The sequence below is a fragment of the Theobroma cacao genome, chromosome 5 (genome assembly GCF_053813885.1).
Source record: "Theobroma cacao isolate CCN51 chromosome 5, ASM5381388v1, whole genome shotgun sequence".
NCBI classification, from domain to species: domain Eukaryota; kingdom Viridiplantae; phylum Streptophyta; class Magnoliopsida; order Malvales; family Malvaceae; genus Theobroma; species Theobroma cacao.
In genome coordinates this window covers 37126816-37198904 of record NC_142643.1, presented here as the reverse complement: position 1 = coordinate 37198904, position 72089 = coordinate 37126816, and the positions used below count along the sequence as shown (strand labels likewise).

General features: G+C 32.7%; 6 pseudogenes; 3 read left to right on the top strand and 3 right to left on the bottom strand.

Annotated features, from left to right (window-relative positions):
• Window positions 1-13144: 13144 nt before the first annotated feature.
• Window positions 13145-14034, top strand: LOC148762835 (dirigent protein 22 pseudogene; annotated as a pseudogene).
• A 9543-nt stretch (window positions 14035-23577) lies between these two features.
• LOC18599160 (dirigent protein 22 pseudogene) lies at window positions 23578-24399 on the top strand (annotated as a pseudogene).
• Window positions 24400-33689: 9290 nt separating this feature from the next.
• Window positions 33690-34595, bottom strand: LOC18599157 (dirigent protein 22 pseudogene; annotated as a pseudogene).
• Window positions 34596-37138: 2543 nt separating this feature from the next.
• Window positions 37139-43541, bottom strand: LOC108661993 (dirigent protein 2-like; annotated as a pseudogene).
• A 25749-nt stretch (window positions 43542-69290) lies between these two features.
• The window catches only part of LOC108662121 (dirigent protein 22-like), a 5672-nt pseudogene continuing 2873 nt past the window's right edge, over window positions 69291-72089 (bottom strand).
• LOC148762834 (uncharacterized) overlaps window positions 69868-72089 on the top strand; it is a 4367-nt pseudogene continuing 2145 nt past the window's right edge.

Below are 72089 nucleotides of genomic sequence, written 5' to 3'. Positions count from 1 at the left end.
GGGAAAGAAAGGAAAAACAAACCCTAGGTGAGGAATTTCAAGAGAAAAAGTGTGAAAAATAAGGAAAACAAGTGAAAAAGGTAGGATTTTTCAACTTAAGCTTGAACTCTATTTTCCTTAAGCATTTCTCCTTATTTTCCATGCTTAAATTACATGTTTTTATGATGAATTGTTGGCTGATCAAAATGGGTTAGGAGAGAGAAAGTTGTTGGATTTATTTGATTTTAAGTTATGTTAGTGTTTTTAGTTAGTTTAGCATATTTAGAAACAAAACAACAAGAAAAGAATTTATTTTCTCCCACAACCATTAATGGCCGAATTTATCATGTATTGAGTGAGGATGAGTTTGATTTTTATTCTAGGAAAATTGGTTAAGAAATGATGAATTATGAGCCTAGAAAAATAATGAGAATTTTCGGAGCAAAAATACGATTTTTACCCACTAGGGGTATTTTCGTAATTTACTGTCGAGATTGATAATTTGCAGCACACTAAGGGACATTAAGTCAATTTGGGTGCAATTGAGGTATAGAAACTGAAAAAAATTAATTTGGAATTAAATTAGACGCGTTAGTAATTTAATCCGGTGATAAGACGAATTAGGCCAATACCGAGTTTAGATAGTTATCAGTGCATTTTTGCATTCCATATTATGCATTAATAGTCTAAATTAGTTTAATTTCAATTTAGTACCAATGTAGTGAGTTTCTCAATTTTGTATTGTGTAAAGGTGGCGAGTTCTCCGATAAAGGCAAGGGAATTGCATCCGAGGACCAGTAGTTTGAGTATTTCGAGAATCGGCACTCTAGACATTGTGAGTAAACTTCCTGTCATTTTAATTATCTAGGGTGGTTTTTAGGGGATTTCATGAATTCTATGGAAAAAGGAATTTAAAAAGGTAAATTTTCATGTTTTATGAATAAATGTGTTTCAATGAAATTAAATTATAAATTGTTTTGAAATTAATAATGATTTTAAAAAATAGAGTACACGGAGACTGTTAATTGTGGCAATTTGATTGTTTAAATTGATTAGCTTATGATAAATTGGGCATGATTGGCTAGTTGGCAATTGTATTGAAATACGAATTATTTGGTTGCCTTGAAAGACTGCGAATTACAAAATTGCCATATCATGTTATTGAGTTTTATTGTATGATAGATTATATATTAATTAATCACTGCAGTAGGAGGTTTCTGTGGACCAACCTTTTAGAGGGACACGATAAACCCCATTATATTCTTACCTCGAACGGAGAGGCGCATAGGGTATCTTCTGGGGTAAAGCTTAGGGTTCACTTCACGCCAAACCACCACGTGAGGGGGAACTCAGCCAACGCCAAAGAATGGCTATGTTTTTAAAACAAAAACATGATTTATGTGAAATGTGAATTTTAATAGCCTTAGCGGTCTCGGTAGGATGCCTCGGCCAAGGTGTCCCTGAGAATGGATTTATGGCACAAGCCTAGTTTTTATGAAATTCATAAGCCTTTTTACGTATTTTAAATAAAATGTATTCTAATACTGTGACCTAGTTTACAATGATTTACTTTATTGTCTCCATGTACTCAACTCTAGATGTTTATGATGATGTCTGTTTACTCATTGGGATTTTATAATCTCACCACCCTCCTTTCCACCCATTTCAGGTTCAGTATAGACTGTAGACAGCTGATCTCTTCAAGGACTACCGTTGGATCTGCATTTTCCAAACCGTAGGTTCACAGTCCTCTTTACTTTTGTTTATTCGGGGGCCCTCTTGTTATTGTAAATTAAATTAAATATTTTGGCTTATTGTATTTCAGTATGTATAAATTTATTTATCTTTTACGCTATAAAAAATTATTCACGTATAACTCTATAAATATTGTTTTATAAGAAAATAGAATATTTTACTTAATATTTCTTTTATTTTCTTATTATATTCAAATAACCGTAATTTCATTTTTAAATGAAGATTTTAGACTTTTAAACTCATTTTGAATATGAATTATGTGTTTTGTACTTGTATATTACGTTTTAGCCAGTTTCGAAATTTTTGAGAAAAATGACCAAAATACCCCTGTGAGACGAAAATTAATATTTTATTTGTTTTTAGTTGAAAACAGTTTAAAATCTTTTAGAACACGATATTTGATAATGGTTGCTCACAAGGGAAATGAGAAACTGATAGTAAAGCCTTACAAGGTTTCGGGTTGACATTCCGGGCAATGAGTGTCTACAGGGACACTGCAGCGGTTGTCACGGGCTCGAGGGAAGTATTGGGTCGTGACAATAAGTGATACTTTGAATGGTTAACGTGCTTAATGTCGAGGATTGTAAACTTAAGTATTGAAGGAATTATAACCCGGCATTCCTGTGGATGAGAAATGTTAAGGGGTATATGCTGGATAAACAGAAAAATGGTCAAAAGGGATAATTCATTGGTCAAGTGGCTGTAGTGTGTAGGTAGGTCTTGAAGAGTTGTGCAATGCACAAAAGAAGAAAAAAAGGTATGTCAGTCTTTTAATTGTTTCTTATGAATGTACGATAGGTAGTAAGGATGGAGGCACATGATGCCATGACATTATAAAATGATAATTTGACACAAATGTAGACCCTTGGGGGTAAAATAAGGAACTTGAGAAAGATAAATCTTTAATTTAATAAGAATTGAGGGATGTCAATACCAAGGGACAAAATTGTGAATGAAGGATTACAAGGGTGGCATAGCAAATGAGTTGATATAAAGTATTGCTATAAGGATTTACAAATTTTGTCTTTAGTTAGTTGAATGAAAAGGATTAGTAACAACACAAGGCCAATTATGTGGCATGCTAGAAACCCATGAAGATAAATTGAAATGTGAATAGATGAGCATGCATTTGAATATCTTGGTGAATAAGTGCATGCTTTTTTGGAATGATATGCTCGAGATGTTAAAGAGCAAATAAATGATTAAGTGTTTCGGGAATGCATGAACATCCTTGAGAAGGAATTACCAAACATACGCAGCACGTATAATATGTGGGATTTTAAAACTTGCTAAGGAGCCTAACGGCTAAACCACGGGTTAAGTGATCATATGCGGTGAGACATAAGTTTAAGGTAGGTATCCATAAGGAAATACTCAAGAGGAATTCTACTATGGATCTTGTGAAAACAAGCATTAAGTTATGTAGCTACAAAAAAGAAGCTGTAAGCTGAAAATGATACTCGCATTGACATTGAGAAGTACTTGAGAAGAATCTTGTTTCAGGTGTTGCAATATCAAGTACAAATTGTAAACTGGCTAAGCGAGAATGGTGTTATATTGGTATAAAAGAATAGTATAAAAGACGATTGAAGGTAATCTTGATAATGAAGCCGGATAATGAAAACCTCATAATGTATTTGGAAATTGGAATTTGGAATTTGGAAATGCGTGAGGCATGCATGATTCAAATGAGTCTAAGTCTTAAGTGACTCGTTAAAATCGAAATGCAATAAGAATATAATATATATATATATGTTAGGAGTATGAAAGATAATCAAGAAATAGAGATGATTTTTGGGAATTATGGTATTGCATAAGATGCAATGATCAAGTAAAGATGAATCTTTGAAGGATCAATGCAATTATAAAGCATATACGGATACTGGATTACAATTTAATGAAAATGACATTTGGCAAGTGAGATGTGATTAATTACTTTGTGATGTAAAGATATATAGTACAATGAAACTTAAGCATATAGTTGGTAATGATATAAATAATATGAACTTATGCATAGGCATAATGAGAATTCGTATGGATTACATAAGAGATAACTTGTGGTAAGATGCAAGTTGAATGGTAATTTAAACAACTAAAAAGGGCAATTTGAAATTGATTGTACCCCAATGTTCTTAGATAAAATACGAGAATATTGACGTGAACTATGAGAATTATTGTATTGAATCTTGGTTATGGATGGGAATGAACAAAGAGAAATTAGTCTGACGACACTTGAACACAAGGATTCCTACACATAATGAGGAATGTGGACATTTAAATGTGCTTGTACATATGTATGTGTGGAGTTAGTGATGTGCCCAACTAAAGTGAAGAATTATTCTTAGTAATTCGAAATTTGAACTCAATATATTTGATGAGTTGTATAAATAGTACAATGATAAGAAATCCCATCAGAAATTAAGTTATGTTGATATAAGAAATTTTTGGAGTAACAGTAAAAGAAATAAAATCAAGGAAATGTAACTTGTAGCGTGATTAAGCCATACAAGATGGACAAATATGATTAAGAAGATTTAAGTTGCATAAATATAAGATAAACATAACGTATGAGGGGATGGTTGAAAGATTCAACTCCCTATAATGTTAGAAATGCATACAAGAATGAATATGGCATGTTTATAATGCTGTAAGCTAGATAATAGTGTATGGGGATAAGATTAATGAATGAATATCGAGAAGTTTGACAAGGAATGAAGTAATAAGAGGTGATTAGGTATACATAAGTAAGTATAATATGTGATCGAAATCGGTATGATTGAGATGGAATTATGGTTCAAAGTTAATGATGGAGATAAAGGCGTACTCGACGTCATAATAATAAGGGATAATGATTGTAAAGGGTACTGTCAATTGGATTCTAAAAGATGACGATAGACATAAGTGAAGTGTACTAGTCGAACTGAAGGTAAACGAGGTGAATAAATCAAAACTCCCTATGAATGAGGAAACAAAATAAGATCATTGAGTGAGATTAACAACTCGATCTTGAGGTGAATTCGAGGACGAATTCTTTTAAGTGGGAGAGATTGTGACATCTTATACCCTTGTAGAGAAGTCAATATGATCTTATCATCGAGACAAAGGGTCAATGGATGCTGATTTAAGAGCCATAGAGTGGAGATGGGTGAAAAAGATATTTTAAAATAAAATATCCTGCACTCGAGAAAATAATAATAAAATAATAATATTTTTATTAAGGATAAATTAGTGAGTTAAAAGGTGATTCGAAAGTGAATTAGGGCATAATAAGATATTTTGGGTTCCAAGGAGACAAGTGAAAAATCTTGAAATAAAATAATATTTTATTAATAAAATAATATTAAAATATTAATATTTTGTTTGATGTCGAAATTAGTCATAATGGCGGAGTATATGGCTAATATAAGTGGGAGAGAAGAAATAAAAAAACATTTCAAAGAAAAACGACGTTAGTAGGACCGGTGTGTCTTTATTAAATAAAGTTAGTGCGAGTAAATATATATCTAAATTTATGATGGTATCGCGTTGAAGTGTAAACTTTATATTTTGTTTACACACATGTGAAGGAAGAAAAATAGAAGAAAATTGAAATTAAAAGATTGTTGGGAAGACTAAATTAAAAAAAAAAGGAAAAACTTAAAGGGCAAAACAGTAATTTTTCCATGAGCTTGGTCAAAGCTTCTAAAAGAAGCTTTGACTCTTTTCTTCCTTATCCATGGCCGGTCCTTATCTTCTCCATAAGGTATTTTTCTTCTTCTTCTTCTTCCTCCCAACGTGACTTTCTTTCTTCACCATGAAAATCAAGTTTTTCTTCTCTTTTCTCTTCTTTTCTTACTTTTCCATTCTCCTACCCCTTTATTCACCCAACCCACAACTCTCAACCTCATTTTTCATCCCAACTAAACCCTAGGAGAGAGAAAGGAAGAAAGAAGAAAGGAAAGAAAGAAAGGAAAAAGGAAGAGAAAAGCTCGGAAGAGGCTCGGCCTTAGAGGAGAAAAGAGAAAACCAAGAGGTTTTCCACCCCACTCACACACCATCGTTGAGGTTGAAAAGATTTTGGTGGTTTGCCTTGTGGATTTGAAGGTAAGGAAGGTAGAAAATGATGTTTTGTTGGAAAACATGTAGTTTAAACCAATTATGATGTGAGGTTTTGTTTGTGGTAGCAAGGATCAATAAAGATTCAGGGAACCCGAGGCATGCATGTGGAAGAATCTTGGAATGCATGGTGATTTTGAGCTAGATTAAGTGGTGGGTAAGCGTTCTAACCTTTCAATCACAAGTAGAAAGGTAAAATGAGATATGTATTGATTGTTTGTGATTGTGGCAGCATGTAAAAGTAAATTGTGGTGCATGTGGACTTAGAAAATGCTTGAGGGAAGTAAATTTATAGTTATTGCCATATGCTAGGTTATTGGTGTGAAAATGATGGTTAAACTTGATAAATATCTTTAGAAAAGATTAATATATGTGTTAGAGTCATAAATAAGTTACCTGTATTTATAACTTAAAGAATTACGCAAGCAAAGGATAAAGGTAACTTTGGTAAAAATGTGTTAAGATATAAGTTAGTTGAATAAGGATTCATGATTGAATGAAAAAGAGAAGTAGAAATGATATACACTAAAGATATTGAATTTGGATTGTGGCTAGGAAGTGCAAAAGTAAAGATAGTATACTGTGGTGGTGTGCCGGAGGAAAATAACGAGTGATTGGTAAGTAGAAATAGCTAGATACATCTCCGAACTAATAGCGATATAGTATCCCGCTATCGTAAAGTGAGTGAACTTGCATTTAAAATGTTTTGAACAAATGCATATGTGTTCAATGAAGTATTAGAATATCTTTGGTTTGACTCTTTTAAAATTTATGCATGGGAACAAGCTTGTCACAAGTGATACTTTTACGTTTTTTAACGTATAATGTGATGAATTACGTATTTGAAATATTATGTTGAATTACCAATTGATTTGTGGCATGTGATGTATTGTTATGCAAAGATTCTTGTTACATATTGTTATGTGTGCCATGCATTGAAATGCAATGTTGAATGATAATTATAACCATGCGTATGTGGTGTGGGAGTGCACATGACGGTGTCAGTAGTGTGCGATGTGTGGGAGAGCACACGCTGATGATATATGCCATGTGCGGTATGGGAGAGCACATGATGATGATATATGTCATGTGCGGTGTGAGAGTGCACATGAAGATATTAGCTATGTGCGGTGTAGGAGTGCACATGAGCTGAGTTGAGGTTGGCAAGTGTATGTGCGGAGCCATGGTGACGAGTGTGGAGATGACATTGGTGTATGTTTGAATTATCTATATATTTATATATACCTAATGTATATGTGAATTTTTGCACGCATGTGCACCTGTCCTATAGAGTAGAGATTTTTGGAAAATGTAATGTGATTGAATTGTATATTGAAAGTTGATATTCTTAAATGTTTTCAAAATGAGTTGAAAAACAGCATGGCATCGAGTTTTGTTTATGATATACAAATTGCATGATTTCAATACAAGTGCATCGTGTTTTTTTTAAAAAAATCTTGTGTATCGCTTGCTTGTTCCCTTTTTATGTTCACTCACTAAATCTATACTCATTTTTTTCAACTTCATGTTTTAGTTTTCAGAATCGAAGGTAGTTGGATCCTAGGTTGAGGTGCTCCCTCCTATTCTTCTTTCGGTAGGTTCACTACAACTCTCAATGATAGCACCCACGCCTAAGGTCACTCCGCTGGTTGTCAAGGGTCAGTTGTATATTTATATGTGATGGTTTAATATAAATTGTGAGATTTGTTGTGAACTTTGTATGTACTTGATTTTCACGATTTAGATTTAAAGAGATTGTTATTAGAAATCACGAGTTTTAGATCCTAAAGAAAAAGAAGTGATAGATAGACTATTGACGGGTTTACATAGAAAAACTTGCTTGGGCTTGGTGGGTTATGCCTATTGGGCCCATACGCTGGTCATGGCTCGGGTTTTGGGCTGTGATGCTAATATATTTATATTTTTATATATATAGACTAGTGCTTGTGTAGGATATGGATTTTTTTTTTTTACAGTTTTTGCATTTATTTGTTTTTCTTGTAATTATATAGAATTTATTTGCGAAGAAATTGATTTGGAAAAAGTAATTGAGCTTTGATAAAATAATTGATTTAGGTCATCATTACTCTTTTGTTTAAATTAATAAAAATCCATTTGAACTTTTAATTTGATGTAATACTATGATAAATTATTATTAGATTTATAATCTATATGTTAACATTTGTAATAAAAAATAATAAAATATTTTGAAAAACTGATGTATTATAGTTATATAATTCATTTACTTTAATTGTATATTTATAAATTAATGCTTTAATTGAACTAAAAGTATGATAATTAAATTGCACATTAGTATAGGAAAAAATTAAAGGCCTTTTCTATGTTCCCATCCTAAATTTGTTTGGAAGTGCAAAACTTCGTAGTTTGGTCATATCACACGCCTCTTTCTATATGACTGTCAAATCTTGGGCAAAGATGGAATTCAAAAGCAAAATCAATGAATCAGAAGCAAACAAAAAGAAATGTAAACCACCATGATTGAAGTAAAGCATATTATGGCATCAATAATGGAAGACATAGACACAACTCCTAGTTTTAGCTTCCCGTGAGTGAGTCCTAGCCCCAGCATAGCCACGTGCAAACCGGAAAAGCCCGCTCCCACCAACGATCGGCGTCTCCCTCACGGTTGACGATATATATGGGGTTACGCCCCAAAATGCTGAGACTGCTTCCACTCCATTTCCCTTGCATGAAAGCAAAGCTCATTACCATTACAAAAACCAATTTCACTTTGTGCAGCAGACGCATACATTCCTTGAGCTCTCACGACAAGCGGTCATCGGAAATTGCGCAAGTGTTTGTCGTGGCTAAGGATTAAGGAGAGAAAGAGAATGAGGAAGCGGAAGGAGAGGTTTGGTAGGGTTCTAGGCATGTTTGAGATCAGTACAATGAGATATTGTAGAATTCAGAAGGAGAAAAATATATTAAAAGCCTGAGATCGATGGATGGATTTGATATAGCTTGTTAGTATATATCACTATATATAACGTAAGCAAACCGGATATTGATCTTTGATTTTAATTATATATTGTTATCCCATGGAAGAAGATGTATACGGAAGGATCTTGCTAGCTAGATCAAAGAACAGGGATGCAGGGACAAAGTCTTCCTCCTTCCAAGCTGCCATGCAGCTTACAGCCCATATGTTTCTTCGAAAAAATATCATAGCGACAATATCTTATTTTTTCTCTCTAAATGAATTTACATAATTTTTCATGTCAATTCTAAGTTTTAACTTCTAATTAATTAAAAAAGAAAAAAACTAACTCCACATGATATTGCATGCAATTGGCTACAACTGGGGTCGAATTCTCATGATTTACTTAAATAGATAGAGATAATTAAGGCTACCTAAGCTACCAAAAAGATTATTTATTAGACATGAGATTTTTTTCATGATTAGGAGCTATCAGACATTACCATAGATTAGATTTGTCTTTAAAATTTATCAGACGAAAATGTCGGATTTTTTTTCAAAATATATTAGGAGCTATCAGACATTAGATTTTTTCTTGGCACAGACACAACCTTGCTTAAGGACTCAAAAAGATCTGTACAAATGCTTCCTAAGCTGCCTCTTTGTTGCACACCCTCTTTTTAGATAAAAAAATCTAACTAGCTCACCCTTGTTACAATAAGAACTCGAAGTCTAAGATCAGAGATGATTTAATATTTTCAAAAACTGAAAGTAAAATATTCAAATAAAATTTTTTATGAAAATTAAAAAAAATTTAACTCACAGTTATATGCAAATAATAACATAATAAATTTTTATATTTTTTGAAGGAAAATTGAAATCAAAGTAAAAAAGAGCTTAATTGTTGACTTCAACGCCGATGGCGCGCTTGGTGACGTTCCAGACACGACCGGTGCAGCCATGGTAGAACTTGTGGGGCATAACCTTGTGAACGGCGCCGTTTACCTTGATGTCTACGTAGTCGCCGATCTTGTAAGTCCTGAGGTAAGTCGACAGGGGAATGTAACCCTTCTCTCTGAAGGGTCTGGCGAACAAATCCCTTGTCCGAGCGCAGAGACCGTGACCGGCAGGCATTTTTCACTCTCTCAGGTTTTCTCTCTCTCGAGCTCCAAGGAAGAAGAGAGTAGCATTGTGGAGGAACAAAACCCTAAAACGATCCTTTTAGAGCCGCTTCTTTCCTTCGCTAGGTTTCTTATTTTCCTTCGGTTTTTCAGCTTTTTCGGGTTTCGGGTTTGGGCCGTCCACTTTTTGGACCTGTTTGGACTTTGGGATGCAAGCCTGAATTGATTCAAGGGCTAAACGAGGCCCGGTTCACAGCACATTTTTGAATATTTTGTTAAAATAATGTAATTATGAAAAATACAATTTATCATCTATACAACTTCTGTACGCTGTTAACTCACCAACAAACGCCACGTTGCGTTAACAAATTAAAATAAAAACTGTCTTAAGTATAAATATTAAAAATATTTTAATAATTAATTAAATAAAAAAAAATATTTTCACTTTTCTCTTTGAAATTTCTTTACTTTGAAACAAAAACATTGAATTTTCAGAAACTAAAATCTGGATCTACCAGATATGATCGATTTCAATAGAGTTACGCTTTAATTGCTCAGAGTTCTAATTTTCAGGTATCAGATATGTTTTTTTTTTTTTTTTTTTGCATTTTCCCCCCCCAGCATCCTCAAGTTTTTGCATTCGTTTTCTTGAGAAGAAAGATCAAACAGGTCAGGGTTTGATTGATGATTGAAACGCACACATAATTTTTGTCATTAAATTTTAAATTATTTTTGTCTAGTAAACCATTTATTGATGATTGACACGCAGTATTTGATTGCTTGCAATTTAAATTGATGAAATATTCAGGGTTAGCACAATCTCTTTCAACAAAAACTCAAAATCTTACATACTCATCTTGGCAGACAATTTCTTCTATCTTTTTCAATTAAAATCCGAAATCTCTTCACTAATTTCTCAATTTTCTGTTTTAGGATTTCATAAGAACAAGAAAAGAAAGCAAAAGAGATTTTAGAGAGAAAAGTAAAATATTTTATTTTTTATTTAATTAATCATTAAAATTTTTTTAATGATTATTGTTAAGATCTTATAAGTTTTTATTTTTACACATTCACCATGTGACAATAACTCGACATAAAACGGGGCCGAGTTAAAATATAGAACTCCAGCTTCCCATCTCAGTTAAATTTTCGTTTCTGTCTGAAGAGGAAACTAAAAAAAATAAAAAACATTTAACTCGCTTTTGTAATCATAGGCGATTATTCTTAGGCGATTATTGGAATTAAAATTCAAGAACAGATTTGCAATCTCCCTAACATGATGCCCAAAGGATCATATTCTTAAGCGAGTTGAGATTGTGTAAACAATCTGTGCACCATGAAGTTTGCTAGAGACAGAGTTGGTAAGGACTAAGGAGTAATTAAGGACCGCATTTTGCTATATTTTTGAGCATGTATGAGGTTATTGTTGAATGAATCAACCACACTCGTTCACCCAATATAGAAAGTGCACATCACATACCCTACCAGGACCTTTGTTTTAGAATGTTTTGATTGGATTAGAATCTCATCTTTTCCTTTTACAATGAGAATTTATTGCTAGTTGTTAATATTTTGAATTTGAACTTTGCATAAGTTGATATATAGATATTATAATACTTTATTTTATATTAGATGTAAATATGATTGTTAAAATTTATATAAATATATAATTCAATCACTATTAATAATTTGAATTTAAACTTCAATGATCACATACTTTAAATTTAAAAAATTATTAAATCAATAATACTTAGACGTAAATAGTTAGATATAAATTATCAAAATTGATAATCTTAAATGAGAAAGCAAACTTGATTCCATGTCTCATTCAAAACACGAGATTTCGACAATTTTTAAACGTGGGGGTCCTTGCCATGCATTTTTTTTTTCTTTAATGGCATAAGAGTCTTAAATGCCCGACGAGACAGACTAACAGGCCACCTTTAGACCTTTGAAAGCAGCTGCTCTTCCTTTACAATTCTCTCCTCTTTTCACAGGGTAACCTTCTGTTCTTCAAGGCTATGTTTCCCTTGAAATAGTGCTGTAGGTCACTTTAACTTGGAAACGGTAGATATTCCTTTGTCATTTTGGCCCTCTATGGTTTTTCCAGAACCGAGTCCATATTCTTAAAGATTATGGTCAAATTTATTATTATATTATAGATTAATGTTGAATTTTGTCAATATATCTTAATTTTATTAAAATTAACCATAATTTATTGATTTTTAGATAAAAATAATAAAATTTATGGAAATTTGTTACGTGAAATAATTCAATTCTTTTACTTTTTACTCAAAATCAACAAAATTATAATGATAAAAACTAATAAAATTGAAATATAATGATAAAATTCAATATTAAACTATAGTAGAGTGACAAATTTGACTTTAAAGCTCACATTCTTATGGAATACTTGGAGATGACATCAATTTTGTCATCATGGCATGATTTTGGCGAGTAATTAATCTTGAGATGAAAATTAGAAATCGAACAAAAGCAATACAAGAGAAGGAAATCTCTTGGAATCAAAGACCTTTTAACCAAAGTGCGCATATATATATATATTGCCTTTGCGTGGTTCACACTGCTTGGACATTGATTTCCTCCCTTGGTGGTAAGGAATTATCGTATTAGCTTCTGCTTTTGTTGTGGAAAATTACTTGCTTAATTTTCGTAGCAGCGCGTCAAGTACTTTATTGACCTGTTCATTTGACAACCCACACATCCAAGAAAACAGAGATTAAGAGATTAATTTCGAACTGCAGAAAATAGGTTCTTCAATGGAAGGAGTTGTGAACAAAATTGAAGTACTTTTTGTCTACTTTAGGCTAATTTCCTCTTAACAATTGAGTCAAGAAAGGACGATTTTAAATTTCTGAGCTCCCCCGGAAAGTAGAAAAGGAGATTAATTTAAGATAGACTATATCGAAATACATACATATTCAGTAATGTGCTGCTATATAAATAGCATAGAAACATGCTGATTGCTGCATGGTTTCTTTTTTTTACACAGCTCTATTTTCATATTTGCGAAAATACAAAAGCCCAATCTTTTTTTAGTTGATTATTGCTGTGTCTGAACTGGCTTCATTTATGATGATTCATTTATTTACAACGGTAAATGGTTTCTGTGTTGGCTCAAGAGAAAGGAGTTGTTGTCTTCGGCTACATATATATTTTCAAGCGGACGGCATGACATAAAAAGGCAGCCCACCGGCCTAACTTTGACACGCCTGCTTGTAATTTTCTTCCGAAATAACCCATATTCCATGCGACTTTACTCTATTAACTGAGTTATGTTACCAAACCCACGTTTTGTTTCGTTATAAAATATTGGTAGTCACCCATCTTAGCTCTTTATATATTTCGTATCCTTCAAAATCCGGAAAACTGTGTACAATTTTAATATGGCTAAAACCCTCTCAGAGCTGCTCTCCTCCACCTCCCTCTTTCTGTTTACTCTGCTCTTCTTCTCGACTACTCTTGCCTCTACAAAATCTAATGGCTTCTCAAACATCTTATCCCCAGCCAAACTAGGACTCAAGCAAGAGAAACTCAGCCACCTTCACTTCTACTTCCATGACATAGTCAGTGGACGAAAGCCCTCGGCCGTTCGAGTAGCCAGCGCAGCCATGACAAACAAATCCGAAACTGGTTTCGGTGCTGTGGTGATGGCCGATGACCCTTTGACCGTTGCACCTGAGCGCAACTCCAAGCTCGTGGGAAAAGCGCAAGGAATTTACGCGTCCGCAGCCCAAGATGAAGTTGGTTTGTTAATGGTAATGAACTTTGCTTTTACGGAAGGAAAGTACAACGGTAGCTCCCTTAGTCTTCTAGGGCGAAACACTGTCTTCTGGACCGTGAGGGAGATGCCAATTGTTGGTGGTAGCGGGCTTTTCCGGTTTGCCCGTAGCTATGCTCAGGCAAAGACTCACACATTTGATACTAAAACCGGGGATGCTGTGGTGGAGTACAACGTCTATGTCTTCCATTATTGATATGATCATCGATGCCTTTGGTTTTTGTGGCTTATTTTCCTTTGGTTTTTATGGCTTATGTTCCTTTATTCTCTTCTGGTTTTCTTGGGTAACTTCCATCCTTATGTGTCTTTGGGCCACTTTATGTTGATTGATATTTTCATTAAAATCCCATGTCCAAGACAAGAAGATTCATGGAGTCATACATTAAGCAGTGCTAGAAGTTCAAGTATTTCACCTTATAATTAATTAATGATTGAATAATTAATGTATCTGTGGTTTCTTGCGATCTACCAAAAGGTGATACGTACAATGGATTTTGTTGAGCATTTTATTATTTATTGAAAATTAATATACATGTCTAAATCAAATTATGCTTTTTATTTTAAAAACATTGATTCAATGATGTTAACTTACAAAATTAACCAATTGTAGCATGCTCTCGTGTCCCCATCAAATCTGTCCACTCACTGCTATATTGATTTTATGTTTTCTTCAGAAAATTGACTGCCAAAATCAAAACTAGTGCATTAATTAAATTATATTAAAAGAAAAAGGAAAATCCTTTTCCAAGCTAAGTTTGTGAAATTTATAATGCAATAGCTTTAGCCTTCACCACTTGAAACTTTACAAGAAACCGAATGGAGGATGGAATTCATTCATTCTTTTTTTAGACCAAGCTGCCAAAGAAGAATATTTTTTGAACTTAGTAGTGCGCTTTTGGGGAGATGGGAGAAAGCCCAAGGCCATCATCATAGAAATTAAAGCTACGAATCTCTGTAAGTTGCGGAGACCGGTAAGAGTAAAGAAAGAGCATTTGAATTTTGAAACCATAGTTTCCAAAAAACGTTATGACATTTACCTCTGATTGGCTTAATGTGGTCCAGACCTATGTGTGTGTATATATATATATATATATATATATATCATGGTGCTGGGGTCCAAGTTGATCACCTTCGTTCCCATTACTATTCTTGACCCTCTTTGGTTTCCAAAGGAAAATTGAAAATACTGAACAAGTTGAAATGTTTCTATAGCAGACGAAGCCATTTTACATAATTGTTAATGGAAATTATCTTTGTCCTCCTAAGAACTAATATATTTATATTTTTATATAGAGTACTTTTCATAAATAGGCCTGAGGTATAAGACGTTTTTAAAATAGTTCTTCTTATAATTTTATTTGTTTTTAGTCAAGAGAAAAAAAAATTAGACAAAATTATTCTTAATGAAACCGATCCATTCGCTAGGCTCCGCGCCTCAACCCGAAACCTATTAATGAGTCAAGTATGTTTAGGTTTACGCCTCAAATTGACTTATATTTTTTGAGCTTTTTTCACCAAACGATTTATCTCTAGAGCATTCCTTGCCAGAAAGAAAAACGTTTAAGTATTTTGAGCATTTTGGAGTAGTTTTTGATACACGAAGAAAACCTGTGAGCGTTTTGAGCATTTTTAAACATTTTAGAGTGATTTTTGATATATGAAGAAAAACTTTCGAACATTTTGAGCATTCATATTTGTTAATTATGTTGTTAAATGGAATATGGTGTATCGTTTGAAGTTGTTGATCTTGTTAAATGGAATTCAGTAGTTTTGGTGATTTTTGAAAATTATGTGACTAGTTTTTAGGCATTACGTGACTAACTTTGGACAGTACGTGACTAATTTTTGATAAGACATTACTTGATTAGTTTCTGATAAGGTATTGCGTGACTAGTTAATAATAGGCATTGCGTGACTAGTTAATAATAGGCATTGGGTGACTAGTTTTTTTATAAGGCATTGCGTAACTAGTTTCTGATAAGGTATTACGTGACTAGTTTCTGATAAGGCATTGCATGACTAGTTGATATGCATTGCGTGACTAGTTCATAAGGCATTGTGTGACTTAGGCATTGCTTAAAAATTAGTCATGCAATGTATAAAAACTAGTCACGTAATGCCTAAAACTAATCACATAATGACTAAAAACTAGTCACACGGTGATTAAGTCACGCAATACCTAAAAACCAATAAACTTAATTTTGGGTTCTATGAATAAACCAACAAACTCAAGTACCTAAAACACATATTGGTTTTTTGCTAAGCCATGAAATTGTGCATTTCATAAAAGATAGGTTACAAAAATTCATAACCCTCCAAAGCAAGAGAAAATATATCCCTATCAAGAGGTCTTGCTCACTCCCCTTATACAAAAATAAAATATACCCATAAATATTCCCTGAACAGTTTCAACTCAAAATCCCATAAAATAAATCAAAATCCTTAGCAAACATGCTTAACAATCATCCCAATCTCAGACATAACAAAACCGTGAACCACCATAAAACCCATCAAACATGCTTTGGTTGTTCTTTTTCCCTAAGTAAAATCGCTGCCTGCAAAGAGCAAAATCGCTGTTCATCGCCGTTCATCGCCTTTAAGAAACCTAAGATCCACATCCAAAAAAATAAAACAAAATAAGAAAGAGCTTGATGTTATATCTGCAAATTGGATGGCGAGATAGACATATTTGAGCAGAGAGAGAAATCGAGATTTAATTTTAAAATTTTTATCTGGATGGCGGGAGAGAGAAAATTGAAACTATTTTAATTTGTCTGAAATTGTTTAAAGGGTATTATTGTCAAGTCATACAAAAACTTGACCAAAAATAGTTAAAATTATAGCAAATGATATTTTTGAATTGAGTTAATGAGAAAGGTTATTTCTCACAATTTTCTCTTTTATATATACATAGACTAGCGCTTGTGTAGGATATGGATTTTATACAGTTTTTTCGCGTATTTGTGTTTCTTGTAATTATATAATTTATTTGTGGAGAAATTAAGTTGGAAAAAGTACTTGAACTTTGATAAAATTATAGAGTTAGGTCATTATTACTCTTTTGTTTAAATTAATAAAAATCGATTTGAACTTTTAATTTGATGTAATACTATAATATTATTAGATTTATAATCTATATGTTAACACTTGTAATAAAAAATAATAAAATATTTTAAAAAACTGATGTATTATAGTTATATAATTCATTTGCTTTAATTGTATATTTATAAATTAATGCTATAATTGAACTAAAAGTATGATAATTAAATTGCACATTAGTGTAGGCAAAAATTAAAGGCCATTTCTATGTTCCCATCCTAAATATGTTTGGAAGTGCAAAACTTCATAGTTTGGTCATATCACACGCCTCTTTCTATATGACTGTCAAATCTTGGGCAAAGATGGAATTCAAAAGCAAAATCAATGAATCAGAAGCAAACAAAAAGAAATGCAAACCACCATGATTGACGTAAAGCATATTATGGCATCAAAAGTCGAAGACATAGACACAACTCCTAGTTTTAGCTTCCCGTGAGTGAGTCCTAGCCTCAGCATAGCCACGTGCAAACCGGAAAAGCCCGCTCCCTCCAACGATCGGCGTCTCCCTCACGGTTGACGATATATATGGGGTTACGCCCCAAAATGCTGATACTGCTTCCACTCCATTTCCCTTGCATGAAAGCAAAGCTCATTACCATTACAAAAACCAATTTCACTTTGTGCAGCAGACGCATACATTCCTTGAGCTCTCCGACAAGCGGTCATCGGAAGTTGCGCAAGTGTTTGTCGTGGCTAAGGATTAAGAAGAGAAAGAGAATGAGGAAGCCGAAGGTGAGGTTTGGTAGGGTTCCAGGCATGTTTGAGATCAGTACAATGAGATATTGTAGAATTCAGAAGGAGAAAAAAATATTAAAAGCCTGAGATCGATGGATGGATTTGATATGGCTTGTTAGTATATATCACTATATATAACGTAAGCAAACCGGATATTGATCTTTGATTTTAATTATATATTGTTACCCTATGGAAGAAGATGTGTACGGAAGGATCTTGCTAGCTAGATCAAAGATCAGGGATGCAGGGACAAAGTCTTCCTCCTTCCAAGCTGCCATGTAGCTTACAGCTCATATGTTTCTTCAAAAAAATATCATAGCGACAATATCTTCTTTTGTCTCTCTCTAAATTAATTTACATAATTTTTCATGTCAATTGTAAGTTTTAACTAATAATTAATTAAAAAAGAAAAAACTAAGTCCACATGATGTTGCATGCAATTGGCTACAACTTGGGTCGAATTCTCATGATTTACTTAAATAGATAGAGATAATTAAGGATACCTAAACTACCAAAAAATATTATTTATCAGACATGAGATTTTTTTCATGATTATTTATCCACGATTAGGAGCTATCGGACATTACCATACATTAGATTTGCCTTTAAAATTTATCAGACAAAAATGTCGGATTTTTTTTCAAAATAAATTAGGAGCTATCAGACATTAGATTTTTTCTTGGCATAGACACAACCTGGCTTAAGGACTCAAAAAGATCTGTACAATTGCTTCCTAAGCTACCTCTTTGGTGCACACCCTCTTTTTAGATAAAAAATCTAACTAGCTCACCCTTGTTACAATAAGAACTCGAAGCCTAAGATTAGAGAAGATTTATTAACTTCAAAAGTTTAAAGTAAAATATTCAAATGAAATCTTTTATTAAAATTAAAAAAAAATTTAACCTTTGAATAACCAAATTCAAATTTTCAATTTGACATATTCAAATATTTATTATGAAGCACCAAAAATATTTAGCTATTATAATTATTTTATATTTTTTAAATGGTTAATATAAAATCAATAATTAAAATTTTTAATTCAAATAAATTAACTATCACATAGAATAAATATAATATAACAATATAATATAAACTCTAAATTAACGTAAAAAAGTTTGTAAAGATTAGAACAATAGTACTTAATTGTTGAATACTTATCGTAAATTGTAAATGAGGCTCATAGTTTTATAAAGATAATAACATAATAAATTTTCATATTTATTGAAGGAAAATTGAAATCAAAGAAAAAAAGAGCAAACGAAGGAAGAAGAATTTAAAAATGGATATTATAAATTAAAAAAATAATTAATTTTATATATAAAAAATAAAATAACTATTGAAAATTATTAAATACATTTTACCGTTAGTTACTTGAAAATAAAAAAAATAAATAAAAAATGTGGGAGATTATTAAATATCACAATCCGAGTGCCAGTTGAGACACTTCAGAACCCCCATCCTTTGTAAAACTAAGCACTTGCATTTCACTCTTTAGGAACCTACTAGCTACGTTTATACACCCATACTGGTCAGACCAGCATGTTGAAGAGGCTCTTCTCAACTCCTACATTCCACCACCAAATTCCTCGCACCTCTTTCTGTCCTTACAGCACAAACCACCTAATTGAGGCAAGGAATTAATAACATTATAGGACTTGAGAAGTGATAAAAATTAAGATTTATTAGACATATAATTTAAAAAATGAAAGAATATATCATTTATTAATTATTTTTTTACTTTTACATATTTTTCATAAGAAATGAAATAATTATTTTACAATTAATAAGATGTGGAAGTTAGAGAAAATAAATATTTATTTGGCGTAAGAGAATAAGTAAATATTTTATTAATTATCTTGATTTTTATATTTTTAATATAACTAATTATATTATTTTAAAAAATATGAAATTTCTCTAAATTTGAGGCTAAAGCCCTTACTTTGGTAGCCTTACCCAAGACTCGGGGACGTCCTAATGTTCCAATTAACAGATTCAATTGTTCAAACCTTGTCAATGGACTTAGCTCAAGTTGTATGGATAGAGTAGAGTTTGGACGGAAATTTTAAATTTGAGTCATGGTCATATATTGTACTTCCTTTTCCATGGTATGAAAAAAAAATTATTTATTTGATTTTTTTAAAATTTGTCGTTAATTATTTAATTTTCAAAAATAACATTTTAGTTATCATAATTACATAATGATGTATTTTAATAAATCCACATAATATTTTTTGTACCTCATCATCATTTCTTATTATCATTATGTAACACAAAATGATGATATGATACAAAAGAATGACTTGGAATGATCATGTGGACTTATCACTTGATATAAAATAGTGATATTAATAAGTGTTCTAACGTAAATAAGACAAAGTAATTAGATTGTTTTCAAATCTTAATCATGTTGACATGATTAAGACATGAAATACGATAAAACTAAACACGAACATGACTCGAATAATTATTTGTGTAAACATCTAAAATATATATATATATATATTTAATAACCGTGTAAAACAATATGATTAACACATTTTTTACATGTATCATGATTTTTTATACGACACAACACAATTAATAAACATGATTAAATGATTAACATATTTTTTTCCTAACACAATTAACACATTGAACTCGTTTAACACAATTAACTTAAAATATTTACAATTAAATATAATTTTGTTATTCAAATTTAAAATCAATAATTATAGAAACAATTATAACAAAATAATAATAACATAAAATATAATAAAATTTAACATAATTAATATACATAAAATTTATTATCATACTAATAAAATCTATCATTAGCATTAAACGTGTCATTTATACATGTTTATACGCGATAATACGATCAATATGATTAATTAAACGTATTTAAATATGTTTTAAACATGTTAACTATGTTTGAAACGGTTAAAACATGATTAAGACACAAACCACGATAAGACTAAATGTAAACTTGTTTAACTCTGTGTCTTCTCGTGTCGTTTTTAAAATTACTAAATCTAAAAATAATCAAGAAAGTACAATTTATATAATACGGTTTTGTGTTCATAAAAAAAATTATATGATTACAATAAAAATTTCTAAAAACTTAAAAATAAAAAAAATAAATCTTCAAACGTCTTAAAATGAGGACAATATTTTGGGGACCTCGACGTGCTTCATTGGTTTGTATCCTTCCCTGTAAAGCATGCTGCGTACGAATCTTGATGTCCAATAGATAGACGAATTGACCACCTTATTAGACCTTCACGTACGCACTTACGTAGCCAATATCCTTTTTCCTTTCCATGTACATCTCTGTCTCAAGCACAGCTAAATTCCTCCTCTCTGATAATCAGCCGGTTACTTGGAAATTGCAACTCTTTTTTCCTTTTTCCCTAAAAAGAACCTTTTTTTTTAAATAAATATTTCTTCGTCTCATTTGAATTTATCCATATTTTCTTAAGTGGTCTGAAAATTAAGTTTCTCCTTTACTTTTAAACAGTATATTTTTTTTAGAGAAAATTGTGAGAAATAACCTTTCTCATAAGCCCAATTCAAAAATATCATTTTTTATAATTTTAACCATTTTTGGTATGACTTGATAATAATACCCTTTAAATAATTTCAGACAAATTAAAATGATTTCAGTTTTCTCTCTTTCGCTATCCAGATAAAAATTTCAAAATTAAATCTCAATTTCTCTTTCTACTCAAATATGTCTATCTCGCCATCAAATTCTCATATATGACATCAAACTCTTTCTTATTTTGTTTTATATTTTTAGATGGTGGATCTTGGGGTTCTTAAGGGTGATGAACAACGATTTTGCTCTTTGCAAGCAGCGATTTTGCTCAAGGAGAAAGAACAGCTAAAGCATGTTTGATGGGTTTTATGGTGGTTCACGGTTTGTTGTGTTTGGGATTGGGATAATTGTTAAGCATGTTTGCTAGAAATTTTGATTTTTTTATGGGATTTTGAGTTAAAATTGTTCAGTGAATACTTTGTAAATAGAGTATATTTTGTTTTTGTATAAGGGGAGTGAGCAAGACCTCCCGATAGGGATATATTTTCTCTTGCTTTGGAGGGTTATGGAGTTTTGTAATCTATCTTTTATGAAATCCATAATTTCATGACTTAGCAAAAAAAAATGTGTATTAGGTTCTTGAGTTTATTGATTTATTTATAGAATCCCAAAATTGAGTTTACTGGTTTTTAGGTATTGCGTGACTTAATCACCCTATGACTAAGTTTTAGTCATTACGTGATTGATTTTAGGTATTACGTGAGTAGTTTTTATACATTACGTGACTGATTTTTAAGCAATGCCTAAGTTACACAATGCCTTACGAATTAGTCACGCAATGCCTTACTAACAAGTCACGCAATGCCTTATCAGAAACTAGTCACGCAATGCCTTATCAAAAACTAGTTACGCAATACCCAAAGTTAATCATGTAATACCTATCAACTAGTCATGCAATGCCTTATCAGAAACTAGTCACACAATGCCCAAAGTCAGTCACACAATGTCTTATCAAAAACTAGTCACGCAATGCCTTATCAAAAATCAGTCACATAATACCCAAAGTCAGTCACACAATATCCAAAGTGAATCACGCAATGCCTAAAAATTAATCACATAATTTCCAAAAATCACCAAAACTACTGAATTTTATTTAACAAGATCAACAACTTCAAACAATACACCATATTTCCATTTAACAACATAATTAACAAATATGAATGCTCAAAATGTTCGAAAGTTTTTCTTTATATATAAAAAATCACTCTAAAATGTTTAAAAATGCTCAAAACGCTCAAAGGTTTTTTTTTGTGTATCAAAAACTACTTCAAAATGCTCAAAATGCTTAAATGTTTTTCTTTCTGGTAAGGAATACTCAAGAGATGAATAATCTGGTGAGGAAAACTCAAAAAATATGAGTCAGTTTGAGGCGCAAACCTAAATATACTTGACCCGTTAATAGGTTTCGGATTGAGGCGCGGAGCCTAGCGACTGGTCGGTTTCATTAAGGACAATTTTGTCTAATTTTTTTTTCTTTTGGCTAAAAACAAATAAAATTATAGAGAGGACCATTCTTAAAAATGCCTTATGCCTCAGGCCCATTTATGAAAAGTATTCTTTTTTTTTTTATCATATTTGACTTTTTTTTAATAAGAGTCGGTTAAAGAATTTTTAACTGAATGTTGTTTAAAATTTAAATAAACCAACCAAAAATGAAATATTAGCCGATTTATCAATTAATCATATTAAATCAATTAATTTAATGAGTGTTCGATTAATCCAAAAGTTTGAGATCTTGAACCTTAACGCACTCAAGCTTAATTTTTTTAGTTTCATTATTTCTATGCTAATAATATAATAAATATATCTATATATATATTACAATATGATTTGGGTAATCATTTATAATACGCTTATATTTATTTTTATTATAATATACTTAGTAATTATATTTAGCTAATTTGGTTAATCCAAAAACAATTTTCAAAATCAAATCCGATTGAAGTAATTATTTAACTACACTCACTTCTAAAATTAAATGAACTGTTTTAATTTAATTAATTCGATTTTAACTGAAAATTTCTTACCCTATTCTTGGTCATGTACTAATTAAGCATTTAAGTGTGACCTGGAATGGTAGTCCAGCTGACTGTACTTGGATTGCTCTTGACTTTATCTTGTTTGTTTATAAATCAACTCATTCGATTAATCAAAAATTTTTTCCAAATTGAGATCGATCGAAGTAATTGATTTAACTACATTTACTTATGATCAATTAATTGAACCATTTTAACTGAATTAATAGATTAATTCTATTATTAAGTTTTAATCGATAATTCTTACCCTATTCTTGGTCATATACTAATTAAGTAGTTAAAAATGTGACCTGGAATGATGGCCCAGCCGGCTATTTACTCGCATTGACATTGACTTTATCTTGTTTGGTTTCTTCCCACTAGTTTCATTCCATTTTGCTTACGTTATATAAATTGATAGTTACAAATTTCTGAACCCATCAAAGCCTTTCATACTAACTAATTATAACAGCTCCTTCAAAATTCTATACCTCTAATTAACACTCTACTCAATACTTATGGCTAAAACCCAGCTGCAAAAGCTTACTGCCACCAGCTTCCTCATTCTCATCTTTACAATTCTCTTCTCCTTAACCCTTGCCACCGCAAAATCTCATCGTTTCTCAAGAAGCATATCCCCTGAAACACTAGGACTCAAGAAGGAGAAGCTGAGCCACTTTCACTTTTACTTCCATGACGTACTCAGCGGGCCAAGGCCTACAGCTGTTCGTGTAGCCAGCGCAACCATGACGAACACTTCAGCCACTTTGTTTGGCTCCATGGTGATGATGGATAACCCTTTGACGGTTGCGCCTGAGTTCGACTCCAAGCTTGTGGGAAGAGCACAGGGAATTTATGCATCTGCATCGCAAACCGAGGTTGGTCTTTTGATGGTTTTGAACATTGCTTTCACTCAAGGTAAGTACAATGGCAGCGTTCTTAGTGTTTTGGGGCGTAACCCCGTATTTTCCACCGTGAGGGAGATGCCGATCGTTGGTGGGAGTGGGCTTTTCAGATTTGCACGTGGCTATGCTCAGGCCAAGACTCATTCGGTTGATCTCAACACCGGGGATGCTGTGGTGGAGTACAATGTCTATGTCTTCCATTATTGATATTATCATGGTCGGATTCTGTGGGTTTAATTTCTATTACTAGGACTTTTTCTTCTCCTCTAATGTCCTTTCGCTTCCAAAGTTTAAAGTGAAAAATAAGAGGTGGGATTGTAATTGGCTCTATATAAGTAAATTATGTATTCTCAACAATTAAAAATTTAATATTTTAATTTGGAGGTTTCTTTATCTTTTATTGATTAAAAAAATTTGGAAGTTTGGTATTTTAATTCAATAAAATGTTGAGATGAAATAATGACTTTGACATAATACTCAAATATATTTTTATTATTAATGATTGACTAATTGTCATTAGTTAAAATATCACTTATTTTATATCCACATAACGCTAAAATGGTGTTGATATAGAAGGTGAAAAATGTCATATGATCATATTATTATGTCAAATTAACATGTTACATCATTATCAATTATGATATATCAGTATACTACATTATCATAAATAATAATATGTTAACATATCACGTCAGCTTCATACGACATAGAATGAGAAATAATATTTTGATTAAATTAATCATTACTTATAATAATTTATTTGACTTAAAATAAAAATATAAGAGTTTATTTAATTAAAAATAAAAATATAAAAATTTGATTAAACGTAATAAAAGTATAAAAGTTTATTTAAAATTTTTTAAAATATTATGTCAATTATTTTATATTATGTAATTTAAATATACAAATTTTAAAATAAATTTTAAAATTTTCTTTTTAATAATAATAATAATAAAAATAATAAATAAGTGTTATTGATTGATAGTGGGCATGGCTGAAGTATTAATTGAGCATTTGTTTGATAGGACGATTGCTGACATACCTGTCTGAATCAATATTGAGCCCCCTCGTATGGCTGCTTTTAGAGACCAATGACCACTGTCTTAGTTAATTAATTGTTGAAATAAGCTAATTTAGGAATATGATAATTCAATAGCAACAACATATGCTTGATTAACTTGATTTATTGTAATGATTACTATTATATAGGGTTGATTTGCAAATGTTCTTCATTTAATTTCTTACGGATGAATTCCACAACTTATGAATACATTTTATACATATAAATGATATAGTAATCGAGGAAAACGTAATAATAAAAACTTAAGCAATTACATGAAGATAAATGAATTTCATCATCTATGATAGTTATGATTATAATCAACCTCAATTTTTTCTATTGAATTGACCACATTTATCTATAAAGAAAAGGAATCAACCGGCATTTATATCACAAATAATTCATATGTAATAATTCCATGAAAAGACTTCAATGGGTCTAATTAAATAATGAGAAAAAGCCACACTACAATGATTTTATTTTCTTGAGATTTCGAAAGTGGGTGGAGGTTTGATTTTGTTGGTAGGCGGGCGAGCATCTTCCCCAGCATTTCCCCGTGGACTGAATAACTGAAAGGAGGAGCTTTTGCGTCTCATTTGGGGCAATAACGGGTCCCTCACGTCGCTTCTTGAAAACGCTAGTTTGACAATCCACATTCAAATATTTTTCCTCTGGGCTTCAACAAATCTGTCTACGGGGATAGTTGACGTTTCGTTTATAATTTAATATACTAGAGTTATGACCCGTGCGTTACACACCGGTCAAGAATCCACCTACCAAAAGATGACAAACTCGGCAAATTTATGATAAAGTCACCCTGACTCTCAATCCATCACATGTCAGGCAATCAGCTCCATCTTCAAAACCTCCTTTTCAAGTCTTGACGTGAATACCTTTTTAAGTGACCCGTAACAAAAAGAGAAAGTTCATTTGAGACTTCTTTTTAAATATATAATAGATATGTTTCACGTATTTAAACTTATTTGTGAAAAAAGTTGAAAACTCGCTTTTCAATATATAGGATGTTTTTAATAGCCTTCTAATCTTGACTTACAAAATAATGTCAATAATGATTTGCCTACATTTAAGATTGTTGGATTTTTAAATTTCATTAATCCGATTAAACATTCCTTGACAATCAACATATATTACATAAATGTTATATGCAATATAAGAAATCAAATGAACAAATTAATTAAGATTTAGTTCGGTTAATTTTTCAAAAAAAAAAGTAATAGAAAACAAAAAGAAAAAACAAAAAAGGAATAATATAAGACAAAATAACAAAAAACAAACAATAAAATATCAACTAAACGAAACTTAAATAAATTAATAAATTAACATAAACTTAGATGAATCTCCCATATAGTGAATTTTTTTTTTCTAAAAGCAAAATTTATTAATTATTGGATTCTTGTATAGTCATATCATTTTCCTTTTTCTTTATATGTTTCAGAATCATTCGGTTCATGAACAGGGATTGGTACTTGTATGGGTCGAGTTTGAAAGTTGAAAACAAGTTTTCTGTTGAATTTGATTAAAGACTTGATTTAGCAAGGAAACTCCAAGGAGACTCCGTTATTGCGCCACCACTATAAAAAAACCATGGTATTATTGATGAAAAATTCCATCGATAATACTTTTGATTTCGTCGATTTGTTACATTATTGAATAAATTATCGACAAAAATTTTATTGGCATTACTGTCGTTGGTAATGACAAATTCGTCAATAAGGTTACTGATTAAATATTTTGTCAGTATTTCTGTCGACAAAAGCTTGGATTCGTCGACTGATATATTCGTTAGTACTGAGAAAAATCTATTGGTAGTATTGCTGACGAATTATTATCTATTGAAAATTGGCTATTGAATAAATCCGTTGGTAATTCTGTTAGTAATTTAGCGATAGAATTTACTAATAGAACACCGATGGAGCAGGTTTTGAAGCTCAAAAGCTATATTTGTCAACAATGCCTTAGAATCCATTGGTATTTCGTTAGTATTTTTTATGAACTCCATTAGGTAATTAATGAATTTCATCGAGAATTTTGTCCGTAACTGATGAATTCCGTCAATAATGGATGGAAATCCATTGGTAATATTGCAAAACTAGTTTTTTTTAAAATTCAATTTTGTCTTGTTAGTAATATAATTATTAGATGATGATTGATAAAGTAAACATATAGCAAATATATATGCATATAAAAATATGAAAATGTAATGCAAACTATAAGCAATAAAAATAAAAAAAAATCCAATGTAAACATTCGCAAAAAGTACTAAAATACAAAAAAAGTATCAAATACAAGGCTCTCTAAGGGGGTGGCTACTACTGCTGCTACTGTGGTTAAGGCAAAGATTTAACTACTGCGATGTGGAAGACCCAAAGGTGTTTGAAGGCGGTAACCTTGATGCAATCACCTCCAACAAGTTATTAATATTGCCCACTGATGTCATTAAAAACCCAACATTACTAAATAATTGCTGATAGCCCTTGGGCTCAAGCGTAGGAGGCAGAGGAGGCCGTGTAATGCCATGACCGCAAGTGGACTCACACGTCGTTTCTAGAGTTAGAAGTCTTGAAGCGGGGACTCTGGTGCCAAAGTCGTAGACATGGGTTCTAGTAATGTTGGACCTTCCAATTACCTCGATCCATGCCTCAAGATCAAACTTCGACTGGGTCGATATCACATCACCATACTTCTGTGATAAAGTCAAAACGTATGATTTCTATAAATAGAAAAGTAATTAAAATTATTATGATATTTAATTGTTAAGCAACATATATATCGAATATAAAAATATATATTACTTACATAGAAATTTTTGAATTATTTAGTTAACTCATTAACACCTTAATTAATTTACATATGTTTTAAATTAAATAATATTACTAATTTAATTAATTGCTTAATTACTAAAAATCTAGCGCCTAATCTAGATTACTAAAACATTTTTTCATTTGATTAGTTACTAATTTGCTTAATTCCATTTGATTACTAAAAATTAGTTCCTTTTGCTTAATACTAAAGTTTGCTTATCTATTAGAGTACTAAAGTTTGCTTAATTACTAGAAATTAGTTACTAATTTTTAATAAACAACTAAAGCCTAAACCAACATTTTTTCAATTAGGTTTTCTTTGCTAGCAGCTAAACAACTAAACTCTAACAAACAACCAAACCTTGCCAACAGCAAATCAAAACAACAAGCAAATAATTACCAAGCAAAATAATGTCGAAAACATATATAGACAATAATTAAAGAAACACAAAAACAAATCAACGATTCAAGGATACAATACCCTCACACTCTTAAATTTTAATTGAAATCCCAAGCGAGTCTATTAGTTTTAAAAATAAACATTTCGTCTCAAAAAAATATATTTCGCTAGATATATAAGTCAAACCGTTAGTCAACTATTAATATTTTTATTAGTTTGATGACGTGATAATATTAAAATAATAATTTTATCTTTTTTTAATTTAAAAAATTAATATTATATATTTTACTTTTTTATTAATTATTATATTTTTTGAAAAAATTAAAAAAATAAAGAGCACCGTTCCCCAAAAAAGTGTTATTTTTTTATTCTTTTAAAAATATAATAATAATTTTTTAAATTAATAAAAATAGATATTTTAGTCTTTTCATAATCTCTGTCAACGATGTTTATATTTTTGAGATGAAGTGTCTATTTCGAAAACTAATGAACCTGTTTGAAATTTCGATTAAAAATATTTTACCCAAGATTCAAACATATAATGCTAGAAACAATAGCAACAAATTAAAGGTTCAAACAATAATGCTAGCAACATATATAGACAAAGAATCCCCTTGCTAAAGCCTAAACCAAATAGCCAACAACCTTAAAAATTCAAACAATTAAAACCAAAAAAATAGCTAAAGCTAAGCAGCATAAAGTGAACCTTTTGGGTAGCCGAAAACTGAGAAGGAGAAGGAGAAAGAAGGGAGCCGATCAAAAGAAAGCTTCAATGGAGGTCGGGTGGGTTGGACGGGAGAAGCAGAAGCAAGGGGAGTCGATTAAATAAGAGAACGAGTAAGACTAGTGAAGGGCTGGGTTGGTCGTCGGCTTGGGTCTGGTCAATTTCAATTAGCAAAGGATGTGATGAGGTCGGGCGTGAGATCGAGCAGTGGGAGAAACTAAGAAACAGAGAGGATAAGGGAGAAGGGAGAAGAGAGAAGGGAGAAATAGGGGAAAAAGGTCGTGTGGGGGTTTTAATTTAGATTACCGATGAAATCACTGATGAAATGTTCCATCGATAATTAAAAAATAATTATCGATGAAATTTCATCAGTAAATCTGTGGTAAACTTACCAACCTTTGCATTGGTCTCACCGACCGATAAAATTTCCATTGGCAATTTAACTATATTACAGAACACATATTCCATCAGAAATATGGTCGGTAAATTCCATCGATAAAGACATTACTAGCGAATAGATTTCGTCAATAAACTTCGTGCCATCTGACTATTATTGCACGCCATTGTCTTACCAACAGAATATCAAAGATATGATTTTGTTAGTATTTATCGTTATCTTCTTTCGTCGGTGATTCGTCGGTAACTGCCGAGAGATCCATTTTGTCGGTAAAAGTGTATATTTTTTTAATGCACCTAGCTACGTTGGTTGAGTGCCATATGACTTCTAATTTGAGAGGTCTGACGGGTGGCTTTGGTTCTCCTTTGCATGAGGTTAGTTTAGTTATCTATTAATACAATGCTTTTAAGAAAAATGGATGGAGATTGGGTTTTGTTCTCAAAAGATGTGTTGAGCCTGCAAATGAAAAAAATTGGTGTGGTAGATTCACAATGGCGTACTCATCCGGTAATTCCTTCTCTTGGGAACCAGGGCAAGCAAGAGGATGGGAGAGCTCCTTGGAAGGGGTTAAGAGCAAGGTGAAAAATGAGTGGTCTATGTTTCATGAACGTCTCTTAGAAAGGAAGAAATTTTTTTGTTCTATTTTCACCAAAGTTCCCTCATCGTCACCCCAATTTGTACATGTATTATCTCACCTGATATGTGTTAGAGTTCGGTGTTGGATTTTATGTTTTTATTTTATTCTTGATGATTCAAAATTTAATGTGTTTATTGAAAGAGGTATAATATTTGATTGTAGAAAGGGGCGTACCTATAGATGGACATATTTGTTCACTTTTGAATAGGTGTACCTAAATGAAGAGGCACATTGGTGATGGTTCACTATCTATAAATATCCAGCCCCTCTTTTTGAAAAATTCATTCAAAACATTCTATATTTCCAAAAACTCTATTCTTCTTCATTTTAAAATTCTTTAAAGAGCAGTTGAGAGATTTACGAGTTTCCCGAATTTTCTTATAACGACCCCTCCTAGATAGCTACCGGTGTCTGAGACTTTCGAGGAGTTCTGCCAAGTCTCAAACAAGCTTCATTTGAGGTTTCCATTAGATTCATTAAATACACATCCATGTGCGTAAATGAATATTAATAATTGTACTAATGTTTACTCCATTCAAAATAATAACAATTAAATATCAATTACAAGGTCTTTAACAATTCATGTCATAAGTTAACAACATTTTTCAACATCTAGCAAATTCTTTATGACACAACCTTAGGCAGTGGAGCGACTCGGAGTGGGTTAGGAGATGTTTTTACCTAATCTGCGGTGGACCATATGCCCCGATGATTACACATTAGGCTAATCCCTATCTGGAAAAGGGAAAATACGAGGGGTGTGAGTCCCACAGACTCAGTGATCATCCACCCCGTGAGCAGACGAGGAGAGGAAACAAACATAAAGATGGAGTATTTATAAATCCAAGAGTAGGCATAGAAAATACACTCCATTAAACTGAGAGATTTTGTTTTTATACCTTGCAAGTCTTAAAAATAATAAATCACAAACAAACATATATGAAAACGGTTATATTTAAGGTACTAAAAAAAATCTTTCAATTTTGATATTCAGTCAACAGTAAATCTAGTGGCAAGTGTAAAATGAAGAGTCTCAAATAAAAAAAATATGAAATAACTTATCACCAATAAATATGCAAATTTCACTTGCCATTCAATGGTAAATTTCAAGTGTTAATGCCATGCTTTGTGTAATAAAAATCCACAAGTAAGCATAATCCTCGGGTAGGTTTAGTATAGCCTTTAGGCTTACTCTCTCAGACATCATCACCTACTCGTGGGAACTGCCCACGCCACCTAATAAGAATCGAGGCTTCAGGTCCCCCTTTTACAATCAAATATCGATACTTAACAATTATTACTTTGTGTACAAAAACCACACTTTACCTGGTGTGATAATAGGCCCTACCCCAGAGTATCTCAATCACGTTAAAATGAAAATTATTACAATTTAATGCATTTGCAAAACATGACAGATCAAAAGCAATATAATCATAAATTGAATGTTATACATAATTTTATTTCAAAACATGGCATATCTATCAAATCAGCATGCTAAGTGAAATCAATACATTTTTTTATCAAATCCCATGAATCAACTAGTGATCATTGACCCAAACATCACACAAGCTTGCAAGGTATGATTTTGAAGTGAAAAGCCAGTCAAATGTTTGTTTCTTCGTAATTAAAAGCATGTAGATATGTACTTATATATAATATAGAAAAAAAAACGAAATTAAAATCCTTGATTGCAATCACAAACAACCTAAGGCTTTCTACGAACTCATGCTTTTCACAATTTTGTCAACTATCAAATGTAACATATAAAATATATTTATCGAGATATAGTTTTTGAAATTTAGTACCCACTTACCTCACAATAGCGGGACGCTATTTCGCTATTGGTTCGTGTGTGTATCTAACTATTCTTTTTTCCTTTCCCGTTTCTTTCTTTCTCTTTCTGGCTCTTCATTCTTTTTTTTTTTATTTTTTTTATTATTATTTTTTTGTTTATTCTATTTCTTTCATTTAATTTATATTTAAATCCTCAAACTTTCCTTTATGACAATTTGGCCCTTCTGACACGTTTTAAATTTCAATTTTAGTCTATCTATCTTCCTTTACATGTGTACAATCAAAATGTCAAAGTTACACTTTAACGCGATATTACCATAATATTTAAATATTTACTTATCGCACTAGCTTGATTTAAAAAAAATCACGCGACCTCAATTATCATTGTTTTCTCTCTGAAATTTTTTCTTACTTCTTCTCCCCTACTTAAATTAGTCATATACCTTGTTTCAGACTAATTTTCTTAATTAATAAAATATTAATTTAATATTTTAATAATATTTTGTTCATAAATAATATTTTATTCCAATATATATTCTTTTCGCCCATTCTCACTCTATGACACTTAAATTTACGTTAAATGTCCCTTCGTTCTACCAATATGGTCTTATGGGCTTCTAAACGAGAGTACAAGGTGTTACATTTCTATTTGAGTGTACATTAGAATATCCTTAATGATTTGTTGTATTTTGAGAGTAGAGCATCATCGATTGCCATTTGCACAGGAATAGCGACAAAAATCTACTCTGAAGTCAGCGTCTTCTACAGTGTGCCTCGAATCGGTTTTTGTGTTCAAAACTCTTTCTTATTTCTTTTGTTGTTAACTATTAGGTGTTTGTTTTATTTTTTATGTTTTTTGCATTAGTTTTTCAAATATAGCTTCTATTAGTGTTTGAGTGACAATTTTGCTTAAGAGGGTAGACTCAATTCCTTAGGCCACTTTTTTTTTTTTTATCTTAACTTAAAAGGAGAGAATTTAAAAGGAAAAGACACGTTTTTCATTATTGATGGAAAATGATGTATATGTATATATATATATATATATATGTGTGTGTGTATCATTATTCAAAGAATTAAATTTTAATTCCTATTTAACAAATAAAAAAAAAGAAACAAATCATATTTCAGTTGATGAGATGTTCCTACACATTTTCTTCATTATTACAATATGAAAAGTACTGCAACTTGGCTTTATAGTCTTAAATTTTTATCTAATTAAGTTCATATTCATTGATATCAATATATAAATTAAATCATAAAATCTATACACATATTTAATATATAGAACGTATTATTGCGAAATGATACATTGAGATCTCAATGACCGAGAAATAAAAGCTTTAGTTATAATTAAGAAAGCTACAAGCAATTGTTCACACATGAGTCACAAGCATGTCAAGCCAAAAAAAATAAAAAAAGGAAAAACAATTTACAAAACATAGCCTAGGAAAAGCAGGTAATCCTACGTAATGACAAAAGTTATACTCATGTTTATTATATCTACTTATCTATCGAATCACGAAACTCCTTACCAAAGACCTATCGTCCCCGGATATAAAACAAAATCCTGATTGATTAATTAAGCTAATCATTTATCATGATTATATTTTAATGACAATTTGTCAATTTTGTTGAAAGGCTTATCATAAATTTAGCATGTAATATTTAATTGAATGCGGTTACATCAACGGATGTGACAAATGTCATATCTTACATATAGGTGCACAGACTATATATCATTTTATCAATTGTGAGATTTAACGCATTGCTAGAAATTTAAGAAGAACGTGACAGTAATAAATGTAAACTAACCATTTGCATTTTGCAAGTATAATTAGACATTTATAGCTATTATTATTATTATTATGAATGTCGTCTTCATTTGCATTTAACAATTTCAAAGTTCAGAGTTGTTCTAGCCAAGCTTGAAAACTTGGTCTAAATTCTTTGAACATACCCAACTATCAAACAAAATAAAGCAAATAAAACCCATAAACATAACGCAATTAAACAGAAAATTCATCAATAATGGAACACATAAACATTATACTCCACAATGGAATCGGTTTGAGAATTTGAGTAAGTCCTCGCCTGAGCATACCCACGAGCAAACCGAAAAACCCCACTCCCGCCAACGATCGGCATCTCCCTCACGGTGGAAACAACCTTGTTGCGCCCCAAAACACTAAGAGTGCTACCATTATATTTCCCTTGGGTGAAAACGAAGTTGAGCACCATTAACAAGCTAAAGTCAGTTTGCGATGCAAATGCATATATTCCTTGAGCTCTTCCCACCATTTTGGAGTTGACATCGGGCTTGATCGTCAAAGGGTCGTCCATCATCACCACGGCTCCGAAGAACGATGAGGAACTGTTGGTTGAGGGTGCTTCGGCAACGCGGACAGCAGTAGAATTTTTGCCGGAGACTATGTCGTGGAAGTAGAAGTGAAGGTGGGATAGTTTCTCTTGCTTGAGCCCTAGTGATGATGGGGATATATACCTTGAGAAAACCTCATCAGATTGTTGAGCGATAGCAAGGGCTGAGAAAGAGATGATGGTAAATAGAATAAGGAAGAAGATGGAGCTTTGCGTTGTAAGCATTGTGGCCATGGTTGGTTTGGAGTCGTAGGAAGTAGCGCTCTAGAGTTGAAATTTAAAGTGGTTTAAGAGTAAACAATAAGGTTGAAGTAGTTGAGGGCAAATGAACAGTTGACCTTGTTGTGTAATCTGTTTTGGGGTGTTCCTCAGTTGTCACTATATAGTTGTTGGGCTGCCAGGGTTTTACTATTGGATCAATAAATGTTTTATTTCAAAAGATGGACACATAGCCTTCAGCTTCTTGCAACAACTCTCCTTCACAATCACTTAAAAAGTTAAATTATACAATTGCTTTTTTGTACATTTTAATGTGGATATAATTCATGTATAATAAATTGTAAAAATTAAGTTATTATACTTTGTAAAATTGATAATATATATGAAACCAATTATTATCAGTATTAAGTTTTTTTAATTATGTTGATATCTATATAGTATTTGATGCTATGAGTATGATATATTTTTGTTAATGTGATATTGAATAAGATGATGTAATAATAATGTAATATTTAAAAGTGATGTAATAATTATTATGACGTGACTTAATCAATCACCACGTATAAACTAAATTAAACAACCATTTGCATTGGAGGAGGTTTTACAGTGTATTATAATACACCAGGGGCTGCTAGGTGTATAAAATATTTGAAATGAAAATTTTATTTGAATTATCTTTTGTTTGTGGAGTCATTTCTCTGACAAGGTGAGACCTGTCTTGAAAAGAACAGTCGTGTATTAAAACCAAAGTGAGAAAAAGGATTTGTATGATTTCTAGATTCAGATTGATTTACTGGAATCGGCAAAGGTGACTTCTGTGCTTTTTTAGCGGTCAAATGTCGCAACAATGGAAAAGTTGGAGGTGATTCGTTGTTTGATTTGTAGGTTGTTAAGGTAAGGATTTGATAGGACAAATAGTGGTTTAAAGTGCTAGGAGTTGATCCAGGGGATTTTTCTCAATGATAAGTGGGGATGAACCTGTGAGTGGAACTTCTCACTATCATATTAATGGCGCGGGTTCTGGAATCTTTTGTCTCAACAGATGACTTTGGGTAGGGGTATCCCTGGTGGAGGTGCTTTTAATGGGTTTATGTATTCTGGCATAGGATACCATTTGACACGAAATATTGGTGTCATAGGGTGATTTGAAAACACACAGATTTGTTGCTGTCCGGATAATGAAGATTTGAGGGTACAGATTGGATGTGATATTGTGAGGGTCTAGCAATTAACAGTTTAAATATTGGCTTTGTTCGGGGGATAGGGGTTGACTGTCTGGTAGGATTGGTTATGATGATTTTCACCTTGCGGGAAGTGAACTCTGTGTGCAGATCATTTGGTTAAGACAGGTTTTGGAATGGGGACTTGCTTCCTTAAATGCATACAGGCATGGAAAAGCTCTGGTTTTGATAGAACTGCCTTGTCTCGATGTTTTTATTCCAGGTTGAGATAGATGAAGGAATGATGGGAAAGGCTCTAGTTTGTCGGTCTGCGCTTGGGTTTCGCTTTATGCGGTGATGACTTTATTCAAAATTGTATGCTGAGACGGAGTTGGCCGCTTTTGAACGATTGGATTCGGATTAAGTGGGATGGAGGGTTCAAGGTAAAGGTGCTGCTCAGGTTGGTCAGTGGTGTCCTTTTTGGCCTTTTTGGCATAGACATTGACTGATTTAATCTCTTAGTCGGTCCTGTCTCACCCTCTTTTTATTGTGAATGGCTGCTATGTTTTTGTAGAGCATGATGGATGGGTTTTATGATGGTTTATGGGTTTATTGTGATTGGGTTTGAAATAAGTGTAAAACATGTTTGTTGGGAATTTTTTTTATGAGATTCCGAAAGATACTTTTGTAAAGGGAGGATATTTACTTTTTTTAAAAAATTTTTTGTTAAGGTGAAAAATCTCTCAAGGTCAACTATATTGTTAAAATTTTATTAAAATGGAAAATGGAAGTAAGAAAGAGACATAAACCATATCTACAATATTCTATAAAATATTTCATAAAAAAATCTTAAAAGAAGTACTCCTTTCTTTGCATAAAGTGTATAAAAATATGAATTTAAGAGATAAAATAAATAAGTACTGTTAGAATTTAATATAAGATAAATTAATTCTATCTTTGTCTTGCTTTGGAAAGGTTACTCAATGTGTTTGCAGATTTATGTCCCGTGAGGGACTATAGTCTAATGGCCTTGTCCTGGCTGTGTATGTGTATGTGAGGTATCATTCTCTGATGAGTTTGTGGAATAGCCTTTTCTTGCGGGTTTGTCAATGGAGGTTTGCTTGTGTTAATGAGGTGTGATAGTGAGAGTGATCCAGGCTGATTTAATTTTCTGTAGCAAGTCCACTGCTATAATTGTTGGCTTGAGACTTGCACTAGCATCTTTTTGTTACTGGAATCAATAAATACCATTTTGCCTTTTTAAAATGAAAAAACAACCATTTGCAATTTGCAAGTATATAATTAGATATTTATAGATAATATAATAATAATAATAATAATAATAATAATAATAATTATTATTATTATTATTATTAATGTCGTCTCCATTTGCATTTGACAATTTCAAAGTTCAGAGTTGTTCTAGGCAAGTTTGAAAACTTGGTCTAAACTCTGTTAACATAACCAATTATCAAACAAATTAAAGTAAATAAAACCCATAAACATAAGCAATTAAAGAGCAAACTCATCAATAATGGAACACATAAACATTATACTCCACAATGGAATGGGTTTGAGAAATTGAGTAAGTCCTCGTCTGAGCAAAGCCACGAGCAAACCAAAAAACCCCACTCCCACCAACTATCGGCATCTACCTCACGGTGGAAACAACCTTGTTTTGCCCCAAAACACTAAGAGTGCTGCCATTATATTTTCCTTGGGTGAAAGTGAAGTCGAGCACCATTAACAAGCTAAAGTAAATTGTTGGTGCAAATGGGGTTTAGATAGAATTTAAGGAACCGACAAAATTGACTTCAAGGGGAGCCTTTCAATAGACGTTATCTTTAAGACTTATTTCACCCCCATCACTCGGTATGCAAAAAAGAATAATGCGAATAGTCTTAGGGATACAATGAAGCCAACGTCTAACTTCGTATTGCACTTTACGAGAGTAGACCGCTAGATACACATGAGGGTTTGCAAAGTTGTTTGGTCTTAGAACCTACTTTTTATAGCAAGTAGATTATAAGAAATTTAGAAGCTTTTGTAGTTGATGGGAACTTAAGTGTTTATGTTAAAAGAACACAACACTTTTCTTGCTCTTGATATTTCTGCACTTGTTTTGTGTTTGATTTGATTGTGTCAAAATGGTTGGCAACAAGCCCTTTATATAGGCTTGTAAGTATCTCTTCTTTAAGGACACAACCTTTTCATTAAGGCACCATTTTGTCTAAAAGGTATTTTTACATTTTGACAAACACAACTTTTGGATAAAGGTATTGTTTCAATAATTATCTTATAAAAAGACAACTATTCATTCTATAAGATATAATCTTTGAGTTATAATTTGAAACAATAACTTTTCATAATTAACTTTTGAGCTATGGTGTCTTTTCAATTTGTCTCATACCTTTTGGATATCATTTTACCAAAAGACATAACCATTCACATGAAAACCTACCTATAATCCAATAGACACACCATGTCATTTACGTGACATAACTTTTGAGCTAAGATAGCTTTCCATCATGTGACATAACCTTTGATTTTGAAAATACACCAACATCAATTTGCGATGCAAATGCATATATTCCTTAAGCTATTTGTTGGAACTTGACAAGAAAACAGAGAATAAGAACAAGCAGAAAAATCCAGTGGTGCTTCGAGAGTCCTTTAGACTACCGGCCCAATCACTATCGCAATAACCAAAAAGTTCCTTGCTTTCACTCTTGAAATATTTGAGACCATAATCATAAGTTCCCTTGATGTACCTAAGCACACGTTTGGCTGCAATGAGATGAAGTTTAGATGGATTTTGCATGAACCGAGATAAAACACTAACTGCATACATGATATATGGTCTTGTTGCTACCAGATATATAAGACATCCAACAGGGCTCCTGTAATTTGAACTATCAGCTTGAGAGCTTCCATCCTCTTTGCATAATTTGTTTCTTGTAACAATTAAAGTGTCAACAGCTTTGCACGATTCCATTTTAAATCGTTTAAGAAGCTCTTTTTACATACTTGGTTTGATGAATGCCAATATAACTTGATTTTTGAATGAACTCCATCCCTAAGAAAAATATCATCTCACCAAGATCTGCCATTTCAAACTCTTGCTTCATTTTCACTTTAAAGTCATCCACAACATAACTATTTGGACCGATAACCAACAAGTCATCAACATATAGTGAGATTAGCAAATTCACAAAGCCATTTGTGCTTAGTACATACAAAGTTGGCTCATTTATACTTCGATTGAATCCTTTACTCCTTAAATAACTGTCTATTCATTCATACCAGGCCTTTGGGACTTGCTTAAGACCATACAATGCTTTAACAAGTCTGTAAACTTTGTTCTCACCTCCTTTTTCTATAAAACCTTCAAGTTGTTCAATGTAAACATCTTCTATTATGAAGCCGTTCATGAATGCAGATTTCACGTTTAAGTGCCAAATATTCCAATTTTCTTTGGCAGCTAAGGTTATTATAAGTCGAATGGTATCATGTCTAGCCACTGGTGCAAACGTCTTAGAAAAATCCACCCCATATTCTTGAGCATACCTTTTAGCTACCAAACGGGCTTTGTATTTGTTAACCGTTCCTTCTGCATTAAGTTTAGTCTTGAAGACCCACTTGACCCCTATCACTTTTTAGTTTGCTAGTCTACCTACAAGATACCAAGTTTGGTTCTTGTTAATCATTTCAATCTCATCACGCATTGCCTGTAGCCATCTCTTGTCTTTAGAAGCTTTTGTGAATGAGTTTAGCTTCATGGGAACTGAACTGCACCTCTCATAAATGTCCTGAAGTCACCTGATACCTCTCATAGCAAGATTCTTGTCTTTAATATCTTCATCATCACTAAAATTTTGTGGTAATACATCAGCAGTGATATTGAAGTTTCTTGAGCTTTCAACAATGCCTTTCTCCCAATTCCATTTATGGTCCTCATCAAATTTAACGTCACGACTGATAAACACTTTGTTTGTATGGACATTGAATAATTTGTAGCCTTTTGAAGTATCACTAAATCCCAAATGAATAGCAACTTGTGACTTTGAATCAAACTTCTTCCTTTTTTCATCAGAGACTTTAGTGTAGCCAATGGAACCAAATACACGTAAGTGTGTAACAGATGGTTTTTCTCCATTCCACACTTTATATGGACTCGTTGCATCTAAGGCCTTGGTTGGTAGAAAGTTCAACAAATTAACTGCAACATTTACTGCCTTTGCCCAAAATTTAGTTGGAAGATCTTTCCCAAGCAACAAGCAGCTCGCCATCTCCACAAGTGTCCTGTTTTTCCTTTCACTAACCCCATTATGTTGGGGTGAATATGACACTGTTTTATGATGTTTAATACCATAACGAGTCAGAAAATCTTCAAATTCCTTGGAGCAGAACTCTTGGCCATTATCTGTTATTAATAACTTTATTGTCAAATTTGTCTTATTTTCCACCATGGCTTTAAATCTAATAAATTTGTCAAACACCTCAGATTTTTTCTTCATGAAATAAACCCAACAAAATCTGGTTAGATCATCAATAAATATTAGATAATATAAGCTCCCGTTGAGTGAAGGAGTTCTCATGCGTCCTCTAATATCAAAGTGAATTAGTTGAAGGTTTGTCTTTGTTCTCCAATCACTGCTTTTAGGAAATGAATTTCTATTATGCTTACCAAATTGACAGATTTCACAAATACGATCCATAGCTCCAATAATAGGTAAGCCATCAACTAGATTATTTGAAGCCATGAGCTTTAAGGACCCATAATTGACATGTCCCAATCTCTTATGCTAAAGTATTGCATCATTTGCACAACATTGATAAACAGTAAACTCATTTTTCATAAAGTCGATAGGAAAACATTTATTTTTCATAGCAACAGTGATTATTTCAATACCAGTTGGATCATAAATTATGCATGACTTATCTTTGAACCATAATGAGTACTTATCATCAAGCAACTGTCCAACACTTAATAAGTTTTGGCTCATTTCAGTAGAATATAAAACATTGGAGATTGTTTTGATACCTGAAGTTGTTTGGACACGTACGGTTCTTTTCCCAACAATCTGTATGAAATCACCATTTCCTATCTCAGCCCTTGAACGAAAGCTACTGTCAAGCACAATGAAAATCTCTTTATCAGTAGTTATGTGATTGGAGCAACCACTATCTATCAACCAAACATCATGCTTTATGTGTTTCTCTGTTATGTTAATCATAAACAGAGTTTCATCACAATCTTTTTTCTCCTCCACTATAGCAACCTTTTTTTCATTATTATTCACCTTAGCCTTACGGACTTTCTCAACGTGTCCCATCTGATTGCAATATCTGCATTTGACATTAGAGCAAAACTAGCAAAATTTTTCTAAATGGTTATGCTTCTTGCAAAATGAACATGGTTGGAATTTGGTTTTACCTTTTCCTTGTTTTTCATCATTGTTTCTTCTGTTTTTCTCATTCTTGTCATGGTCATATCTTCTTTGGCTATTACTTACTGCTTTGCCACGGCTTCTAACCATCAAAGCACCTTCCATTTGTCCATTATTTCGAATGGAACATCTTTGTTCTTGAGCTTGGAGAGCATTCTCTAGTTCAATAACCGTGAGTTAAGAGAGGTCCTTCAAGTATTCTAGTGATGAAATCTTGGCCTCAAACTTCTCTAGAAGACTAACCAAGACTTTGTTCATAATTTTTTTCTCTGATAGATCCTTTCCTAGCAGCCTTAACTGGTTAACAAGCTTCATGATTTTATCAGAATACTCTTTAATTGTCTCATCCTTTTTCACTCTAAAGATATTAAATTCTTTGTGCAAGTTGAGAGCCCGCATCTGCCGAGTCCTTTCAATCCCATGGAACTCATTCTTCAACCGATCCCAAGCTTCTTTTGGGTTATCACAAGTCATGATTCTTGTGAAAATAGCATATGATACAGCAGATTGGATGCAAGAAAGTGCTTTATATCTCCTTGCTACCTCCTCACTATGCTGTTTAAGTTGAGCAATGGTGGGATTAACATGCCTCATCACTAAAGGATCTCCTCCCACCTCCACCATCTCCCATAAATCAAAACCCTAAGATAAACTATCATCTTCACAACCCATACCACATAATTTTCTCCTATGAATATAGGAGGTGCTGTTCCATTAAAGTTAGATGATGCCATAGTAAAGACAATGAGATTTCCAGATGAGAAAAGAAGGATCATAAATAGGGACTATTTGAGGAAGAAAAAATAAAAAAAATGATATTGTTTATGCTACAAGGGTCCCTTAAGATCCTTGATGTGACTCTGATACCATGTTGGAACTTGACAAGAAAACAGAGAACAAGAGCAAGCAGAAAAAAATAAAAGTTGTTTGCAGATGAAAGAAGGCAAACACACACATTCATTCATAACTTCAACATAGCATTAATACATGAAAAAGAGAAAAAATTAAAACTGAACTTAATTGTTAGTTCATGGTACAAACCTACAAACTAGAAAATAACTATTGTCCATGAACTTCACGTACATAAAAAAGAAAATTACATAAGAGTGGTGGCTATCATGGCCATAAAACAAAAGTAAATTAACTACCAACAACTCTCCAGCAACTCTCCAAGCTTAACTTCAACTTCAACACTTTTCCCACCATTTTGGAGTTGACATCGGGCCTGATCGTCAAAGGGTCATCCATCATCATAACGGCTCTGAAGAGCTATGAGGAACTGTTGGTTAAGGGTGCTTCGGCAACGCGGATAGCAGTAGCATTTTTGCCGGAGATTATGTCATGGAAGTATAAGTGAAAGTGGGATAGTTTCTTTCACTTGAGCCCTAATGATGATGGGGATATGTATCTTGAGAAAACCTCATCAGATTGATGGGCGATAGCAATAGTGGGGAAAAGGATGATGGTGAAGAGAACAAAGAAGAATATGGAGCTTCGTTTTGTGAGAATTGTGACCACCCTCGGACGTAAAAGCTATGGTTGTGTTTGGATTGGCCTAATGTGTCAATAAATATTTTTTTCCAAAAAAGGGCACACAGGCCTTCAGCTTGTTTGGTGAATAGATTAATGTTTTTCAAATGGTAACTACTTTCCATAACGGTCACTTAAAATTGTCTGTTCATTAATTAAAAAAAACTTTCAATACATAATCATTTATACTATTTTTATACGAGAGTTTTGAAACTTTATTATATCTTTGAAGCATAATAGTCCTTTAGAGAGAAATAAAAATCAAGGTTGAACTTCTGCCAAGCAAATGTACAAGAAAATCTTTTTTGGCTTATGTTTCTATAGCATTACTATAACAGTTAATTTTTTTTTAAGTTTACACTTATATTAATATAAGAGAACTACTAATATGGTTTTAATTAAAAATATGTTTGGAATGACTTGCTTTGCAGATGAGTTTAAAGGTCATTTGGATCTGAAATGTTTATATTGATTTATATAGTTTTTAAAACCAAATTAAAATAAACTAAGTACACTTTGATTTTTGGCAAAATTATTAGAATAAATTTCATCATGAGTTGTAATATTTCATTTTTCATTCATTAATTAAAATTTTAATTCTTTTAATTTATAATCTTTTAAATTTATTCTAAATCCATACATTTATAATCTTTCTGATGTGAAGCCCCATGAGAGATACAAGGGTCGAGGTAGATCCAAACTAGTGTAAGAGTCTTTCTCTTTTTATTGGTAAAAAACCAGTGCAATGGCGACATTACACAATTGGGTGGGGTTAGAAATGTAGTGATATCTCATAAGGTTTCTATCCCACATTGCTGAGGTATTAAAGATGTTAGTGTTTTATATAAGCAAACTCATTATGGGCTTATTGAAAGCTAGAAAATAAAGTGGTCTCGTACATACACGAGATAAGGCCAAACAGTGATATCTCATAAGATTTCTATCCCACATTGCCTAAGTACAAAAGATGTTAGTGTTTTATATAAGCAAACTCATTATGGACTTGTTGAAAGCTAGAAAGAAAGTGATCTCGTACGCACACAAGATAGAACAAGCCTTGAAAAAATGCGGATTCCCCCCTACGCCCGAGTGTATGCGAGGGCTAAACACAAGTGATATTTTTGTACCTTAGTGGTTATATATTTTTTATATTCAGCTCCAAATTTTAAACATTTATTTCCTGATTTTCAATTGATTTTCTATCCTCAAACATCACACCAAACAACCGTTCCTTCCCTATAAATATCATGCTCCACTTTTATTCTCAACACACCAAAAATCAATTTTCTCTTATTCCTTTTCTTTACTCAACCAACCTCTTTAATTTGTTGGGTTCTTTCTTCCATTAATTTTATGTTGCTTTTATATCTCTGATAGTTTATGCAAACTATTTAGGAAGAGTTTATTGAATCTTGGGGATAATCGCTTTAATCTTTTTGTGTTGAGTTTCATACTTCGAAAGGTGAAAATTATCCTTAAGGACAATGTATCATGCCTCAAACTTATTTGAATAGTTTATCAACTTCAATTTTCAACAACAATCTTTAGAATAATGGATTCTCATACCAATAATGTTGCTGCTATTGTCGTTGCTTCCACCACCACTATCAATGGTTCTACCTCGACAACCGCTGCCACTATTGTAAATGTTGCTAATACCTTCACCACTCATGCTGCCTTGTCCATTCCTGCCATACCCTCAATGTCATATGCAAAACCGTTTCCTAACATATTCAAAATCGAGGTGTTTGATGGCAATAATTTCAAAAAGTGGAAAGGAAGGATCTTTTCCACCCTTGATGTTCATGGAATGGCTTTTGCATTAAGCGATTTCAAGCCAGACAATGTCAACATGTTGGAATAATATACACAATTAAATAAGGTATGCAGGCATACAATTATTAGCATGCTTTCTTATAAGATATTTAATGCTTACAGTTCTCACAAAGAAACAAAGCAAATATGGGATTAGATGGTTGCCAAATTTACCACTAAAGATGTCAAGAAACAGAAGTTCATGATTGGAAACTTCTATTGCTGGGACATGATAGATGGCAAGGATATGGGCTGTGACCGGAGCAAGGACCTAATAGGCATAGCCCACTAGGCCCAAGCAAACCTCTCAATATGCACTTGTATATTAACCCATCTATCTAGCATATTTCTTTAAGATTTGTACTTAATAGTGTTCAAATACCGATTTCTCCAACGCAACTCATAAAACCCAAGTGAATGCTCACATTAGCATCATAATTCAAATCATACATAAATAGTTGTCAATATATCTTTGCAAATTCACATGAAACATATACAAAGACTTTGACCATCAGCGGAGTGACTCTGGATGGGGAGATATGACTAATGAGTGTCAAGATACCTACCTAAAGGATGGGGGTACGCGAACACCTTAATCTACGTATCAACCACCACTGAATCTGAAAACATGAGGTTGAAAATGTGAGTATAAACTCAGTGAGTGAACATAGGAAGGGAACAAGTAATATAATAAGAAAAAGTTTGAAATCATAATGCACTTAATTGAAAACGATGCACTTTAGCTTAAGTCCTTATTAAAACCCACAATTGAACCCTTGGTCGCTAAATTATGCGACGATAGGGAATTCATATTCAACATGAAATTGGAGAAGTGGAAAATATGGTAAAAACCAGCCAAATGCTAAGCGAAACAGAAAGTTTCATTCTCGCTGTAGCAAAAGGCATTCTCAGTTTGCATAGAGTTCAGTTTTTCAATCATATCTTCCACTACATGAGTCCAATTGACATGCTTGTTGAGTCATTAGAAAGCTAAGAGGCAGGGCTACAACTTTAGTGTTTACTACTTTGCCTAGTTCTGATCAAAGGGTGGTCAAAATCGCTGTCCAAGTGATAGTACTGCACCAGTATCGAGAGTTTCTAACGACAGTGAGAATCCATTTCGCTATAGCCAAATTCCTTGTTGCAATGAACACCAATTTGACAATACTTAGCAACTTTCAAAGTTCAACATGCAAGATTCACATATGCAAAACCATATACCATACTCATGAACTTTGATTTCATAAACATGGATGTATATATATAAATGCATAGATAACACCAATATTAGCATAATCACACCTGGCTCATGTACATACCCCCACATCGTGCACATAGCCGGCGCCATCATGTGCATCCTCTCACATCGTGCACAATCAGTGTCATCGTGTACATCCCCCCACATCGTGCACACGGGCACTATCATCATCCATCTCCTACACCGCCATCATCACCGGCATGTGCATCCCCCCACATCGTGCACACACACGGTTATAGTCATCATACACAATATCAACTATCATGCACAACATATATATATATATATATATATATATATATATATATCATCATAATGAAATAGTGCATGAATCAATAACAACCACATTTCACAATATAAAGACAAATTTTCAAAGGCTTGTTCCCAAGGCACCCGTTTAAGAAAAGTTGGATAAAATTAACCAACGTTTTGTGCAATACATTCATATTCCCAAAATCATTTTGAAATGCAAGTTCACTCACCTTACTATAGCGGGATATTACATCGCTATTTGATTGAAGGTGTCTCTAACTATTTTCACTAGTCGGTCGCTCGTTATTTACTCCAACATGCCACCATAATACTCTAACCTTATCTTTGCACTTCCTAACAATAATACGAACTCAATATATTTAATTACATATGTATATGGGCAGCACTTCAATCAATTAATCCTTACTCAAATTTATGTTTTTCATCCTATCATGAAACCATCTTCAATTAACTCACATCTTAATACATTTTTACCAAAATTACTTATATCATTACTTACGAAATTCCTTAGATTATATCACCGGCAACTTAATTATGATGTCACGTATCTACTTGAACCTTTCTAAATAATTTCCACCCAAATCTATCTTATATTTCCACACATAATCCACATATATGGCAACAACAATCATTCTCACTTTCACTCGATTATTTCCTAGTTTACATGCATTGTTATCTATCTAATTTTCAATACTTTGTTTCTCAATCCTCCATCCACAATATTCCTTTTTCATTTCTTTCAAACCACATGCCATACAATCTTAATAATTTTCAACTAGCTTAGGCAAATAAATCCTTTCAACAACCATAATTCCTCACAATATTCAACTAACCGTAGGCTTTAAAACATAGTGTTATGCTTACCGTTTTCCTTTTCCACTTTGAGACATTCATGTACCCATGGGTTTATTGGCTTACATGTTACCAATTTTTCTCCAATCAAGCCAATCTTTGTTGCCACAAGACATTTCTCTAAGTCACTAACTTATTTTCAAAAACTACTCAAGCCAAAAACAAGAATCTTTACCGTTCATTGCTTGAATCACCAAAACCAAGTTTTTCCTCCTTTCTCTCTTTTTCTTTCTTCTCCTCCGAGGGTTTAGGTGTGCTGAAAATTGGGGTTAGAAGTTGTAACTTTGGTGCACAAGCAGTTGGGAGAGGAAAGAAGCAAGAAGAGAAAGGAAATGGAAAGAAAACAAGGAAAGAAAATGAAAGAAAATTAAGTTTTCATGGGAAAATGAGAGAATGGCATTGGAAGCTTCAAGAATGAAGAAGAAACATCTTGCTGGAGGAGATGAGGACTGTTTTGGGCTGATAAGGATGAGAGTCAAAGCTTCCTTTGGAAGCTTTGACCAAGCTTTGTGTAAAATTATCGTTTTACCTTTTTTGTTTTTTTCCATTTTAATTTAGTCCTCCCAACACTTATTTAACTCCAAATTCCTTCTATTATCTTCTTCTATACATGTACAAATAAAGTATAAAGTTTGTACTCCAATGCGGTGTCCCCATAATATTTAAAATATTTATTTGCTCGCGCTATCTTTACGTAATAAAGATACGCGGCCCCATTAACGTCATTTTTCTCCAAAATTCTCTCATTCTTCTTCTCCCTCACTTAGATTGACCATATACTCCTTCTTCATGGAAAATTTTGACACTGAATAAAATATTAATATTTTAATATTATTTTATTAATAAAATATTATTTTATTAATAAAATATTATTTTATTCCAAAAATTTCCTCTTGTCCCCTTGGTACCCAAAATACCTTATTAGGCCTCGATTAACTTCCGAATCACTTTTTATCTCACAAATTCTTTTTTGATAAAAATATCATTATTTTATTATTATTTCCTCGTATGTAGAATATTTTATCCCAAACTATTCTTTTCATCTTTCATCATTTCTAAACATCATAATTAACCTCAATTGGCATCTAGTAAGTTTTTATTAGTCACCATATCAAAGTACGGGATATTATAGTCTCCCCAACTTAAATAGAATTCGTCCTCGAATTCACGTCGGTGTCGAGTCATCAATCTCTCTCTATGATCTTATTCCTTTTTCCTTCTTCATAAGGAATTTTGATTTATGAACTTCATTACCTTCAATTTGACTAGAACACTTTACAAGATTAGGGTACGTATCTTATATCTATTATCATCTTTGAGTCAAAACCACGGTACCCTTCTCAATTATTCTTTCTTATCACTAAGATCCCAAGTATGCCTTTAATTCCGTCACTAACCTCAAACATATCTTTATTTTGATTCTTGTCAAACCTCCAATCATTCATTCACCTCATTTACCTCCAATTCGACTAGAATGCCTCACTTATGTCTGTTATCATCCTTTAGAATCAAATCGATGGTAGTCTTCACGATCATTATCTCTCATTTTAAGATGTTGAGTATGCCTTTATCATTATCATTAAATTTGAACCATAACTCTATCTCAATCGTACCAATTTCAATCACATATTATACTTACTTATGTATGCCTAATCACCATCTTATTATTTCGCTCCTTGCCAAACTTCACGACATTGATTCATTTATCTTATCCCCATACACTATTATGTAGCCTACAGCATTATAAACATGCCATATTCATTTATGTACATAGTCTCAATGTTGTGGAAGGTTAATGCCTTTAATTATTTCTACATATTCCAGGTTTATCTTGCCCATATCTATTGGGACTTCTTGCTGGTGTACTATTTATACAACTCATCAATACATGAAGTTCAAATCTCGAATCTATAAAAATAGTTCTTCATCTTAGTTGGTCACGTCATCAATTCCACACATAGGTATGTACACGCACTTCTAAATGTCAACATTCCTCATTATGTGTAAGGATCTTTGTGTTCAAGTGCCTTCGGACTAAGTTTCCTTTTATTTGTTTCCCATCCATAACCAAAATTCGATATAATAATTCTCATGTTTAATCTATAAACATTGGGGTATAATCCATTTCAGATTACCCTTTTTATATGTTTAAATCACCATTCCACTTGCGTCTTACCACAAGTTACTTCTTACATAATCCATACGAATTCTCATTATGCCTATGCATAACTTCACATCATGTACATGCCTATACTCCTTTCTTATCCTTTCTGATTATATGCTTAAGTATCATTATACTATATATCCTTGCATCACAATGTCATTAGTCACATCTCACTCGTCAAATGTCATTTTCATTAAATTGCAATCCGGTATTTGTATATGCTTTATAACCTCATTGATCCTTCAAATATTTATCTCTTACTTGATCATTGCATCTTATGTAATACCACAATCTCTAAAAGTCATCCTTATTTCTCAATTATTCTTCATACCTCTAATATATACATTACATCCTTATTGCATGTTGACTTTAATGAATCACTTAAAATTTAGACTCATTCGAATCGTGCATGCCTTAAGCATTTTCGAATTCCAATTTCCATACTACCTTAAAAAGTTTTCATAATCGAATTTCATTATCCAGATTATTTGCAGTCATCCTTTGTCCTATTCTTTCATACTAATATGACATCATTCTCCCCGAACCAATCCGTAGTTTGTATTTGAAACTGCAAGACTTGAAACAAGGTTCTCCTTAAGTATTTTTTTCAATGTCAATACGAATCTCACTTTTAGCTTACGGCTTTTTCTTTGTAACTACATAACTTAATGCTTGCTTTCACAAGATCCATAGCAGAACTACTCTTGAGTATTTCCTTGAGGATACCTATCTTAAACTCATGCCTCACCGTATGTGATTACTTAACCAGTGACTTAGCTGTTAGGCTCCTCAGCAAGTTTAAAAAATCCCACATTTTATACTTACTGTGTATGATTGGCAATTCCTTCTCAAAGAGGTTTGTGAATTCCCAAAACACTTAGTCTCTTATGTGCTCCTTAACATCCCGAGCATGTTGTTCTATAGACATGCACTTATTCTTAAAGATATATAAATACATATTCGTCCATTCAATCCCCAAATTGTCTTCATAAGTTTCTAGTGTGCCACACAATTGGCCTTGCATTGTTACTATTCCTTTTCATTTAGCTAAGTCAAGATAAGAATTGCAAATTCCCATAACGACATTCTGGATAAACCCATTTGTTATACCACCCTTGTAATCCTTCATTCACACTTTCATTACTTGGTATTGACATCCCTTACCCATCTCTCATATATTCATCTAACTCTTCGCTCACTTTTTCCTTAGCCTTTAACAAGGCTTAATCTTTTGTCTCCTTTATTTCTTAAGATTTGCCTTCGGTCAACATATTATCAATCTTAATACTTCATATGGTATCTTATCTCTCAAGAATCTTTCAAGTTCTCTTTTAATTATATGCCCATATACAAGGTGATAAAGAAACTTTTCAATTCATTCATGTAAACATTCTCCGGAACATTTAAAACTCCCAAATAACAAAGCTCAATGACCAATGACCATAATTCAACTTGTAAGCACATTATCATGCCACTCTCATCTTGCTCATGCATCCTAGACATGAGGTGTCCCTAGCGCTGCGACGCTGGACAATCAGTGCTGCAGCGTCGTGGCTGCTAAACATGGGATAGTTTCAACACTGCAGTGCCAAAGAGTTAGTGTTGCAGCACTATGGCTGTTGGAAGTTTCTTTCACGAATAAGTTCTTCCATCTTTAAAGTTACTACAGAGATCAAACTCAACCATTTGGTTTTTCTCCAGGCCTATCCCATAATTTTCATGACTATGCGTATCTTCTCTTTTGCTTATCATATGCACTAAGCCGAGTCAATATTTTCAAACTTATTTTATCTTTTAACATTTATCTTCAACTAATAAGTCTCACCTTAAGACAATCTTGCCATATTGTGCATCAAATTCTCAATATAAAATACCACACACAAAATTATTCACCATTTATGACATTCCACAATTCCTTAACATTCATAGTTATTTGTCTTTCTTGTCTTGTAACTCAAATAGTTTTGTGGACTTTCAGTACAAATAACTATGAAAATAGTTCATCTTTCTCCACATTTTACATTCACAACCTTTATTAAATTTCAAGATTCACTTTCTCCCAAGCTCCATAATTTAACTCCATTGGCTATATTTGTGCCCAATTATTACCTCATAATGTCATGGCATCATTTTGTAATCCCTTCCATGCTTAAATTACAATCCTTGACTTAATCACATCATCCATTTTAAGTGTCAGCTATAGCCTCATTGATTTTTCCCATATCCTTCTGAGTTGTAATTGCAACTAGAATTTCAAATTTCACCTTTCCACGATTAATTGGTAATCATTTGTCAGGTCTTATAGTTGCTTGTACCATTAATGACTTGCTACGTCAATCTATAATAATTATCCGAGGCGACCAATGATGCCAATAAGGTGAAAATCCTCCCTCAATCATTATATTGCTAATATATCTCTATCGTATCAAAGGACTTCAATATGCATCAAGTCTTTAAACAACTACTTCATAATCCATTTAAGCCAAACAAAATAAAAGCCAGCATTTAACTCATTTGTACAAATAACTACTACTATTTCCCTTACACTGCATCTGTCTAGACTTAAAGTGATGTGAACTTTAATGAAAATATTATGTGTCTTTAGGATCCTCGTCGCCTCGATCCAGGCATTTTGATGAATCCTCTTACGGGGTCTTTCTCTTCTTCTTGAGAATTTCCCATTTCATCCTTAATCTGAACTTGTTGCTGCCTATCAAATTCCTCTTTACTAACAGGTGCAACACATCTTCCACAACACGGAGGGAAATGTCGAACAATAGATACAGATACCTTCCTAGAATGATAATTTCTGATCGTCCTTTTTCCCATCTTGTTCGTATTCTTTTTCATCGAATCGATTTCATTACGCACCAATCTTGCGAGACTCCTCAAGCTCTTAAATAATGGTTTACCTTTCGGAGAAATCGATCCACTCAGAAATCGAGTCAAGTTACTTGTTACACTTACACCCTCAGCATATATCGACTTCGAGCAGTGGAATCTAGCGATCCCTCACTAGAACTATGAGGGGTGTCAAGACTACCGTCCCTTCTAGACATGGAGCGTGCAACAAGTGCGCCTCCAAACCTATGCGCCACCAAGCATAATTTACTTAGCCATTAATAGCTCATAAGAATAGGTAGGTTTCTAATAAGGTAGGGCCCTATGTAGCCTCTTGTCTTTGACTTGTGTTGTGCACCCATAATCCAAGGACAAGACTCTACACGGACTCCAATAACTCCGCTGATCACACAGGAATCCTTAGGATTCAACTAAACCTAGAGCTCTAATACCACCTTTGTCACAGCCCAGTTCCAGGGCCGTGACCGACGCAAGGACCCATAGGCATAGCCCACTAGGCCCAAGCAAGCCTCTCAATATGCACTTGTATATTAACCCATCTATCTAGCATATTTTTTTAAGATATGTACTTAATAGTGTTCAAATGCCGATTTCTCCAACGCAACTCATAAAACCCAAGTGAATGCTCACATTAGCATCATAATTCAAATCATACATAAATAGTTGTCAATATATCTTTGCAAATTTAGATGAAACATATACAAAGACTTTGACCGTCAACGGAGTGACTCTGGATGGGGAGATATGACTACTGAGTCTCAAGATACCTACCCAAGGGATGGGGGTACACCGACACCTCAATCTACGTATCAACCACCACTGAATCTGAAAACATGAAGTTGAAACCATAAGTATAATCTCAGTGAGTGAACATAGGAAGGGAACAAGCAATATAATAAGGAAAAGTTTGAAATCATAATGCACTTATTTGAAAACGATGCACTTTAGCTTAAGTCCTTATTAAAACCCTCAATTGAACCCTTGGTCATTAAATCATGTGACGATAGGGAATTCATATTCAACATGAAATTGGAGAAGTGAAAAATATGGCAAAAACCAGCCAAATGCTAAGCGAAACAGAAAGTTTCATTCTCACTGCAGCAAAAGGCATTCTCGGTTTGCATACGGTTCAGTTTCTCAAGCATATCTTCCAGTACATGGGTCTAATTGACATGCTTGTTAGGTCATTAGAAAGCTAAGAGGCAGGGCTACGACTTTAGTGTTTACTACTTTGCCCAGTTCTAATCGAAAGGTAGCCAAAATCGCTGTCAAATTGACAGTACTGCACCACCACAGAGAGTTTCTGGCAGCAGCGAGAATCCATTTCGCTACAGCCAAATTCCTTGTTGCAATGAACACCAATTTGACAATACTTAGCAACTTTCAAAGTTCAACATGCAAGATTCACATATGCAAAACCATATACCTTACTCATGAACTTTGATTTCATAAACATAGATGTATATATATAAATGCATAGATAACACCAATATCAGCATAATCACACCCGGCTCATGTACATCCCCCCACATCGTGCACAATCAGTGCCATCATGTACATCCCCCCACATCGTGCACACGGGCACTATCATCATCCATCTCCCACACCGCCATCATCACCGGCATGTGCATCCTCCCACATCGTGCACACAAACGGTTATAGTCATCATACACAATATCAACTATCATGTACAACATATATATATATATATATATATATATATATATCATCATAATGAAATAGTGCATGAATCAATAACAATCACATTTCACAATATAAAGATAAATTTTCAAAGGCTTGTTCCTAAGGCACCCATTTAAGAAAAGTTGGATAAAATCAACCAATGTTTTGTGCAATACATTCACATTCCCAAAATCATTTTGAAATGCAAGTTCACTCACCTTACTATAGCGGGATATTACATCGTTATTTGATCAGAAGTGTCTCTAACTATTTTCACTAGTCGGTCGCTCGTTATTTACTCCAGCACGCCACCACAGTACTCTAACCTTATCTTTGCATTTCCTAACAATAATACGAACTCAATATATTTAATTACATATGTATATGGGCAGCACTTCAATCAATTAATCCTTACTCAAATTTATGTTTTTCATCCTATCATGAAACCATCTTCAATTAACTCACATCTTAATACAGTTTTACCAAAATTACTTATATCATTGCTTACGAAATTCCTTCGATTATATCACCGGCAACTTAATTATGATGTCACGTGTCTACTTCAACCTTTCTAAATAATTTCCACCCAAATCTATCTTATATTTCCACACATAATCCACATATACGGCAGCAACAATCATTCTCACTTTCACTCCATTATTTCCTAGTTTACATGCATTGTTATCTATCTAACTTTCAATACTTTGTTTCTCAGTCCTCCATCCACAATATTCCTTTTTCATTTCTTTCAAACACCATGCCATACAATCTTAATAATTTTCAACTAGCTTAGGCAAATAAATCCTTTCAACAACCATAATTTTTCACAATATTCAACTAACCGTAGGCTTTAAAACATAGTGTTATGCTTACCGTTTTCCTTTTCCACTTTGAGTCCTTCATGTACCATGGGTTTATTGGCTTACATGTTACCAATTTTTCTCCAATCAAGCCAATCTTTGCTGCCACAAGACATTTCTCTAAGTCACTAACTCATTTTCAAAAACTACTCAAGCAAAAAACAAGATTCTTACCGTTCCTTGCTTGAATCACCAAAACCAAGCTTTTTCTTCCTTTCTCTCTTTTTCTTTCTTCTCCTCCTAGGGTTTAGGTGTTCTGAAAATTAGGGTTAGAAGTTGTAACTTTGGTGCACAAGCAGTTGGGAGAGGAAAGAAGTAAGAAGAGAAAGGCAATGGAAAGAAAACAAGGAAAGAAAATAAAAGAAAATTAAGTTTTCATGGGAAAATGAGAGAATGGAGTTGGAAGCTTCAAGAATGAAGAAGAAACATCTTGCTGAAGGAGATGAGGACTGTTTTGGGCTGATAAGGATGAGAGTCAAAGCTTCCTTTGGAAGCTTTGACCAAGCTTTGTGTAAAATTATCGTTTTGCCCTTTTTGTTTCTTTCCATTTTAATTTAGTCCTCCCAACACTCATTTAACTCCAACTTCCTTCTATTATCTTCTTCTACACATGTACAAACAAAGTATGAAGTTTCTACTCCACTGTGGTGTCCCCATAATATTTAAAATATTTATTTGCCCGCGCTATTTTTACTTAATAAAGACACGCAGCCCCATTAACGTCATTTTTCTCCAAAATTCTCTCATTCTTCTTCTCCCTCACTTAGATTGATCATATACTCCTTCTTCATGGAAAATTTTGACACTGAATAAAATATTAATATTTTAATATTATTTTATTTCAAAAATTTCCTCTTATCTTCTCTTGTCCTCTTGGTACCCAAAATACCTTATTAGGCCTCGATTGACTTCCGAATCACTTTTTATCTCACAAATTCTTCTCCGATAAAAATATCATTATTTTTTTATTATTTTTCTCATGTGTAGAATATTTTATCACAAACTATTCCTTTCATCTTTCATCATTTCTAAACATCATAATTAACCTCAATTGGCATCCAGTAAGTTTTTATTAGTCACCATATCAAAGTACGGGGTATTATATTGTTCTTCCTGGTCAAGAAAACAATGTTTGTAAATTGATTAAATCTTTATATGGCTTAAAACAAGCACCAAAACAATGGCATGAGAATTTTGATCAAGTTCTTATTAGTAATGGATTTTTTACTTTTAGAATTGATAAACGTGTGTACACAAAAACTATTGATAGTAAATATGTGATTATAAGCTTATATGTTGATAAAATGCTTATTTTTTTTACGTGCATTGATGTTGTCAGTAAAACAAAATGGTTTTTAACTTTTAAATTTGATATGAAAGATTTGGGAGAAGCCAATGTTATTTGGGGTGCTAAAATCATAAGATGTGATAGTGACCTTATGCTAACATAAGAGCATTATGTTGAAAGATTACTTAAAAAGTTTGGGTAATGTTACACCTATAAGTACTCTTAATGATGCTAATATCCAATTAAAGAAAAATAAAGGTGAAAGTGTGGCTCAATTTAAGTATGCTCAGATTATTGGGAGTTTAATGCATTTGATGAATTATACTCGACCTAATATAGCTTATGTTATGTGTAAACTGAATAGATATATACAAAGTCTCAATCGAGATCATTAGACTGCCTTCAGCAAAGTAATGAAATATTTGAGGGGTACCATAAACTATGATATTTTATATACTAGATTTCTCGTTGTATTAGAAGGATACAATGATACTAACTGAATTTTAGACTTAGATGAGACAAAATCCACAAGTGGTTATGTATTCACCTTTGGTTGGGATGTTGTAACTTGAAAATCAACCAAACAAATAATAATTACTAAATCTACAATGGAATCAGAATTTATAGCTTTGGAGTTGGCTGGCAATGAGGTTGAGTGGTTAAGAAACCTCTTAACAGTTATTCCTTTGAGAATGAAACCAACACCTTCTATGTCTATGCGTTGTGATTGTCAAGCAACAATAGCCACTGCAAAGAATAAAACTTTCAATGGTAAGAATAGACACATTCATTTAAGACATGATTTGAAAAAGTAGCTATTTAGAGATTAAATTATGCCCATTAATTTTGTAAAGTTAAAACTGAATTTGGCCAATGCTCTGACTAAACCCTTGGGAAGAAAATTAATTAATAATAAATTGAGCGGGATGGGATGTAAGCCAATTGAGAAAAATCAATAATAATGGCAACCTAACCTATGTGAGTGGCGATCCCGTGAATTTGGTTCGTATGGGAAATAATAAGTTATTCGTTGATAACTTGATGTACTATTAAAATTATTATCTCTTATGTGGTGTGCAAATAATGTAAGACTACAATGAATGAGGAGTTGAGTTAAACTCTTAATAAATTTCATATTCCTTATAGGTAATGTATTAAACTGCAATATACACTTGATAAAATCACCTATATAAGTGTAGAGTGGGGCCACTTTTATGAAATATGTGGGGGATTGTTAGATATATAGTGATATCTCATAAGGTTTCTATCCCACATTGCCTAGGTACAAAAGATGTTAGATCTTTATATAAGCACATTTATTACGAGCTTGTTGAAAGCTAGAAAAGAAAGTGGTCTCACACGTACACGAGATCGAGCCAAGTCTTGAGAAAATGCGAATTTCCCATCCCCTCTACTCGCGACTATACACGAAGGTTAGAATAAGTGATTTTTTTGTACCTTGGTGGCTATATGTATTTTATATTCAGATTTTGGCAGTTAAGATATTTTAAATATATTCTGTCATTATCTTTTTTTAAAATCTGATATTTAAACTATTACAGAATCATATTTTAAATGTTTATTTCTTGATTTTTAATTGATTCTCTATCCTCAAATATCTCACATAACAACTATTCCTTCCCCATAAATACCATACTCCACGTTCATTCTCAACACACCGAAAATCAATTTTTTTCTTTTTCCTCATTTCTCCTTAACCTACCTTTTCAATTTGTTGGGTTCTTTCTTTCTTTAGTTTTATACTGCTCTTGTATCTTTGATAGTTTGTGCAAACTATTTAGGAAAATTTTGTTGAATCTTGGGCAATAATCATTTTAATCCTTTTGCACCTAGTTTTATACTCTGAAGGGACGAAAATTATCCTTAAGGACAGTGTATCACACCTCAAACTTATTTAAGTAGTTTATCAACTTCAATTTTCGACAACAAATGTCATAGATTCTACATTAATAAGAGATAGGATGAGTCTTGAGTATATAAATATAGACCTTACACCACCTATTAGGCAAGTCTTTTGGGTTGGAAAGATGGGCCCGTGACAAGTGGTATCAAAGCAAACTCAGACTAATGTAAGAGCCTTTTTCCTTTTTGGGTAAAGAGCCAATGCAATAAGGACATTGCACAATTGAATGGGATAAAATGTCACGGATCCCACATCAGTAAGAAATGTGGTGAGTTTTTGGTATATAAACATGAGTTTTTCATCATTTATCAAACATGTCTTTGGGTTAAAAATGTGGGTCCATGACACTCACGAGTTGTATTTAATATAAATTTGTTATTTATCTTGTTTGTAATTAGTTTTATGGTTAAGTTTGGGAAGCAAATTGAAGTTTTAGGTTGTCAATTTAAATCGACATGTACATATGATCGAATACACGTAGTTATTTGTTAGGCTATGCCTTGGCCATTAATTGGATATATATCACAAACGTTTACTAAAAAAAATTATGTTGTTGTATTAATATATTAATTTGAAATAAAATAATCAAAAAGTGATGAAAAAATTAACAATAAAAATATTACATTCACCCCATATATTGTCTATTTTGGGACACAGTAGGGATGAAAGAGCTAAAGAATAAGTAATAGAAGAAGTTTTGTGTTGAGCCTAGAATTAGAAGGCTGAGTCCAAACCCAATATTTAATTAAATAATTATTTTTCTACTTTCATTTAAAACTAAGTTATATGGTTTGTAATTATTAAATTATGATTTCAAAGGGAAAAAAAAAAGAGAAAAGAAATCTAATTACTTAATACTATGTTTGGTAGGAAGGAAGGGAAGTCGAAGGAAAGAAAACAAATGAAAAAGAGGAAGGAAAGCTTTATTTATTTTTTGGTGTGTGTGTTTAGTACAAAAAATAAAAAAAGAAGGAAATTAAAAGGTGATTATAGGCATAATTGTAAATAAAATGATAAATTTAAGTGAAAAGAGTATTTTCCGCTCAATTTGAAAAGAATATATTTATAAGAGAAAAAACAATTGTGTAAATTCATTAAGTTTCTTTTTCTCCTCTTATTTCTCTTCTACAAAACGAAAAAAAGAAAAAGAAAAAAGCAATATTTTTCCTCCACTCCATTTCCTTCCAAAAATATTGTAAATGTTATTGAAAAGCTAGTTTCTTATAGGTATAATATCTAAAAAATCTTTTGAATTATTCAAAAAAAAATTCAAATGATGAGTCATTATTTTTATGGCACATTCAATCAAGTTTTTTTATTTTCTCATTATAAAAAAAGTTTTTGTATTTTTATTTTAGTCTAATATATAAGTCCTTATACCTAATAGTTGACTAATGCGTTAGTCAAAATGTGATTTGTTATTTTATGTCATGTGCTGCTAATGTGGTATATTAATATGTTATAGTAGATAATCATGTGATATGTTGATATAACATGATAATATGATCAAGTGACATTTTCTCTCTATACATTAGCATCCCATGATATAAAAAATGATAAAAAATATTTTGAATAATGATAATTAGTCAACCGTTAATTATAAGAATCACAACAAAAAAAATATGTTTTACCGATAGAATTTTTTTGTTGGTAAATTTTGCCGAACATTACCTACAGATTATCGACAAAACTAAAATGCTAAAAATACCGATTACTGATGGAAAACCAACGAAAAATGTTGATGGAATATGATCCGTCAGTATTCCATCGATAAAACAAAGGTGCGCATGAACAGTAAGATGGTGTGAGCATTTTCAACGGACTTATTTCATTGGTAATGATTTACTGGACTTTACCAACCGTTGCCTAATAGAGTGTGTGGTCAGTAATGTGGTCAAGTCGCTTAAGATATTGATAAGTTTACCGACTGATTTGTCGATAATATCACCGATGAAAATTTACAAACTCCCAACAAGCACCAGAAAGGATCAACCATACAAAACAACAAAAAACCCCTGTATAGCATGCACATTCATTCATAGCATATACAAACCCAAAAATTGAACTCCTTTGTACATTGTGCACTTCAATTGAAAGGATACTTTGCATCCATAAAAAACCCCCAATCGTCACAACATAACTGTTTGCCCCATCAACCATGGGTTCCTACAAAACCTGACATCACCAAGCAACCCTGGATTACTCTTCATTGGAGGATTCAAGCAAAATCCAAAGAAAGCAAGTTTGGCATTGAACTACTGCTTTAGTAAACAAGTCTGCAACATCATTTGTTGACATAGGGATTTTGACAATTTTCCAACTATTTATCGTAGCCTTGAAGTACTCAATTTGAATAATGATAGATCTTGGATTCCACGAAGCAGGCACCCACTTAATAGCATTAGTCGAGTCACTTTGAAAAATAACTTTGACGGATGCCCATCTCGAAGCAGCAAACATTTGAAGGGCTTTCCATATAGCCTTAACCCCAGCTGAGTTAGCATCCACGACCCCCACGGATAAAGAAAAGAGAATTAAAATGTGGTCGTTCTCATCTCTTAAAATGCCTCCAATGCTTGCTTCCCTCGGATTATTGCTCGATGCACCATTGGTATTAAACTTTAAAGCACCACAAGCTAGAGGCTACCACATGAAATTTGGTTTAACTTTTCTTGGCTTAGAGGGAATGACTGTAGTGTTTGGAAACCTCTCAAGATCCATAATAGATAAATTCAGACATGACCATTTAGCATGAATCGACCAAACAATATGTAGCTTGACCAAATCAAAAATATGATGTCTGTCCCACAGCTTCCCATTAAAGCAAACATCATTATGATCCAACCATATGGTCCACAAGATAGCAGGGAAAGCCGTTTCCCAAACTTCTCTATTTTCAATAAGATTGGCTACCTCGTTCCAAGTAAGAAAGTTAATGAGGTGGTCTTTATGCATGATCCAATTAAACCCCCAATCTTTGACCCATAAACTCCACAAAGACCAAGTTTCCATGCAGCACAAGAAAAGATGACTAATAGATTCACAGTCCTTTATATGAAGAAGACAACTTGTGGCCTTAACTCTAATAAGGTATCTTTTCCATAACATTTCCCGAATACCAATCTTACCTTTAAAAGCAAGCCAACAGAAAGATTCAACTTTAAGTGGGACAAGTCCTCTCTATAGGTCCTTCTAGTGATGTTCACTTTGATTACTTATCTCCAAAATACTATCAAAGTAGGACTTAATTGTGTAACACCCACTTGGGGTATGTTTCCAAATCAATTTATCATTAAAATCTCTACCTACCACTTGCTCGCTAAAGAGGAGATGAAGTGTTTCCCATTCATCAAGTTCCCACCTAAAAAGCCTCCACCTTAACTCAATACACCACTGCCACTTGTCATCACACTCACCATATTTGTTGATCATTCCATTTTTATTAGTAGCCAAGGCATAAATTCTTGGAAAAGCCATCCTTAAAAGAATTTCATCAATCCATTGAGCATGCCAAAAGCTAATTTTTTCCCCATTTCCAACCAACAGCCCAAAACTATTTTGAATGAATTAGATGTTGCTATCATGATGAAAGAGAGGTTTGGTGATGTTATATATCCGAAATCATTCTAGAGCTTTTGGCCATAAAGAGAAGACTCGTAGCATGACAACCCATTCTTCCTACTATAACCCTTATCCATAGGTTGCCTAACTCATTCCTGAACCTTAAATCCATTAATTGAGAAGAGCTCGATTTTTAATATTCAAATTGACTACCCCAAGACCACCAAGGTCTTTATGAAGACAAACAGTATCCAATGAAAGAGGTGTATTTTCTCCTTGGTTTCAAAGCCAACCTAAAGAAATCGCCTTTAAATTTTATCAAGTTTTTCTCTTATACCAACTGAAATATGAAAAAGAGACATGAAAAAGATAAGAAGACTACCAAAAACAGATTTTAAAAGTGTAAGTCTACCTCCCATAAATAAATAACCAGCTTTCCATGTTGAAAGTTTAGCTTCAAATTTATCCATAATAGGCTACCACATTTTAAGAAGAAGTCCCAAATAGGTGGTTGGTGATTGTCCAACCTCGCAAGAGATTCTATCTGCCCATTCCTTAACCAGTTTTTGCTCCAAACCCACCCCATACAAGCAGCTTTTATTAAGGTTGATTTTGAGACTCGAAATTGCTTGGAAACATCTCAAATATGTTTAGCATTAAATAAATTATCAAGAGAGGGTTCACAAAAAATTACTATATCATCGGCAAATTGGGGGTGAGAAATTGTAAGTTCTTCTTCACCAATGGTAATAGCTTCGATGATGTTTTCTTTTTTCGCCTTTCTCATCAAAATACTGAATCCTTTGTTAATATGCAAGGTGATCAACAAATAAGGGGTGTGGACTTCACCTTTTAAGGTTTATCTTCTTTCTCTGTATGTTTTTCTTTTTAAATGCTATATATCTTTAGGAATATTAACGGTATAGGAAGGTCAGAGAAATGTCGGGTTCTTAAGAGTCTTATCTTCAGGCATAAATTGAAATATTTTCTGTTGCAATAAACTAAGATGGGCGTAATGCAACACAGATGTGTTATACAATTATGGGGTTATAGACGAGTCAAATGGTTGTCCTTTGATTTTGTTGACTCAGCAGGTGGGTTGTTATGTTGTTGGGATGAGGATTACTTTACCTTGAAAAATTATTTATTGGTAAACGATTCATCTTAATGATGGGAAAATCAGTGGCTGTAATGATACTTGGGGGCTTGGAAATATTTATGCCCCAAATTGTGATGACGAAAGATAATCACTATGGGAGGAATTATCTGCTCTCATAAACTATTATGAAATTCCTTGAGTGTTGGGAGGAGATTTGAACATTGTTCTAAGTAAAGAGGAACAGCTAAGGGAACCCACCAATGAAAGAGCTGTAAGCCAGTTTTTTGATTTTACATCGGAGATCAAGTTGATTGATTTGTCTATGAATGGAAAAGCATTTACTTGATGTAATAATAGGGAAGTGGCTAGTTACAGTCGACTGGATAGATTTTTAGTGGCTCCAGGTGTTCTTGATAAGTTAAATTAGCTTTATCAAGAGTGTCTTTTGAGGTCTCTATCGGATCATAACCCGATTACGCTCATCATGGACAGTAAGGAATGAGGTCCTACGCCGTTTCACTTTTCAATCATTGGTTAGATGAAGCAAGCTTTTAAGATATGTTTAAAGAAAACATTGGATGACACACGAAGCATGGGGTGTAAGAGGGTTGGTATTTAGAACAGACTACGAGGTACTAAGGAAGCATTAAACAATGGCAAAAGAATATTTTTCAAAATGGTGATGTCAAAGTTAAACAGTTGGAGTAAACCATCTATGACCTTGAGTTAGAGTTGCAGAGTGATAGATCTAATGCTAAAATCAGCAATCAAATTGTAAAGCTTAAGGGTGATTTGTGGAAGCTTTTGAGGATTGAAGAAAGATGTTGGCATCAAAAGTCTAAAGTTAGCTGGATACATAATGGGGACAGAAACACTAGATTTTTTCATGCGACTGCCTCAGCAAAGAGGAGGGTAATACAATGACTAAGCTGGTAGTAAATGACAACACTATAAAAGATCCTAATGAGTTAAGGAATGCCATAGCTGATCACTTTGCCTCACTTTATGGTATAAGCACCGAGATCAAGCTCAAAGACATGAACTGCCATTTTAAAAAACTTGTTGACAACTCTGCTGTCTCCCTTAAGAGACCTTTTTTTGAATCAGAAATATGGGAAGCCGTCGCAAGTTGTGATGGGAATAAAGCCTTGAGATTGGATGGCTTTAATCTTAGTTTCTTTAAAAATAGTGGAGTTTTATCAAGGGTGATATTATGAAATATATTAAGGCTTTCTCCAATTCAGCCACCATGGATAAGTGCTTTAACACTTCATTCATCACTTTAATTCTAAAATGAGCTTGTCCTTCAACTATCAATGATTATAGGCCCATTGGTCTTGTCAGCAACCTTTACAAGATTATTGTTAAGGCACTTACTAACCGGTTGAAAGGAGTTTTGGAGGAAATTATCGGAGCAAACCAATTTGTTTTTATTAAGGGAAAGTAGCTTGTAGATTGCAATCTCATTAGTAATGAGTTGATTGACCTTCTTAAAAAAGAAAGGAATGGGGGGTCTCTTTTTAAAATTGACTTTGAAAAGGCTTTTGAAAATGTTGAATGAAACTTCCTTGATTTGATTATGATGAATATGGGTTTTGGTAATAAATGGAAAGCTTGGATACATGCTTGCATTTTGTCTACTTCCATCTCTATTCTCGTTAATGGGTCTCCTTCATGGCAAATCCGTATGGGTAAAGGGTTAAGACAAGGTTGCTCATTATTGCCTTTCCTTTTCATTCTTGTTGTCGAGTTGGATTTTGTTGTCGATTGATATTTGTGTTAAAATCTGCTAATGTATAATTTAATTAAATAATTAAATTTAAGATTTAGTTATATAAATTAGTTAACTAAATCAGTAATGTTATTTAATTTTAAAAATGTTTAGAGTTATTAAATTATGGTGTTAATGTATTTAGGGTTTAGTGTATAAGTAATTAAGTAATTAATTATATAAGTAATATTATATACTATTATATTCATTTGATATATTCTTCCGACCTCTAATAGATTAAAATTTTGTAGGATGAAGGAGTGGTCACATAAACTGTCACGATCCGGTACTCCCCTCAAGCCCATGACAACCGTCGCGGTGTCCCGATAGGCACTCATTACCCGGAATGTCAACCGAAACCCCGCAAGGCTTTAATATCAGCTTCTCATTTCCCTTGTGAGTAACCGTTACCAAATATCATGTTCTAAGAGGTTTTAAGCTATTTCCAACTTAAAATAATAAAAACTAATTTTTGTCTCACAGGGGTATTTCGATCATTTTTTCTCAAAAATTTCGATACCAACTAATAATGTAGTACATAAGTGCAGAACACATATTTCAAAATCAAAAATAAATTTAGATGTCTAAAACATTTGTTTAAAGTGAAATCATGATTGTTAGAATAAAATAAAAATATTAAACAAAATATTATATTTTCTTATAAAACAATATTTTTAGAACACTGCGTAAATAATTTTTACAGCGTAAAAGCAGAATAAATTCCTACATATAGTAGTACAAATAACTAGAGTATGAAATTTAATTTACAGTGATATATGGATCCTCAAATGACAAAAATGAACGAAGGCTGCAAACCTACAGTTTTTGAGGAAGTAAAGCCAACTGTAGCCTTCTACGATATCAGCTATCTACAACTTATACTGAGCCTGAAATTGGTGGAAAGGAGAGTGGTGAGATTATAAAATCCCAATGAGTAAACAGTCATCATCATAAACATCTAGAGTTGAGTACATGAAGACGATAAAAAAAATCATCGTAAACTGGGTCACAGCATTAGAACACATTTCATTCAAAATACGTAACGAGGCTTATAAAGCTCATAAAAACTAGGCTTGTACCATAAATCCATCCTCGGGGACACCTTGGTCGAGGCATCCTATCGAGACAGCCAAGGCTGTTAAAAATTCCGTACACACGTAAACATATTTTTTAGTTTGAGAAAAACACAGTCGTTCTTTAATGTTGGTTGAGTTCATCATCACGTGGTGGTTCGGCATGAAGTGAACTCAAACATCACCTCAGGAACTACCCTACGCGCCTCTACAATTGAGGTGAGCACATATAAATGGGGTTTCCGTGCCCCTCTCATAGGCTGGTCCACGGAACCCGCCTACTGCAGTAAGCTAATAATTATCCCACCGATCAATAAAATTCAATAACATGATATGGCAATTTTTGTAATTCACAGCCTTTCAAGGCAAACAAACAATCCGTATTTCAATACAATTGCCAACCAGCCAATCATGCCCGATTTATCATAAGCCAATTAATTTAAATAATCAAATTACAACAAATGGCAGTCTCCGTGTACTCTATTTTTCAAAATCATTATTAATTTCAAAACAATTTATAAATTAATTTCATTGAAACACATTTATTCATAAAACATGAAAATTTACCTTTTTAAATCGATTTTTTCATAGAATTCATGAAATCATCTAAAAGCCACCCTAGATAATTAAAATGACAGTAAGTTTACTCATAATGTCTAGAGTGCGGATTTTCAAAGTACTCTGACTACTGGTCTTCGGATGCAATTTTCTTGCCTTTATCGAAGGACTCACCACCTTGACATAGTACAAAATTGAGAAACTTACTACATTGGTATTAAATCGAAATTAAACTAATTTAGACTACTAATGCATGATATGGAATGCAAAATGCATAGGAAACCATCTAAACCCGATATTGACCTAATTCGTCTTATCACCCGATTAATTGGCCAACATGTCCAATTTAGCTTCAAATCGATTTCTTTCACTTTCTACACTCCAATTATACTTAAAATACCTCAATGACTGTGAATACGATTTAATTTATCAGTCTGAACCATAAATCGCACATGTTTATACATTAGGTAAAAATTCAGATTTTTATGCCAAATTTTCCCATTAAATTCTAGCCTCACCAATCATTATATACCACCAAAATATCATGAAATATCATCAATTTCAGCCTCAATATCCTCCCTAGAAATTTCGGCCTCTTGTGGGTTTATGAAGAACAAAGTGATTCCTTGCTAAATTTTCATACTTTCCATTACCAAACAACCAAAAACACTTAATTAGCTTAAAATCTAGCAAAATCAATGCTCAAAACCTCTCCTCTCAAATTCGGCCAGCATGGGTTCATCATGCAAACTTGAGTTCTAAGCATGGAAAATGAAAAAGAAAGCATGGGTAGTGTAAATCACAAGATAAAATCACAAAATTTTACCTTTATTAGCTTAATCCCTTGAAATCCCACACTTTTTCTTCAATTTTCCCACCTAGGGTTTGTGTTCTTTCCTTTCCTCTTCACTTCTTGTTTTGGCTAGCCATATGAACGGAAATAAGCTGATTTTATGCTAATTTTAAAGCTAAATAATAAAGGGATATAAACTTGACACATGTCACCATTCCATTGGTCCATGTGTCATACTTACCCATTAAGCAATCTCTCTCCACCACTTAAATTTACTCAATTATCCATGATAATAGTGGGTAAGATCCATGTGCTGGACAAGTGTTGGGTGGTGCAAAATTACCATTTTGCCCCTATCCTCATAAAAACATCAAAATTAAAATTCTTCACTTCTCAAACTCAAATTATACTCCAAATGATCAATCTTAGTCAAAAATATCATCCAGCACTCACATCTTAACCTCGGGTGGCAAAATGACTATTTTACCATCGGATCATGAAAATTCCAATTTGACTCCAAATCGATTCTCGAACTCCGAATCACCATTTTAAGTTATTTTGGAGATTTTAAATTTTAAATTTCACCTTAAAATCTTCATTTGATCTAGTTCGAGGCTTAATTCAACATAGTTGCACTATTAAGTACACTACCGATTTTTTACGATTTTTCGGGGCTTTTCTAGTATGCAAGCATATTGTCAATCACATGAATGACATGGCAAGTATTTTATAAGGTCGGGCTTGACATAAACTAGTTTGCAATCGAAAGTTCTGTGGTATGTATGAGTTAAATTTTTTTCTCAAATTAAAACTTAAATTAACAATCTAAGCTTTGGCTTTAATATTTGAGAAGTAATGGTTTGCAAAAGCTAAACTATAACTTCCAACAGTGGCCAGAGAGATTATAGCAACCTCAACTTTACATTCAACAACAAATCGGCTGATCAATAGGACCCATTACCGATCGAATTATCGATGAAATATTCAGTGGGTAAATTATTGACAAAATATTCTGTCACCGATAGATTTCCCATTACCAACCACCCTATTTCTTATGAAATTTTCCATTAGTATTGTCACATACCAATGGAATCTTCAGTAATCCAAAATAAAAATATAAAAAACTTAATTGAGTGTAATAGAAATTAAAAATTTGTTTAAATTTTCTAATATAATTTAAAAACTTTTTAAAATATTATACCTTTATTATAATATGAATAGGAATGGCTAAATAACCTTAAAAGTTTAAAGCTAAATATTCAAATAAGGCATTTTTTATTAAAATTAAAAAAAATTCTTCTAGCCTTTAAGGTGCAAAATTGATAACTAAACTTTTATATTATAAATTAAAAAAGATTGGTTTTATATATAGAAAAAACATAGCTGTTAATGATCATTAAATACATATTATTATTAAATTAATTGAAAATAGGAGAAATAGTTGAGATTAATAGTATTGTGGAAATTGTGACGTAATAAAAAATTGAGATTTATTAAGCACATAAGGGAAGTGAGAGAATATGTCATTTGATTAATTATTTTGACTTTTATATATTTGTAATGGAAAATAAGTAAATAGTTGAGAATTAGTATAGATGTGGGAGGTGACAAAAAATAAATATTTGCTAGGCATTTAATTTAAAAAGTGAGAGAACATATAGATATTTTATTAATTATCTTCTTTTGTATATTTTTAATACAATTAATTATATTATTATTAAATTATGAATCCTATAAAAAATTGAGATCTAAAGTAACAGCACATTTGGTTCGCGAAATGCAATAGAATGGAATAAAATAGTTATTATGTAGGAATATAATAGAATTATTATTATTATTATTATTATATAGTTTGGTTAATGGATTAGAATAAAGTAAGAATTGCTATTATGACTTATTCAAATGTTTGGTTGGTTGGAATAACTTTGAAATAATGAAGGAATAAATAATAAAATGACAAAACTACCCTTTATTACAATCAAATTTATTTTCATCAAAAATAAAAATAAATTCCATTTTTATTAAACATTAACAATTTATTATTAAATTATTAATATTTTTATGTACTATTAAATTATTGAATAATTTATTTTTAAATTAGCTATATGATTTTTAATTTTAATTATTTGAATCATTTTTCTCTATTTGTATTTTTCATGTCTTAATCTTTTAATTTCTATTTTCATTAAACATCAATAATTTATTATTAAATTATTAAATAATTTATATTAAATTAGTTATATAATATTTTATTTTAATTATTTGACTATTTTTCTCTACTTGTTAATCTTTTAATTTTTATTTTCATTAAACATCAATAAGAGAGAAAATGAAAAAGAGGAAAATGAAAAGAAAAAGACCTTATATAGTGCTAGGGTTGTAATTATTTTTATTAAATAACGACGTTTTTATCCAATGATGTTTTTGTTCTGTTCTATCAACCATGGAATGGCTAATAATGGGGAGAAATGGGAATGGTTAAGTCCTTTTTTGAGGAATAGCTTTTCTCTGGAATCGTTATTTCCAATAGTAAAATGCAACCAAACAAAAGAATAAAAAAGTGAAAGGAATAACAGTGAATGATTTAACTATTCCCCATAACAAACGTGTATAAGGGTTTTGGTGGCTTTATAATAAAACTTGCCTTGAATATGAAAATCTTTGGAGTGACTTAGCCCACAACTTGACATCTTAATTCTTATCATAAATTCTAGCTAATCAAAAAATGAACGTAATTGTACTTTAGCTAGCTACAAACGATTGTAACTTTTATTAATGCTTAAATATTATCTTGAAAATGCAAAACTTGGAGCTGTAAAAAAAGGCGAAAGAAAAAATCGAAGTGAAAAGCAAACAAACTCATACTTCAATAATGGAAAACATAGACATTACATTCCACAACAACATTACAAGTCTTGAGATCAAACGTATGAGTCCTTGCTTCAACATATCCATGAGCCAACCTAAAAACACTGCTCCCACCCACAATCAACATTTCCCTCATGGTGGAAACAACCTTGTTACGCCCCAAAACACTAAAAGTGCTACCCCTATATTTTCCTTAGGCAAAAGTGAAGTTGAGCACCATTAACAAGCTAAAGTTAGTCTGTGATGCAAATGCATATATTCCTTGAGCTCTTCCCACCATTTTGGAGTTGACATCGGGCTTGATCATCAAAAGGTCGTCCATAATCTCCTGTCAACATGAGTTGTAATTATTAATTTTTTAAAATATTTTAAGGAGAATATTTCTCTATTTTCTTTTTACTTTGCTTGTACTCCAAGAAAATCTAGGGTTAGAATACTTCCTTATTTACTATTTTTTTTACTTGCACACCAAGTAGGTTTAGGTTTAGTTAGCTATTATAAATAGCCCCTTATGTAATTCTTTATTTTTTGATCAAGCAATTTAATTCTTTGTTTAGATCTTGAATATTTTCTATATGGTATCAAAGCAGTTCTGATCTGAAAGGAACTCTTTAAAGTGAATCTCGTACTAAAAACTCATCATCACTTTTTTTTTCTTTCTTCTATTCATCTGAAACTACATAATAGAAACCAATTCCAGTGTTTTAACTGAATCAAGCAATTCCACGGTTCCAACCGTGCCCGGTAACCTAACACCACCAATTATTGTCCACTAAGACAATTCTATGTTTCTTACCGATATTACACTAGATAGGACAAATTACTCATTATGGTCTAAACTCATGGAGATGCGTATTGACGTTCACAACAAAGCTGGATATCTCACCAAAAAAGCAAAAAAACCTGCACCTTGGAGATCCGAATCTTAGAACATGGATTACTGAAGATCACAAAGTGAAAAGCTAGCTTATTGATTCAATGAGTCCATTACTAATGCAACGATTTATTCGTCTTCCCACAGCCAAGGAGATATAGGAAGTTGTATAAAAAACCTTCTATGACGAAACGGATGAGACTTGTATTTTTTAATTGAACTAATGATCTCTCTACCAAACCAGATAGTCAACCATTACCAATAAGCTATAATGAACTTGTAGCTATTTTTTAGAAAATTGATCACAAGATTATGTTATAGGAAAGAACAGTTGAAGATGTAGTCAAATTGCATTCCGCGATGGCTAGGCTTCGAGTCCATATTTTTCTAAGTGGACTTGATTTTGAATTTGATCAGATCTATGGAGAAATCTTACAAAAAGATCCAAAACTTGATTTGGAAATCATGTATGCATATGTTAGGAGAGAATATCAACAAAGACAGATAATGGAAGGCTCTCGTTTGAATCTTGAGAGCACAGCTATGCTAGCCAACCAAACTTGACAAGGACTTTCATCTAGCTCCTTGAAGAATCGAGGCAATCAATCAACCAAAAAAATTTGATATTCTAGTATGTACTCATTGTGGTGAAACAAATCATTTGAAACAGCGATGTTATGAAATCATTGGCTATCTTGAGTGATGAAACTTCACAAAAAAAAACCTAGAAAAAAGATTGCAGGGAAAGCCATGGTGACATCCATGGAAGAAAAACAATCAAAGCCTACGGCAAACATTGCTTACTCAGGTACGGGTGGTAAGGCATCGGTATTCTTTACACCTTCTAAGAATAATACTTGGATTATTAATATAGGTGCATCTAACCATATGACTAAGGATTTTAGTCAGTTACAATCAATCCTCTTTTCTTCTCAATTTGTTATTTCCACAGCTAATGGTAGTACATGTCTTGTTATCGAAAAGAGATCTGTCATATTATCCAATACTCTTACATTGGATACAATTCTTGTTGTTTCATCCCTTGAATGTAATCTTTTGTATGTTAGCCAAATTACCTCTATTTTTTATTGTATTGTAACCTTTTAGCCCTCATTTTACATTTTTTAGGACATTTTGACTCTGAAGGTTCTTGGTTATGGTGTTAGGCGAGGCAAACTCTACTAGTTAGAGTTAACAGAAAGTGGCAGACCAAAATTCAGCAAAGCGAATCTAACTAGTAGTAAAGACAAGGCTTGAGCAACTATATGGTTATAGCACCGATGACTAGGACATCTTTCTTTCAGTTATCTTAGAAAGTTACAACCACATTTATTTTCAAGTTTGAATGATTTGGATTTTCATTGTGATATTTACGAACTAGCTAAAAGCCATCGTATTTCTTATCCACCAAGTTTGAATAAAAGTTCAGACCTTTTGTGGTTATTCACTCTGATGTTTGAGGTCCTGCAAAAAGTCTTTCCATCTCTAAAGCTTGTTACTTTATTACATTTATTGATGAATGCAATAGAATGACTTGGGTATCTCTATTTCAAAATAAAAGTGATGTATGCACAACATTTTAGAACTTTTATACTATGGTGGGCACTTAGTACCAAAAGCAAATTTATGCTTTACAATCAGACAATGGTACTGAGTATGATGGATCTCTTAACAATTTTTTGAGCCATCATGGGATTCGTCATCAAACTTCTTGTACATATAATCAATAGCAAAATGGATTGGCAGAGAGGAAGAATAAACAGATATTGGAAGTGGTTCGTGCCTCTCTCTTTGGCATGAACATGCCTCAATTTTATTAGGGAAAAGTTGTAAAATTCACTACCTACGTTATTAACCGAATATCTTCTTGAGTAATAAACTTTCAAACCCCCCAACAAAAAATGCGATCTTTACTTTCAGTTC